The following is a 72,089-nucleotide window of genomic DNA, read 5'->3' as shown; positions in this document are numbered from 1 at the left end:
TGATGACCAGTACCCGACCACGGTAAGACCACGGTACCCATTGTAAATATATGAGAATTGCGGATCGTGGCCTTCCTGTGAAAACACAAATAGCAGTCTATGGTATGTTGAACAAAGTTTGCAATCATCACACTTTCTATTACAGGGTTATTACTTTGTCGCAGAGCAGGTTGATACGAGTGACGTCATTGGTTAGTATTATCCACAAACCCAATTTGATTTGTAATATAGCCAATGACACAACGGATACCACCCAGTTCTACCAATAGGTATCAGGTGATACAATTTTATCACATGAGCAAATTTGGATACGACAGAGATATCAAGATATTACAGAACTACGATTACGAAACATATGCTATTTTATGTTAATCGAATGTAATTTCTCAGCGCATGAGTGGAACGCAAATTTTCAGTTTTCACTTGTTTTTTTGTTTTTTTGTTTTTTTTTTCGAAATTGGCCAAAAATATTACATTTCTAAAAAAATGTTTTTGAAATATATGTTCATTTGTCATTCCTCTTCTTTGTTATCTGAATTTTCACGTGATAATAAATATTTATCACATGCATAACTTGCTAATCTCTACGATGAGCTATAACGCAGGGCAGATCAAAAATGTATATCACATAGTCTGACGTCACATACTGCTGATCTGTATTTGCGATGAAAGCACTACAAGGAAGTTGTCAGGACTTCCTGGGCTTATTTGCGATGGAATCTTCAAAGTAATAAAAAAATAATCTTAATACGTTGAATAAAAAAATACGAATGAGTAGAAGAGTCGCTTAAGCAATGCGGGACGCATGAAATCAAACTCCTTCACGTAAACAAAATTAGCATACTACGCACTTGCAATGACATATTTGAAGTTAGTTTTGCAAAGTTCAACAATCTGTTATTTCTCTTTTGAACTGTGAAAATTTAAACGCGTTTTTCTTTGTTGTTTTTTTTAAATCGCATTGTATCTTTGCAAATACAAATAGCGATTCGCAGAAAGGCTAAATCCAACGCACCGCTAGGCTTATCTTTTTGGCTGGATGTACTTGTCACAGATCAAATTATAATTGTCCCCTGCCTCGCAAACATAATCACTACACAAAGAAAACGTCCATAATATGAGGGGGAAATACGTTTCAACTCTCGGCTTAGTCGGTCAGTCGAGCACTCTATAAGAAACAGATCCCTGGGAAAAAGTCCCCAAGACTATCCTAAGACTGACCCAAGCCTCTCTCTAGACTAGACTCTAGACTGCCCAAGACTAGCCCAAGACTGCCTTAGACTGCGTCTATCATGGTGTTCTCGCCAAGACCACCTAAAAACTCTTTATTCACTTTCAAAACCTTAACCAATTACAAAGCAGTTAAAAGACTATAAGGCGTGGCCTTCACACATTTAACCAATCACACTAAGTACTGAACACGTCATATCTTTTGATTAATCGTTCACTACATTAGTAACTGCGAATACCAAACTGTCAGAAATAGTAGTCCGAATAGCGACGGTTATATCGTAATTAGTTCCAAATCACTGAGTCGAGTTCCGTCCAGGACCTCGCATGGGCCTAAACGATGACAGATATAACACAGCCATTCGCTAGTAATCAACTAAATAAGTCGAACAACAGATACGTACAAACAATTTCATCATAATAATCTGGATATTAAACATCATGCAAATATTAGCCAATCGGAGATTGTTTTAATATTAGCACAAAAATCATTTGATTGTTCATGTCGATGTTCGCAAAAACACATTGATGATATAATGTCATTTTAAATTTCTTGTTAGAACTGTTACCATCTCATTTTTTTATGCACTGAATGTCACAATAATGACATTACAACCTAAAGAAGTGAAAGTCAACCCTAACACAATTACGTTGTTTCTGACAATGTGGATACTCGTACACAAGTCATGTTTTTTCCGATGTGTTAAAAATGTGTTAAAAAGATGTTATGTGTAGCCTTACCTTGTTTCCATATAACTGCATATTTATTGACACACATATATGTTGGTTGGATGTCAATTTTGAATACAGTAATTATGTTTGTCTAGTTTCTACCCAACAGTCCTATATTGTTTTTATCATTCTATTAGAGCAAGTTTTTTCCTAAATGCAACGATTAATATATATATATATATATATATATATATATATATATATATATATATATATATATATATATATATATATATATATATATATGCAGTACTTTGTCATCATCTCGCGGCTAGGCACGAAGAAATATAATGTTATTATAGTACCAATGAGTAATTAAATTATATCACATTTTACTGCTTGTTGACCCGGAGTTGCAATAGATTAAATTAACTCTAACATTACTCAAAATAATGGTAAATGATTTTGATCGTGTTATTTAACATAACAGTCGTATTTGTGTAGTCGATATGCTCTTGATGACATATACCTAAAGACTAAACTATATAGTTCCTCTTATCTTACCTGGTTCAGTCTCATAAAACTTCGCTTGGTATATGTAATTTTGGTACTGGTATTGTCGACTCATTAGGTGCTGCCGAACGTTTATTCTTTGTATGTACGGCACGAAAATCTGGATCGACTTTACCATCTGCATATCTTCCGACCAGATCTGAAAATATTGTGTTCTTATCAACTTGTATTCAAGAAATAATTAAAACGACATGTACGATATCGAATTATAATTAGGTCACCCTTCCCGATCTTTTCTCCCGGTATTACGATATCTATTCCTGTCTGGGTCGTGTGCTTATAAACAGTATCGGCGAAATTATCAAGCGTGGTAAATATACTGACGACATCATTTGTTATTACATGGCGCTTCAAATAATACACACAACAAGGTTAATTTAAGTCTCTAATCAGCGACACACAACCGTATATGTCAACAATAATACGCACTTATTTACAAAATAAAGTGTTACGAACAATTCTGATGAATGATGTACTCAGAGTATCAGAAAAACAATGCCATTTTTTATTCATGTTAACCAGTCACTGCGCCCACACAATGGACATTTATAAACGGTTACCTGAAGAACGGTTAGGAAACTCTCTCGGTTCTTTTTTAAAAATGCGTATCCCGGCAAACATTTAAAAAAAGGGGAATTAGCATACTGCCGACGTTGCGGCGATCGTAATTTGCATAAAATTATATATTCGTTCTAAGACGATTCTATCGATTGTGATTTTCTGTAATGTCTATTTTTCTTACAAATGCTACCAATTAATACAGCATAGTTGGGACTTGGTATACATAATAACACTGAAATATGTTTTTAATTGTCCAAATAAGATAAGTTTAAATGTTATTTTTGAAGTAATTACATTACCTGGATGTAATAGTAAACAGCGTTGTAGTTTCCTGTAATGCCACTCAAAGCCATGTGATCAAGAATGTCCTTTATCAGAGCGATGTCGTCACCCATGGGAATAACTTGGCTCATAAGTCTTGCCTGCAAACTGTTCAGCAAGGCAGCGACTTGACCTGGATCGGTTACAACCATCGCCTGTATAATAAGCACATACCAGCGTCCGAATATGCCTTATGACTGTCATTCACAGTTGCAATATACGGCATTGTTAGAATGACTCGGCAGTGAACAAACAACCCACACAATAATCGTACAGTGTATTTAAGAGGCCAGATATTTTTAATTCATGCAAGCCGTTCTTAACGTTGCCCCGAATTAGAATTTATTTAATGGTACCATTTAGTCAGATAAACTTGTTAATTCCAGTCCGAAAGATGGTATCGATTTACAATCAGACACAATTAGTTGGTAAAATGCTGGTTTAAAAATTGACTGATTTTATTAGACGACTCAAAATCGCGGGAAAATCCGCATGCTATGCACGCGATACGGGATCTTAAAATAACATGTGCATACGTAGAAGAGAATATAGAAGAAATGTAAATACTATAAGGGCTTGAGGGTGTTATTCCGGTCGATGTGAGCCGTAATGTTGTCGTTTCACAAATCATGTAAAGTCAGACAGCCCATATACGATAATAGATTTCCAAAAATATTCCTTTAACGATTAGATAAATCTATGAAAACAGTTTGCTTCAAATAATTTTGGACAGCGATGACACCCACTCAACTCACACGGTAACTAGCATTTCACGCGCTTTGGAGTTCTATGATTATGTCAGTAATATTTTCAGTAATTCATCGAACTGTTAAGTTGACATTGCCTATTACATATTATTGTGGAAAATTTTGCCATCGCAGTGCTTTTATGTCATTGTGACATAAACAATGTTGACAATTCATTCCGCCATTTATAACAAGTTCTCCCAGTAATTAGCCCTAGTAAATTTATGCGTTTTTTTTCATTATAATATACACGTGTTCATGCAACCTATCGATACGAGTAACATTACGAGCTTGTATTGTCATCGTACATGTAACCAAGTCTACGAATAAGAGATACTACTTACAGCAATTCCAGGCACTGATTTGACGCTGAAGTAGTGCTAGATGTTGATAACTTACTACAATAGGTTACACACTTTGTTTTCACATTTACATAAGTTGTTACAAATAATGCAGACATCATGTCTGCAATTTGAATGCCCTGGATGAAAGCTCCGCCCATAAAAGTGGCAGTACATTAGTTTTGAATTTCTCCTCCAATAAACGATCGAGGCTCTCAACTTAGTTTTGTACTTCAATTTGCGTCACATGTTATTTCAGTGAGAGGGCGCATACAGTGGTGGCACTGTAAAGAACGTTATTTTATAGAACCAGCTGACCGACTGATCATGACAGAATTATTGATCAAAGTGCATTCATTATTACTATGGAAATATCCGTATCACGTCGATGTATATAACTGAAAACTGCCTGCAACAAATGTTCTATAAAGACGGCATCCAGTATATCAATAATGAAATTGAATACATAAGTAGAATGGGTGTTATTCGATTATTAGTTCTCGACGATGAGAACCAAAAGGTTGATGTGCCACCAAATAATCGCTTTAAAAAGCTTATCACTGGCAACACACGATCACACGTCGGGGAGGGTTGCCGCCGTACACAAGTAGTTTTTGTTCGAATTTCCCGTCCGTAAATGCGCGGTGCAATGTTTTATAATATTCGACAGTCTATAACGTTGTCAGATTCCTGGCAGGATACTCTCGGTGGCTGTCTGCTTTGAAACACCATTTCGATCTCTAATCTCAGCAAATGACAGTCCACGGAAATACAAATGGACAACTCTTGTTCTCACTTCAACTGGTTTTTTTACTCCTTGCTTCTCCATCGTGGTGCTTAAACAACTTGGACGAATGCCGATTTGTAGACGCAAACTACACGATGACCGACCAAAAGCGAATGAAGTCTAGGTGTACCTGACTTTGTAGCAAAAATAGAAAACATTGTGGGCAATATCTGTCAATCATTCCTCTGATTTGCAGTCAATGTTTATATTTCTAGTTACAACTTCTGTAAATTTGAAAACAAAGTGTGTAACCTACTGTAGTAAGTTATCAACATCTAGCACTACTTCAGCGTCAAATCAGTGCCTGGAATTGCTGTAACAAACCCTACCACGCGCATACATATGCAGGGCATCTAAATGTATTTATGGCGGTTATTAAACAGTTATTATACATACTTCCTTGTGATCATTTAACACAGATTGTGATCTGCAATCTGAAGTATCCTACTCCATCCATTCATCATTTGCATTGCAGTATCTTCGCCTTACTCCTATAAAAAACATGGGCATACGTAAAGACATTGACATATGTGTTGATACATAAGATTCACCAGTCGATAATAAACGTGATAGAGTAGCATTTTTCAATACATATTATTTCAATAGGACAAGCAACGCAGTCAGTGAAATTTCCTGGCAATGTTTCTTGCCATTCTCCGTAAATTTCTGTGTCAATATCCTGACGGCATGGTCGTGTGGCATCGCCTATTCAATATAATAAAACAAGTGATGATTAATAAATTACGTCAGTAAGCATTAGATTTAAAGGTAAGTAGTTGTTATGCATATAACAACTGATTTTACACTATGTCTGGTATCACACTTGTAAAAAGCGGGAATATACATTCTGTCCCCTTGATTTCTTCATGGTTTTATTAGATGTCGCTTTCACCGATATATACATCAGATGATGAAATAAGGTTGCAAGTACAATAAAATATAAATTAGTACATTCTACATATTAATGGTTGCAAGTTACAAACATCGATACAAATATGTTTTCACTATTCTCAATCTCACGATTTATTTTTTACCTGCGGGTACGACACGTATAAGATACCAGAGTCAACAAAACTAACCCATATTCTAGCTTTAAGACGAATCATGTGTAGGATAAGACACAGAAAAACGTTATCAAAATACCTTCGTCTTTAATATGCAATGTCAGCGGCACGCATTGATTCGATTGACGATTACATCCATGTTTACATACACAATAGTAACTGCCCTCTTCATTTATGCAGTCTTCGTTGGCACTACATGTATGTGTACTCTCACTAGCACACTCGTTAATGTCTGAAATATACATGACACAAATCCACCATTTATAGGAATATCAGCGTACCTCAAAAAATACAATGTGGAATTGACGGATGAGTCTCTTACTTCATTTTATCTAAATTGTGTATATGGCGAACACAACTTGCTGTGAAAGAATTGGACACAAATGTATCGTATTGCTGATCTAGATACGGTATTTTAAAATATATTACAGTTGTATATTACTCGTTCGCGCTAGAAACATTTCAGACAGTCACACATGTATGGGCCAATGGTATTTCTACACACACCGTGCTGACATGGGTTGCTGAAAGAACATTCGTCTATATCTGTCATAATCATAGACATGGTAAATTATTCAACTGAATCCTACTGACCGTTATCAAATAAATACAGGATTTCTCGTTACAGACATGTTTGTTGAGTAGGATATAACAGCTTTTGGAAAAGAAATAAACATGTCGGTAAATATTTGTGATATATACCATTTTTAGTGTGCGGTTGGTCTAACATTAAAATGTTAGATGATAACATCTCTCATTTTTATACATATCACGTCTATAGCCAAAGTTCAGTTTCATTTGAGCGCCCATTCCTTTCCCGGTCAAAATGTGTTCACATTTTCTTTTATTTTAACTGAATTTGATATTAATTTTGAACTAAAGAAACATAATGTGACATTGCTTTTAGTTTTTGATAAACAGTAATTATACATTTTCTTCCACATGTCAATGAAACTATCTTTCGCGCTTAAAGGATTAATATTTAAAGCAATGTGAACATTACTGGCTTAAAACTGTGTTGAATAAATGTATTAATACAGCTAAGTAACACGTAGATCAAATAACTGTTATGTGATGTACGTAAATACTTCAAATTAAACGATTACTAGAAATGCAACTGTGATTACCTAGTGTATATCATTAGTACATTATCAGTACTTGCACTGATTGATACTAATCAAATGTACTTTCAACAACACAGTACAGTCGTATTATGGTACCATATTAGCAACATTTCACTAAAATCAACTGATCTAAATTCCTCAAATCACGTGATAACTACACATGTGACCAATGTTTTTGTAACATGTAAAAATTCGGTTTAAGATTTTAAACATTCTTAAACAATTTTACATTGTTCGCAATGAAAATATAGGAAGTAAGAATCAAGCAGTACTTAAATGGTGACAGTCTATTAACTATCACCAAAGCAATGAAAACTAAAATATAGCTGAGAAATAAAGTGTAAAGCTTAAACATGTTTCCTGCAATAAAGTTGTTTTGATCAGATTGTTACCGTATATCCGTATTTCCGGAATGCCTGTAGTAAATTGTATTGCACCTTATTTGGTATTACACATGTTGCAGATGGAGTTATCTTATATTGATTCTTGCAACAAAACAGAAATAATATAACCATCGGGGTCAGTACCATAGTACATTTAGTTATATGTAAACACAATATATCATCAATACATATATACATGCACACAATACATGTTTGGCTATATCATAACATAATATACGCACCAGAATGTATACAATCAAGAAAGGTTGTCAGAAATGTTCATAAATAAATATGCAATAGTCTGTGTCACTTCCTACACATAAATTCGTATTGATATATCGATATAACCTACGCATGTGCTGCATAGGGACTGCATAGGGGGGAGTTATTCTCGATAGTCCTGAGAAAAGTCGCTACCACTGGGGCGGAATCATGATAATCTACACTGTCTTGCCATGATGTAGTATTTCATTTAAACAAATCACCTTCATCACAGTAAAATCCATTGTACCCAGTTCCATCATAATTGCATATATATGATCCATCTGTGTTTTTACATAAACCATTATGTAGGCAGGGAATCTATACACTCGTTTACATCTGTAATGTATAACCATGCGTAGTGAAGATTAAATTAAGCAATTAATAACAAATCGTTAGAGTAACATGACCCAGGCAAATGTAGATCAAGTTCGTACTGCAGGAAGAAATGCCTAATGAGCGAGCATTAACGATGCTCACCGATTTCACAGGTTATAACTTTGTATCCAGTGTCTTGACAATCACAGGTAAGGGAACCATTAGTATTAATGCATATTCCGTTATATGCACTCATGCATATCTGGAAAAAACAAAAAGTTTGCTGTTTATGATAATATAAATACATCTGTAACATAAACGGCATTTACAATTATACTTCTCTTATTTATGTCGTGTTGTATCATCATACTAAATTTGTAATATATCTGATTAACTGACTATCAACTCAAACATCTATGTCTGAAATATAGATTTTATGTTTGAGGTTGTACTTCTTTGTAATTACGTTGGGATACGTTGGCAAATATTATATACCTTGTACAGTACTTAACTTATTTTCCATATAATATCCTCACCTATTGCACAGTTTATGTCTTCATACCCAGTGTTCTCACAGTCACAAATATATTATCCATCCGTGTTTGTACATACACCGCCGTTCAGACATGGATTTCCAGAGATGCATTCATCTATGTCTGAAATCAAAAGTCACAGGTGAACTAATTATGCTCCTATCATAACTATATATTATACGTTTTTGTCCCGAATAACTAAATTATTGTAAACAAATATGGCTAATCTTTCATAGAGTGAGTAAAACAATTGCGATTCCTTAAATTTAAAAAAAAACTTTGCAGTTTCACATTTGGTTCCTCAGTATCCAGTCATGTGACATTTGCAAACACACGATCCACGGGTATTCTTGCATACACCTCCGTTTAGACACGTGTTACCAGTTAAGCAATCATTTATTTCTGATATATAAATAAAAGTTGGTAATTAAGCTCTAATTGTATGCGATGTATGATATGTTTTCACATTGAGTAAGTGAAGTAAATAATCATTTTAACAGAATGTATCTGCAACACACAACCGGTCAAATCTCAGGATTATATAAAGTGTATCAAAACATTATCGGCAGCCATATTCTCACCAATTTTACAGTTAAACCCTTCATATCCAATGTTGTTACAGTTACAAATATATGAACCAATAGTATTTGTGCATTCACATTCTTTTAGACAAGGATTATCCTGGACGCATTCATTAATATCAAAAATATAAATTCACAGTTGTTATTTAGGCTCCTATTTTTATGATATTATATTATATGTTGACAAATACTCGCAGATTATCAATTCATTTATAGTAACAACAACAGCACATATATTGTAGATGAAAGTGACAAATTAAATACATATCAAATATTCCCAATACACTAGTATATTAACTATAATCGTAAATGTACATATCTTACCAACATTGCATATTTGTCCTTCATATTCTGAATTGCTGCAGTTACAGACAAAAGATCCATCGGTGTTTACTTATGTTGCATCATTTTCACTACAAGAGTAGTCAATCGTACACTCATCTATATCTGTTTCGAAGGTAAACACAATTTTACGAGTGTGTATCTCACATTTCATTTTGAGACTACTCGAAATTCTCATTCATATGATGTAACCGACTTTCAAAAACATCTGATACTAGTATACTTAAAGAGATTTGCTTGTATTCGTGTATATGTAGTTATATTCTTCTTCTGCATGCGCTTTCTCAATATTGAAAACACATATACATTACAATCTATGTTTTCAATTACCAGCTAATCATAAATACACTTTACACATTTCTGACATTACATTAAAAAATGTGACTAATTAGTCAATAAGTTAGTTTGAAACACAATGAATATATATTGTGCCATACATGTGTATTTTTTAAGTTTATAAATTTATAGTATTGTTTATTCTAAAGAACATTTCAACTGAATGCGTGAGTTATTTTATAGAAAATTGCCCTAAAGTGAAATGGTATTGTTTTAATATCAAAGTTAACGGGGTCTGTGACATCACATAAATTTTACCTGTTTCACAGTTTATCCCTTCGTATCCAGTGTCATTGCAGGCACAGAAATATGATCCAACATTATTCGTACACACCCTATTATGTTCGCATGGATCATTACATTTACATTCGTCTGTTTCTACAAATTGTGACCATAGATACCTAATTATGCACCTGATATAGCCTATTGATATACTAATATACTGGCTACTGATATACATACTGCTGCAACTCACGTCTTTACCATCAGTCATAAAACGAGACCTGGAAGACAACGAAGTTTTCCATTCTACAACTGACTTATTTACTTTAACATATTCCAAAATAAATGAAGGGGCAAACTACACCTATGACGATGATCGCTTCACAATCAATGGGTAGAATATTGGGGAGCCACAATGGTCAATTTAGATCATGTGATTAGTCGAATATTTTTGTGTTGTCGATGATGAACTATCGAGTTAGAGAAGACTATAACGCATTGTGCAAAGCATATTTATAAAAAACAATAACTCATCGTTATGGCGATGTTTTATTAGACACATTAACAAATAATTAGCAATTAAATATAGATTATAATTTAATTAATACGCATGATAAATTCAGGAGAATCGTGTTAGGCGTGTAGTATACATAGACATTTTTTGATCCCCCCCCCTGTATTTTCGGTAAAGATATGACCACCATATTTGGTGAGAGCAAAGTATGTTACTGTGTGTCCCAAAAACATTAATGTTTACATAATTAAAACATAGCAATCAAAATTGTCAAATGTATTAAAGTGACTATGAACCCACCGTTGAATAATGTGTGTAATAGACAATTCTAAAACCGGCGAAAGAACCTGTAATTCCAAACTCTTGCCATCTGGTGGAATCCAACTGGTTATTTGCCACGCTCAGTATCAATAAGTAAAGTAAAGCCGTCATCTCTATCTTCATTTCTATGTGAATACATAGATGTTCCCTTCATAACACCATTGATATACATCCCAGCATCTTCTTCATAGTTGTAAATGAACACAGAGTGAAACCATTTTGGGGAATACCATCATAAGATACCCATCACGCGTTATTTTTATCGAACGAATATATCTTTCTAAAAGACTTGAAACAAAGTTGCTGGTAGTATTACGTGTGGATTGTTGTCATATGTAAGGATACACTATAACGTCGACAAATATTGAAAAAAGTAACTTTGGAATTCAGTGGTGAATACCGGTACCACATGTTGAGAGTCTAGTGTCGAAAAACAACACGGCTCGTTACTTTACACAAAGTATGTTTGATAAGTTTAACACGAAATATTCTCACCTTGTGCACCCCTTAGCTGTATTTGCCAGAGAAGCAAATAATTGAACCATGCAATACAAGAGACTATCATCGTGTCGTGTTTTGATTTTGTGTAGTAAGACTGGCAATGTCTAGAACAGACGATGGCAGCTGAGAACACGTAGTCATCATGTGACGTTGTAGTTATATTACGGCGATGTGTTCAACGCATCATCAACGATGAATATAATTAATAGGTAGCATTCTATTTTTGATACAGTTTCGCAATTTAAATCATTCAAGTGAAATATTGTTGCACAATCATAAACAGTTAACTATAAAACATTAACATTAATATTATTAATACCTATCCTATTGATATAACAGCCGTGACGTGACTAAGTATATTCTGAATGCTAAGCATACATATTGGATATATTACTACGAATGGCCATTCTAGTGTTGAAACAAAATACACGAAGCAATCAGAGAATCTATTGACATTGGTCTGGAGATATCAGTGGTATGTGCAAACACGTACTGGTTATGCAGGCAACATTATTTTATTTTTAATAGTAGTTATAAATAAATAAACGCTGCTCGGACTTAAGTATGATATATTGAAGATAATATTTGGTAATCGTAGTCCTAAATAACTATTTAAAATAGCTAGACGTTTCGAGCAATGGCTCTTTATCGATAGCATAGAAGCAAGTGTGATAACGTACAGGTAGAACATAGGAACGTAAGAACGCGCATGAACTATAAGTTAGAATCACAAAAAATTCCACAATAGAACAAATAACGCGCCTTAGGTAGTGAGCTCAACAAATGAGTTGAACTGTTTGTTAATACCATGGGGTTCTTTAGTTCCAAGGCGGAATATAGTTTCCTCCTTGACACGCCTGAGCTGATTTTCGTTGCCATTGACAACACATACACCAGAAATAGACATATCTGTAATATTATGTCCACTAGAATTAAAATGAAGTGAAACCGGATAATAACGATTTTTCTGTCTAGTTTGCCGTAGATGCTCAGCAAACCGATCACCCAGTCGACGAACTGTAGAACCAATATAAAGTTTCCGGCATCTAATACATGAAATGCAATATACAACATTCATAGTGATACAACTGAACGGATATTTGACCTCAACATCTCCCTTGGGACCAAATATACGATTAGTGTCTGTAATAAAAGGACAAGTATTACACCTAGGACGATTACACGGGACAGAACCATATTTCTCAGGGTCTCCCCTTTCACCCGTATGCACCAATAAACTCCTTAAATTAGTGTCACGGCGCCAGGCAGTAGTAGGCCTGTAGTAGTATTGGTTCCACCCTTCCAATGTAACTACGATGTGGTGTACGTAGAATGTGGAAGCACGCTTCCTATGGGATAACAACATCATATTAAACACAATCGAATATTAGTGTCCGGAAGTTGCATTGCAAGTCGAAAAACGCAAAATAGTGGAATAAACACGTTTACTTTTGAATATTTAGTTTCACACAAGATATATTGATGTTTGTTCTACACATTTACATAATACCCATATATAATATCTGATATACAAAGGGTCATTAATCAACATGTAATTTTGAATACTGTCTAAAACAGTACTAACCAGATCACGCGGAAATATTCTATTCTTATATCTGTATCTTTACACGGACTGTGATGCCAAAAAACAGTTCACGAGCTTTGCGTTGCAAATGATGCCTAATTATCAAGTAAATTGCATTGCACATTTCGCAGACAATTATTAAAATGTCCAAATTCATTTTAAAGCCCGACCACTTAAACAATTGTTTTAGTGTGTGAAATATGAACAAAAGAACTTTGTTATCGTTAATTACATTTTTCCGCGGTGGACTATATTCCACGGTAACATTCTTGTCATTCGTAAAAAAAGTCCAGTTTTGTTGCGGTTATACTAATGTTAACACTGTAATGTTATATCAGCCAATGATGTAACAAAATGTGTTCACGTTATTTACGAGGTAACAAACATGCATAGTAAATTTGTCTACGGTAATACATATAGCGGAGCCAAATATAAACACGGTTACAAGAACAGTTAGGAAACTCTATTGTAAGATATGCTAATTACCAAAGACTTCACTTTGATGCGTGTCCAACCATTATGACGTCATCGCTTATATTGCTTGCGCCGTTCGTTTTCTATGCCAGTCCACTAAATTGAAGAAATAGAGCTCATTAAGCCGAAAGATCGACGTCATCGAAAACATCACCGGCTTATGTGCGAATGTTGTGTGAAATGAAAATACCGATAGTTTGTTTTTCTTGACAGATTTGCCATCTGTGAATCAAAATTGAATGTTCTAAAATTTTAGTATTCGTTACTACGTTATTGTTTGGGTATTTTAGTGCTGAGTTGCGAATAATATAACTAGTTTCAATCGTAAATTTAGACAATGACGCTTTTTTGTTGAGGTCAGCCATTTTGTCTGTCTTTGTCGTAACAGTTCGGGAAAATTGCTGAAAAATCGGATTATATTATAATTTAGTATAACGCATTGTTAAATTGATTTTGTTATCATTTATGTGGGTTAAATATTAGGTTGATGTAGAAAATTGTTTCAGTAGATCTGCGTCTGCTGATGTCCAACATGGCGACGAAGATGTGTACCCCAAAATGCATCTCTGAACGTTTCATAAGTTCATTTTGTACCTTGAATTAAAATCTGCGAATATTTTTTGAGAAATTCATGATAATAATTTTATGCTAAGTATTATTGCCGCAACGTCGGCAGTGTGCTAGTAGGAGCGTTCAATAAGTAATACCCCTGACCCACTTCCAGTTGTCTGATCTAAATGAAATTTTGAATGTGCAATGATTCACATCTCTATGGGTTATGTTGCAAAAAGCTGCTCTGAACTAATTGTGGTTTCTGATTTACAGCTGTTTGAACAGAGTCAGGTGTGAAACGGAGCCCTTGAGTGCCGTGCAATGATCCGTTTTTTTGTATTTAAAAGGACGTACACCAAAATAGACTTTTGATGAAATTAAAGAAATTTATAGTGATGATGCCCCATCATATGACCTTGTAAAACGCTGGCATCGTGAATTCAAACATGGCCGGAAGTTTTTGGTAACAGCTCCGAAACCTGGTCGTCTCTCTTCTGCCATTGATGAGGTATCTGTCCGTCAAGTTGAGGCAGTAATTTTGTAAGATCGACGCATCATATACTGTTTGCCAAATAGCCCAAGAGGTCAAGATTAGTACAGGGTCTGTGGAAACTATCATTCATGACCATTTGCATATAAATAAGGTGTCTGCCAGATGGATTCCCAGGTTGCTCACACCTTTCCAGAAGCGAGAACGTGTTGAATGCTCGAGGATGAATTTGGAAATGTGCCCAGGAGATGAGTTAAAGTTTGTCATAACTGATTACACAGGATGAACCCTGGGTCCATCACTATGATCCAGAGACCAAAGCCCAGTCAATGCAGTGGAAGCACTGGGACTCACCACCTCCAAAGAAGGCAAGAGTGCAGCCCTATGCTGGCAAGGTCATGCTCACAGTCGTCTGGGAGTAGTGATGACAGATTTCCCGGCACAGGATACCACAATTACAGGAGCCTATTACGCTTCACTTTTGATGAAATTAAGAGAAGCTATAACAATCAAGAGGCGGGGCAAGATCAGCAAACGTATCCTCCTCCCACAACTCGCATCTCGCCAGATCAGAGGCACGGGCGTGTGGCTATGAAATCATCCCCTATCCCTCTTACATTCCTGACCTTGCACCTTCTGACGTTCATCTCTTCCCAGCCATGAAGTTGTTTTTTGAAAGGAAAGCGTTTCCCAGATGATGCAACCTTGATTTCTGAAGTTACGACGTGGAGGACCAACCTTGGGTGTTCTACAAAAACGGTATCCAGAGCTGTATCAAACGATGGGAGAAATGCATAACTTGGGGTGGTTCCTATGTAGAGAAAGACTAATAACTGTGCCAAGTTTCTGCTATGAGAAATAGGTCAGGGGCATTACTTATTGAAAGCCCTCGTAATTCCCTTTATTTTAAATGTTTACCAAGACACGCATTCTAACAAAAGAAGTGAGAGAGCTCACTAACCGTTGTTCTAGTAATCGTGATATAAAGTAGTACATATGTTGTCGCAGTAATAATAAAATCAAGCCAGACTTGTTTGACAGTGGGGATTGGTATAGTAGTATTTGAATAACAAAGAAACAATACGGAATACCATATACACTATGTAAAATACAACAAGTTATATTAAATATAAATGCAAGATTATCAATATTAAATGTTTATTAAATAAATTTATTAAAAAAATATTATTCAATGTTTATTAATATTTATTGTGTATACCTGATCTGGATTCGAGCTAATAGAACAATAGGGACAGAATAATTTGCACATGTTTGAATGTATTACAATAGATCTTCCAAAATGTTATATATGCGCATTTTCAGACAAAAAAAATACCTCATACACGGGATTGTACAGTTATTTAAGCGACTGACACTTTATCTTGGGCCTGGCTTCAAATCGCAGAAGATGATCGTTTTGAGGCTCTAACCTATGCGTTTACATTACTAAATGTGTATATTACTTAATACTAAACACATAATATGTTAAGTAAAAATACTATTTCTAGCTATATGTATTATTGTTCGCTAATCATGCAAAACATATAACGTAATGAAACATAGTGGTCATTGTAAAACAACCACATCTACACTCTATCATCGAAGCACATCCATATTCTATCTTTCTTTGGTCCACTCAGTTCTTTGCTGGTGGAGTCACAATGTGAACATATTTCAGTTGATCGCCTCGGAATAATTGGACAGTCTCTGCATAAAATTGTATTCCGTATGTAAATAGACAATTGGTAACATGACATGAACAAGTATATAACAATATATTGTGTAATATGTAGAATCACAGAACGTGACCTGGTCGAAATTTGAATTCAATAACATTCATCTATAATGGTTGGACGAGCATGTATTACCTAATTGTGCCTCGTCTGATTTGCAATGCAGCGTTGCTATAATTAGCGCTTTCGGTCTTGTGGTGGTGAAAAATGTAGTTCAAAATACAGATGTGTTTCTGTGTAAAGATTTTCCCTTATTTGGAATATAGGGAACCTAGCAAATACGCATTTTACATAAACAAATGGCGACATAACTGTTAACGCTAGAGGGCGCAACCTTAAGGGAATTCGTTTTTAATTGATCGATGAAACATTGTCTAGGTATATAGTGTAAATCATATTAATCAATTAGGATCAGTCATTGAAGTATTACTATCTATTGAACACATTATTATTTACTTTCAAGTTATTTATACTTGATTTTTACATTCATGTTATCTCATTTTTCTTGATCTTGGTCTGGATCTTGTGTTGTTGCAGTCAGTTATTTTTTATTGGAGATTATGTCTGCATATGCTTCTATTGGCAACGACAAACAAGTGGGCTTCCAAATCACCCATATAACACGATAATTGATCAATTTCATTCCAAAACATTCCTGAACAATAATTTACTTCCTGTGTTTATTAAATGTAATGTGATTAAAATTATTATGTACAATTATCAAGGATAATTCTCGATATGTGTTCTCAACCAACGCACACCAATCTGACCATTCATCAATATACATGATACAAATGGCCTTCGATATGTTGTTGAGAGGTTCCTGGTTTTCTTTCAAACTTTCTTGATTCGATTACTGCTTCCAATTTACCAAATACCAGGAAAACAGTGAATGCAATGTCATGACGAGAGCGTGGGTAACACTATTGAGGAGACAAAAGCAAGTTTTGTGGTTTTCTCTCTCTCTCTCACATACATTGATTTGTATTTGCGTGAGTTTAATATCTTGGCCCACTCAAGAATATAGTAAAGCAGCAAGAGTAGTGAAGCCCCCTGGGTTTGTAAATGCTTTCACCATCAAGCCAAATAAGACGGTGGTAATTTAAAGTCCTAAAGTTGTGTGTGTTTTTTTTTTCTCTCTCTCACACATACATTGATTTGTATTTGCGTGAGTTCAATATCTTGGCCCACTCTAGAATATAGTAAAGCAGCAAGAGTACTGTAGCCCCCTGGGTTTGGAAATGCTTTCACCATCACGCCAAATAAGAAGGTGGTAATTTAAAGTCCTAAAGTTGTGTGTGTGTTTTTTTTCTCTCTCTCATACATACATTGATTTGTATTTGCGTGAGTTCAATATCTTGGCTCACTCTAGAATATAGTAAAGCAGCAAGAGTAGTGAAGCCCCAGTGTTTGTAAATGCTTTCAGCATCACGCCAGAAAAGAGGATGTACTTTAAAGTCCTAGAGAGCCCAAAATCATTGTTGAAGCCGGAGGCCACACCAATGTAAACGTTAAGTCATGGTTGCAATCTTTACAAATTACCTTTGCAATAAAACACTAACCTGCCTATATAAGGATTTTAGTACATATAATTACATATAACATTAATAATATGCATGGCACAATATACATTTACGCACATACATAGGACACTGTGTACAGTGATACACAAATTAATGTGCACGAAATGATGTGACGAGTCCTGCAGTATTCACAGTAGTGTAGATAAGATTGACATATGAACCTCAAGGTTAAATCCAAGAAGGGACCTTCTACATAAGACAAATGAGATTAAAATAATCATATGCCTGAATGATTTGTTGTATTCTGTCAACAGTTCATGATATTTGCTATAAGAACACTTAAATTTCGGGATAAGACGTTCTCTCAACCACACTTTGACTTAGCAGCTTGGAAGACAGTAATTTATAACTTGTAACCAGTGCAAACTATAGCATCTCGGACAATTCGGGAAATGTATGCACCGACTGCAAAATAAAGATGGATATGACAACAAGATGGGGGAAAATTGATGAAGGTAAAATTCTCATTTTTCTTGTCAGTATAATGTGGTGAAATGAGGCATACAAACCTGATTCTGTGGTTTCTTTGATTCGAAGTTCAGGTAGATATATCATAGAAAGGCGATAATTAGTAGACGGATTGTTGATGGAAAGTACATCAATATACCAGAAAGTGAAATTATTACACCACTCTGTGTCTAAAGTGTTAAAAGAAGTTTGTCTCGTATAAATAAATAAATAAATAAATAAATAAATAAATAAATAAATAAATAAATAAATAAATAAATAAATAAATAAATAAATAAATAAATAGATCAGACACGGATTTAGTTTCCATTGGAATACTAATGCTTTGTTAAATAAATGGCCATCAAATTTTACATCTATGTTGTTAATCTAATATTCAGACCTCTTCTATCTAAAAGCTTTTGCATCTGTAAGAGATTTTCACGCTAATACAATGTAATCTTGATAGAAAAAAGTTGTTCGGAATTCTGCAAATCTACATTTGAATAATACCACTCTGGGAAAATATAAAATAGTACAAGTCAAACTTTGATGTTTGAAAAATCACTATAAGGATCGATCTTGAAAAGTTCTTTAGTTGAGCACTTTAAGCTACAATAATTATACGGTGTTTTACCCTGGCTTAGATATCCAATATAAGATGGGCAAGTTACTGAATTTTCCCATGGTGGAAATCCCCAGTGTTATTATAAATGACATAAACTTGAACAGCCAGTATGTATATAGGCTGAAACTAAGTTTTTTTTTATTAACCATTGAATGTTTAATGTCATGGAGAGAAGTATGACATTTACGACGAGTTAAGATTCTTAGTTGTTGTATAGCGCGGACTATTAACACAACACATCCTGGTACACCCAGAGATATCGCCGACCAACATTAGGGTATTCCAGACTTGATTGTCAAACATAATGTCGTTAATTGATTTTACAAATCACTAAATTTACACACCCATGATGAAATACGCTATCAATGAATACAAATATAATGACAACACTTGTTTGATTACTACCATAAAAAAAATAAGAAAAGGTACATTTTATGTTGATGAATGCTTGTTTTATATATATTCTATGTACGTGTTTTATTTCTTCATTCCAAACCAAATTAAAGTGTCTATTTATAAATATATTTGATCTTAGGAGTATGAGATTATATTGTATATGTATCAAAGGATGTGTGTTGGTTGGGAATAAAAAATGCCCACAACTCGAACTAAAATCAATTCAGGCATTTTATTACATCAAATACATTATTTATTACGTCATTTATTAAGCTTTTTGATATTGGTCTAGCACATTAGTATTGCATTACAATAAAACACCATCATAGCATGATAGCAATATTACTATTGATGATTTAACTAGTGTCAAAACTATTGATTAATGTTTTTTCAGAGGGAATTAGGGCATAGTTCCCCTAAACAGATTTGATGTTTATTCAATGTGATGTACATTTTGCACTTCTGGGCATAATAAAAATGAATAACACCGATGGTTTATGCCAATCATTGAGACTTAGTAACCAGTTTGAATCGAAAAATTGTAAACAATATTTCGCTATAGCATACGCTCATGAAAACCGCGAGTATCACAGTAACAACATGTTGCAATAACTACTTTGTAATTCTGCATTCACATTAATATCCACAAAATCTATTGAGCTGTGTGGATTTTATCAATTGATCAAGGTAATTTACATCACTTTTGAGTAGGATACAATACCGATCGTGTATATTTTCAGCTTTGTCACAATTTTCAGTAACCTCAGATAGCCTCGCACGGAAACGAAACAAATCGTGTTCGAAGTCTCCATCATAGTTATCAATCTTATGCCACAATGTCCGGTTGAAATGTTGATAAACAATTAAGTCATTTGCTAGGCCTTTACTGAGTATTCTTTCCATTGCTTTCGTGATAGGTTGCCGTTTTCTTTTAGATACTTTCCTTGATCGATATAAGATGTCATCAAATGTCCAACACATCATTTTTTTCAACAGGACAAGTGATTCGTCCATATATTCTGTTATCAACACTAGGTCAAATTCTTTGTCCAATTCCACCAATCGTGATTCTTGTCCTGCTTTAATCCCAAAACAATCCAAGAATGATTTCACCTTTCGTTTTGAAGCTTCCGTTTTTTGTAAATATGTTGCAAATGGATTGCTGGAATTCTCCAATCTCTTAGTGTTTCTGGTGTAATAGTATAATGACTCAAATTGTTTGAACGGTGAACGCAGAATACTAACGAACTTCGCTGTTGGAATTAAAGCTTTTAACGAATTATAATCATAGTTCTGGATGTGACTAGCAATGTAATTGTAACCAGGAAATGTTTCAATGCACGAATATTTTATAGCAAGTACTTCAGATTCTCGAATGCGCAACAAATTTAATTTTGTAGACAGCGATGACAACGCAGCTGTTAGATTGTTTCTTAACCCATATCTCTTGAGCAACGCCGCGAGTGTGCTGCTACCGGTTTTATATGTTTTAACATATATAAAATTGTGTTCCGGTGTACATGTGTCGAGCCTTTGCATTGTAAGGATAGAGGCATTAAACTTTTGGTCTCTGACATTGATCTGTTTTGTATCTTCAGTGAGTTTGATGCCATGTGGTTGAGGAATCAGATGTTTTTGCTTATGTTTCACTCTCTTGTAAGACAAACTGAAACGAATAATTTTAAAATAGTTTAGTTGAAAAAGAGAAACATAAAGGGTAAAAACACATGGACTGAGAGGTACGAACGCTAAAAGCATTTATTAGTCAAAGTATTTATTTATTAGGCAAGATACTTGTTTCGCGAACCTTGCAATGGTAATGCAAAGGTCAATTGCATTCAATTACAAAACCGGCAAATACAATGATATGACTAAATGAAATATAGGTTATAACATAAGTGGCCACAAACACACATTTTATTTGTAGTAGTCCGGTATAAGTGCTTGTGTGTTTATACTTAATATTGAGCCTTCTATTTCAACAACAAAAAACTTTGGGACTACTAACCTTTCATGTCCTATGTCTGCCATATATTTGATTGATAATTTCCATGGCCCAATATAAGCATAAAGAAGGAATGTGACAATCAAAACAATCAACAGGGAAGTGATAATCACCTTCATCACTGATGCGCTCTGTAATTGATTGAACACAGTTTTATGCAGTTCCATAGATTGGAATATTCACATCATCCTCATCCTCACACAAACATGTATCATTTATTACATCTTACTGTTGTTCCACATGCTGTGATTGGTTAAGACTCAGTCACATGTCTACATTGAAAAAAAATGGATATTACTAGTATATTGTCCGCGCAATAGGTACTACATGTCATTTTCGACGTCACTACTACTCCGTCCCGTTCGCTGTGGTTTTTGGAGTTGCTTTTAAGGTTTTGAGAGAACTTCGGTCATCCAAAATAAACAACGAACATGCTAGGATGGATATTATGAAAGATACTCTGTTTTGATATTGATATCATGATCGCCAACCCTTGGGCAGACAGCAAATCGTGGTTACTGAAATCATGAAATCTGGTTACTGAAAACATGTACTCAAAATTTAACATGCTAAAAATAATGATTATATGAATAGAGTAATATCCATTTACAATCTCATTATGTAAATAATAACTGTGACTGTTTACAATTTCCATAAGAAAAACGCATCATCGATATACTCACAGTTTTATTTCCACAGAATATGACGATATCCTCAATACAATGATTTGATTGCTTTACTGGTTGAAATAGAACTAGATAAACTATAACATACACATTATGTGCTGTTATTATATGTTAATTCAGTTGCCGTCTGTTTTTGTAGTGGTCTGCTTATTATTATTTATCATAAAATAATATGTATCTTAGTATCATAATATATTACAATAACAATACCTGTGTTAATATCATAATATATTGCAAAAACAAGGAAATATGATGGCAACTGAATAAACACTACAACACGAAATTGATTCATATTATTAACAAAATAAAAAAACATTTGTGGATTTAACTCTTGGTATTCTGTCTTAAACATACTTTGATCAATGTTGATGAAACTTGGCATTCATATCACTATTTTTAATATTTTCTTCCCATTTTTTTTTTAAAGTTTCATCAGAATAGTTCACTCCTACAGCAGACTATGTGACATAATTCAACAGATTGACGTGTTATTGAGGACCTGGAAGACTAACAAAGTAATTTAAGTTGATTTATATTTGGTAATTTAAAGACTACGATTTTGTAGTAATGATCCAATATTTTTAAAATCAATGTAATTGAATGTATTTTGTTTTAAATACTGTTCTCTGCAGGCTCTACACCATTGATTCAAATTCATTATTGACTTTTATACTTTTTTAAGTTTTCGGCTTTGACTTTCCTGTACTATATGTATGAACTGCGAACAAAATTGGTTCTAAATTGGTATTATGCGCTTCTTTACAAGACAAAATGTGAACATTCACTTGTCGCCAATGACCCGCAGATTGACCCTTAAAAAAACTCCGTAGATTACATTTCTAAAATGTTGTCGGTGATTTGAATTATGTTAAAATGTACATGGATAGATTCAAATTTTAAGTCCGCCTATTTACAGTGTTGGCGGTGTTTTCTTCTACTGTTACACGCTTTCAAGATACCTAGAATTGTAACTTCTATTTGATTTTGTGGGGATTTAGATTTTCCTTTGTTTTTTTTAACATAGTAAATGTTATATACATCACATTATTCTGCAACAAATCTATCAGCTCGTGGTTCTTATGAGCACCTAGATTTATATACCAATTTTTACAATTTTGTCATTGGTTTTTAGTGCATTTTTAACCGTAGAAAAAGCACTGCACATTTTGCAAAGTAATTTCGCACCATGCAGACAATATCACACCATGCTTGAACAAAATGTCAATTTTTAACAAGATGTGTTTCCTGGGAAGAGCAGAATGTACATAACTATTTTGTGGATGGTGACTATTAGTAAAGTGGGAAATAGAATTTAAATACGTTTTTATCACCAGTAATGTAATATATGTACCAAGGAATCAAAAAGAAAAAGAAACATTACTCATAAAACCATATCTCTTTGACGAATTTGTTACGTATATAACATGTGTTGGTTCTGTGTAAAATTATATTTATTTTTATGTTTGATCAGATGTTATTTATTATTATCTGTTTAACAAATCCACAACATGTATGACTAGTTGATACTCGCATTTTCTTCCTATTATAGGTGTTCAATTTCATCAGAAGGAATACACCTCTATATAAAAATTGAATCTGAGTTGTACAAATTTTGAGCATGCTGAACTATTATAATCATAAGACTAACATATGTATCATAAGTTCGAGCAGCTTATAAAAATGAAATTGGGAGAGAATGAGATATTCTGGTTACCAAGCTTCCTGTCTAACACAAGCTAGTGTCGAGAATATTAAATCTTGCAAGCAAGTGTCTGAGCATTTTATCTGGTGAAAGCTAGTGTCTAGACATACTATCCGACAGTGAAAGCTAGTGTCTAAGCATATTATTTGTTGAAGGCCAGTGATCAAGAATGGGAGCCTGCATATAGAATACCAAGCTAAAACTTAGGTCCAATTTGTCTAAATAACTATTTCGCCACTGCTTTCTCAAGATTGTATTTTGCAATGCTTTTTTATTTGCATTACTGATGCATGTTCATATTGGTGTGTAATGTTTGATAACCTCACCACATCCTCATTTTTGTAGTGTTCACCTATGTGTGTGTGTATGTATAGAGTACGGGATCTATTATGTCCATGGATGTCATTATGTACATGACAAACCCACTTTTACCAGTAAGTCACCTGTTATATATAAAAACATGACTATGTGCATTTCCAATATACCAAGACTCAAGAAGAGCTACATGATGCATGTCAAACATTGCTGTTGGCTACTAATGAACAGAATGAATAAAATTTTAATGCAAAGGCTAACTGACCGTGCAGGTGATCGATGTGGCAGAATGACAGGGATTTCTTCAAAGAGTTTGTGAACTTCTTTTCTCGTATCCCTCTGTCACGGTGCCCAGTGGAGTGTTCCCTTTGAAGAATTAACTTAGGTAGACCATGATCCTTCATTCTTCATTCACAGACATGCCCTGTCTAACATAGCTGTGTTTTATCAGCAAGACCCCAATGCTGTTGATTTTTGCCTGTCCCAACATCAACACATTGGCGATGTGCTTTCTGAGGGATGAGCCGGTGGAGAACGTCTGTCTTCTTCAGACTAAATTCGAGGTAAAAAAGCTATCTGTCTCCAAATCAAATTTTACAGCAATTCTATTTTGTCGCGTCGAATATATTTGGAATATGTGACGAGTTGACGTTGATGGTACATTTGCTATGCAAATCAAAAGTCTACTTCCGCTGAATCGAGCAAGATATTGACGGCGGTGCATTGCCATTATCCCACACTCATCGGATTGCAGAGATTTGTATATAATAATATATCGGGTAAATAATATACCTAGTACGAAATGAGGCAGCTGGTATGCAGCTCACTTACATATTTAATCACGCAATTAATATAGTAATACTAAACTATGAAGATTCCGTGCAAATTACACTACAATATGTGGAAAGTATTTACAAAACACAATACGTAGCAAAATACAATATTGTTGGTTCTAAGATATTGCTAGCAGATAAAACATGGGTGAAATATGAATTGATAACATATTTGTGCAAATTCGAATTCGTCGGTGTTCGCCAATCTGAATAAAGAATAATAGATCATATGTTCCTTTGTAAATGTATGTAAAATTAAATAAATTTGAAAGTATGGATGTTTTGATATAGATAAATGTCTGGCGTATAAAGTATCTGGCGTTGTGCGTTGTATCTTTGCATGATTTGAGTAGATTATTGGATAATACAGCTTTGGGTGCTGAAAACGAAAAAAAAAGTTTATTTGCAAACAATGAATGTCAGTACATTTCTTACTTACATTATATGATGAGATTTTTCAGAATGAGCAATGTGTTTTACACGCTTTGTATACATCGCGATGGGTCCCACTTACTTAATAACTGTAAACCAAAGAAGGTTAATGGCTGATGTTCATTTGCTAAATACAAGTTTGTACATAATATATACTAATAACTTCAGTAAAAATAAAATGCAAAATTTTCCTAAAATCTGAGTATAAAATAACTGGTTTGTGTAAATTTCGTGCAAGCATGTCAAACAGAGCCCTGCAAGAAATTGTACAGTTGCGCACGTGACTGCAGATTCACGCTACCCTGTGTAGCTCAGCGCATGTCATAATAGTCAGATGATAATAACGGCATTGTTTAACAGTATCGGGGACATTTTGTGTGAACTGTGAAACATGTTACAGCCACTACATGCAATTTAAATAGAACTGGAAATGTATCGTTTCACGAGACCCTGAAGTTGCATTACGGTGACTCAGTTGGGGAAACGACTAAAAACTCTAGAAGTACTGGACGTACAATATAACACCAACATAGAATAAAATTCGACGAGTTGGCATTTAAAATCAAAATAATTCATGACGCATCAAAACAACGGACAAATTTAGAAACTGAATTGAAGATTCTTTGTTACTCTGAATGTGTGCTTTTGCCATTTGAATACGAACAACACTCAAACATTGCTTTAGGGGCGAGTTTCGTAATGAGAATTGTCTGTTTAAATAGTCAACTGGTAAAAACAATAACATACAGTTCATGTCATTGTTAGTTTGTGGCAGTTTCAATGAGCTATCCCTCAACTGTGCTATAAAGATATATACATTATGCACAATATGCCAATGTTATGCTAAATACAACACGCTTAAGTCAACTTACTTTTGTGATTTTCTCTTTTTCCGTTTAGTCTTGTTGTTTCTGGTTTCTAGTTTACGTCCGCTGTTTCGGGTATTCTGAGAAGATAAACAATAAATCAATGACGAGGGAAATCGATATCAGGCACAATATGATATCCTACTAAGTCTGTTTTTCGTAGTAATTCTTACTAAATTTAACACAAGCAACAAACAAACAAACAGTATTAAATAAAAAGCCTCATGTTAGCCTCAGCACTAGCAATCAGATCACTGTTATCATTTAAAGGCTGATATACCTTCTCATGACGTGGTTTGTCTTGTTTTGCTTCCAGTGAGGAAGACACTTGCTCTGAATTTAATGGCAGACCTGCTTGTTGGACAGTTGCGTACCCCTTTGTTATCTTTTCATGCTCTTCATTTACACACTTTGGCCGATCCACACTAATAGAAGGTTGTGATGAGCTTCTTTCTCGCGGTTCGGGTATCACTTCTCTTTGTCGCTATCGTCAAAAAAATGTATTTAAAAAACAGAACAAGATGAGGTAGGTAAGGACAAATAGTAAACACGATTATCATCTATAATGCAATTAACAGAGCTTATTGGTGACACTTCTCACTAAAATTAATCATACAGCGATACAATATACAACTGAAAATAATTAAAACAGCATATTGATGTAGGTAGGTCACGGTTTCATCAATTAAATCTCACAATTCAACATAACGAATACACGTAGTAATTCCCTTAAATCGAATCGATATTAATGTATTGGTGTCAATATATTTTCAAAGATTCGAACCACATAACATAAAATTGAAATTATATAGATAATCTAATGTAAATATGTAACTACTTATACAGTTAACAATAATCTGAATAACATAGTATATTCGTGTATGCATACTCATTTTGATCTAGTATTAATTGTATATCTTTTGCTGGCATGTATTACCTTAATTGTATCGCCCCTTTGATTTTAAGTAATATATACACTATTTAACACAACATAGCTTATATAATATTGTTCAGACACAAACAAGTTGTCGCACGAGATACCTCATAAATAGAGTTGTAAAGAGAAAATCGGTTTTCACATGGGGAAATGGGGGGAAAGCGATCTTGGGGTAATGGGTCTTGGGGCATGGGGTAAAACAGTAATATGCAATCCCAAACAAAATAATGAATAACATGTTTTAGAAATATGTAAATTAGTCAAGGCCTAGAAACCAATATGCTTACTTTATCATCTAAAAGCATATCACGATTAGCCATGGGTTTCAAATCAACAAATTGTTTTGCTTTTGCTAAGGTTACTTTGATTTTTTTGAAGTATTGAATATTTAAATTTGGGTTTCCTCAACAATTCAAAGAATCGTGTTGGTAACACTAGTGGTAATCACGTCAATCAAACCTACATCAATGTTTAGAGATTTCCTGTAGTCTTCTTTCATCACATGGACCAATTTAATGTACTCCCCCTTTCGTCCAAATTTGGTATCTTTCAACTCGCTAATCATCTCCAATTCCCACTCGGACAGTATCCCTTCTCCATCCATCATTTCTTGCTAAAATAGAAAATGCATGATTTAAAATAAATTGTCGTATAGCTCAGATCCTCATCAAACAGTCTTATCGGCGTACTAATAACTGCTCGACAATACTATAATGTGGTTATATGATATTATTATTCATCTGTCACCGTAACGCCACAAGCTACAGCGTGCCGTAATTCTGTGGTATTTTACAGGGCTTTTTCATCCTACCATATAAGGAAATACGAATCCAAATATGGAATGATTACGCGCGTAAGCGCCCATCAAATAATAAAAACAAACATGGATGCCATCTGAAATTAACCAGACTCCACACAAAGAAGTTTGCTGATTCTGTTCTAAACTTTTTGGATTCCGGCATTCCAACGAGGTATCCTTGGAAGGAAAAGATGTATAATAATAATAAGGTTATAACGAGATTACCTCAAAGTATGCACTCAGACAGTAAGCCGCGCGTCGATCGATACCCTAGCTGTACTGTCTTCGTGCATACTTGTAGGTATTCCCGTAATAACCTTATATTATTACATGGACATCGTTATGAACGTGTTACGAACCAATTTTACACACGTCAATCTCACATCACTACTCATTATTTTTTTTCAAATATGTTCATTCAAATAGATTGTATATGCAAATATAAGATCTCGCTGTGAACGAGAGAGCAACAAGACTTGTTTTTGTATTTTAAATAGTGCTACGATCACCCGTCATCGTTTGTACTGTTCTCTATGGTTACAGTGAACACAGGGGGACAGTGAACACAATGACATGTGTGAACGGGACACTAATTGTCGGGCAAAATCTCGAGAATCTCTCGCTCTCAACGAGATCTCGACAGTCATTCGCGACTGAGGTCTATGTCATATGAAAGTGGAATAGAACAACCTGTGCATGGTTCATTTTCACACTTAGAATTTGACTTTAATTGTCGGACTTTCACACAGATGACTGAATCAAATGATAGTGTTTTTTTCCGATGCATCACCCAGAAGATGTACAATTGGCGGGTTCGATTTGTAATTGTATATTGTATATTCTGTATATTGCGATATTCACGGAATTGAATTCCGAGACCACAATGTCATCGAGTGAATTGACCCCCCTCCCATAATAATATGCTAATAGTATGGACTACTTACTTGGATGTCGAGGTTTGTGGTCGAAGACATACTTGACATTTCACAACTTTGACTGATTTCAGACGGTGTGATATTCTCGTCTAATAAACACTCTTCTTGGCAGATTTCTATGGATTCACACGAATTGTCAATGACGTCCTGTCCTAAGCTGGTATGGCTCTGTGAATGAAATCGCAAACAATAATAAATGGTCGATTCACCGTGGTCAGCATCATATTTAACATTGTCTTATGTTATGAAGTTCACCATAATATGACTGTATAGGATAAAGTTAACGAGTTGGAGTGCATTCTTTAATGTATTGAACGACACGAGAGCAACAGGCCCAAGTGAAGTTTAATATCTCTTGATGAAGCACGGTGTCCTTAATCGGCGAACGTTGACACATTCACACGGTGGGCGTCACAATACCACACTTACAGTGAACGTCACCACATATACAGCGAACGTCACCACACTTACTGTGAACGTCACCACACTTACAGTGAACGTCACCACGTTCATATCCGCATCCACAATGTTCAAGGAAACTTGTTAATAATGTAAGACTTGAAGAAGAGAAATACTAATACATATTTCAATGCTTACCACTTCACCGCCTAGGTTATCAATGCTTGTGTTTTGCACGTCGTTTTGCGATTCCGACTCTACACACGTAATGGCGTTCAAATCTTTAACAGCTTCTTCGATTGAACTACCATCATTCTTGAGGAATCATTGTGAATAATACAAAAGTAAATGCGTTCTTTTAATGAAGTACGATATTTAACACAAATGTGTTAATTGACAATTGTTTACGTTACAAATATGACGAATTTGAAATAAAAATATGAAATAATTTCAGAAAAAACATGAAACATTTAGTTTCTGTAATAGAACTGATATTCAAATGGCCGATGATGTCGCGTTGGGAACGATAAAGTCACGCGAGATGTTATGCTGCCAAATATTGTTCGAATATCTGCCGCCATTGTGAACCGAATTCCATGCCTACATAGGTCGGCGTAATAATGGACGCGCTGGTGGCAGAAAGAGAAACAATATTTCGGGGCAAAAACAAGTCACGTGGCTCTCCGATCCCCGAGGAAAATAGGGTATATGTATTCACCTGGCTTCTCTATATCGCGATGTGTGGTGAAATTGTCAAAATTATATACATCTTGACTGATTGTTGATCGATGTTAATAACCCATATCCCAATTTTGAAAATAATAGTGTCAATGCTAAATATAAATTCACAAGAAAATTGACTTTATCGTCTCAACGAAAATACTAATAGCTTAAAGCAATGGTCAGTCTCGTGTCTAAACAGTCGCTGCAACAGACGAGCATGAAGTATTTCAACTTCTCGGAAACATTTGTTCCCGTTCATTGCGATAATAATAATTGCATTGCATACCTTTCCATATATATGACTCGTTAAACTTGACTTGCATCGAAGTGTATTCCCTTTCTCGTATGTAGGAATATTATTAACATGATCGGCATTAGGATGTCCACTGCGAGCTTCCAGATGACATTCATTGGCATGGCAACAATCTTGTAATTCTATGATGAATATAATATAAAACACGTGACGCAGTATATGTATGTAACATTTCACCTGATACACATTTCACAATGCAATATTATACAATCACAAATGTAAACTCGTTTCAGGTCGAAAGAAAGTCATAGTTCCTCATCAAATGGATTGTAAGAATACATGCGTCAAATCATACCTTGTTTGCATTCTTTATCTGATTCTGGCGATTCACTGTTCGGTGATTGAGTGTCACTGGTAGCTGTAAGGGCGTTGTTAATATCATGGTTGTGTACCTCCTTTCGTAACGGACGTATCAACTGATGTATTGTTCCTTCGAGAGTAAATGAAATTATTTATATAATTATGCGATAAACGAGGTGGCTTACAATATGACCTTTTGATTAGTTTTTTTTTTTTTAATCCATGTTGATTTTTTTAAATAGGCTTTCAATCCCTATTTTGTTTGAAATCCGATTCAAAAATCTATTCTATTTTGGGGGGATTCAATTATGAAAGATATATTTGTGTTTGAAATACCTACTCATTTTTAAAATACAATTTTAAGTAATATGTTTGTACAAATGACTAGACCACTGCCATGCCTAGTAAATACTTTTATAGCGTAGAAGTACGACTTTCTGACACGCCGTTTCTGACATGCATATCAAAAGTATTTTGCGAGTATAATATGTTCAGACAAAGGCTAATAAAAGGGAAATGACTTTTAAAAAATCACTACATTTCAGATTTCTTTCTCGCATTCCTTAGTATTCTTCGAGAGTGTGTTACAGACAAAACGTTTCTACTGTCATGCTTAACAATACTGGTACAGTATTATTGATGTTGAGTATATTCGTAGCAAGATAATTTGGTAATAATGAATTTTAACTTTTTCACCAAAAAAATGTATAAATGCAGATACACTGTTGCAGGTTTCAAAAATATAGTCCGTTGCATTCATAGTCCAGAACCTGACGATATTCAGCTATGCAGTACCACAGTTTACACATTTCATCTATACAGTTCTTATTGCCGTCGGAAAACCCCCGAGGACATGATATGCCACCATGATGTACTATGATGTGCTATCTTACTAGAAACTAAAATAACATCAATATATTATTACATTTGTCATCGTCACGGCGCGGGTCTTATTTATTATTAAATAACACAAATAAATCAGGCTTCATAATTTATTTATGATAAATTAAATATTAAAACAATGTTTGCTTTATGGAACTAAAAGCGTCAGTATGTTTGTAAGTTCAAACACTTACATTTTCTGTAGAAAGATAAGTACTATTAATGTGATATATATTTCTAACCTGTTAGATTGGTTACTACTTCTTTTAATAGTTCAAGTTCTTGAGAATAATGATCACCAACATTTACCAACGAATTCTTTGTTAAGTCCTCATTTAATTTGTCTACTCTTGTGTTTAAAGCAGTGAGTGAATGTTCAGTCTTGACCAGTAGCTGTCCCATGTCAGCTGTCAGGTCATTCTCTGGACCATTTCCCATCTTGTCTGTGTATCAACAAAAAAATAGTATTGTAGTTTATGCGAATCTATAATATTCCAATATTCGTTTCCAATATCGCACACAATATTGATAAGTACGACTCTCACCATTCAAGTTACGTATTTCCGGGCCAACATACGACTTTTGGCAAGTACTTTTACCAGCCTCATCCTAAGAAAGAACAGATATATTTGTGATAAATAGAACTTGTATTTTAATGCAAGTTTGTAACTTGTAATACACGGACAACAATGCGGAGAATTTATTAAGAGATTCTAGTCATTTGTGATTCAAAACATGACATAGAAAAAACAAACTACTGTTAGTGACAATATTCATGCCGGGTCGGTTGATGTCGGTCGATCGAGCGTGGTTGGCGCAGAGATACGTATACCATTGCAATAATGCACCATAACAGAAATATTAAAGCGGGATGGTCGTCACCTGCGCACGCGCGGGAATCGAGTGCCAGGCGACGATGACAACACACGCTAAAACGTAAAGGCTCATGGGTAGACGCTTGTTTATAAACAATGACACGCTATCCGACGCATGCGCAGGTGACGACTCCTCCGCTTTAATTATGTACTACTCCGCTATGTACTTCCAATTCAATATTACACAACATTATCACAATTTCCAAAAGTCAAGAGGAGATTTCGTACGGGATAACAAAAATTATAGAATTTACTACGAAAAAAACATAGCAATACCTCAATTTGGATGGAAAAACAATTCATGCGTTCACCGTTAATTCCCCAGAATGATTTCACCGGTTCGCTAAAACAAGGAAAACATTATCCATAATCATTCAGGTAGATTTTATAAGACGAAGAAAGAAAGGTATGTGGTTCACACTATTTTACGACCATTGTTTTCACGATAAATAAACATGCAAATAATTGAAAAGATGTTGCCAGATTGAAATCCACGGCATGTATGTTTCGAGTACTGACGCATCATTTGACGCACACTTGATCAGATTGCCTACCTAATATGCATAGAGCTATGACACATAATGTTTGTCATGAAATCACGAAGACCAGTCCTCCTTTCTTCAAGAAAATCTGTGTAAGAAACATACGTCTCAATAAACATAGAACATCGCATTGTAGTCTGTATTTGCTTTCAAACTATCCCTTCATAATTGTTTACTGTTACTATTTGACATTGCTATACGGTTAACGCACATACATTTATATGCAGTTATCATGAACTAATTTGTAGGAGATGGCGTACACAGCAATAAAGACAACCAATCATGTGGTTGACTTCACTCCATGTCAATATATGGAAATTGACTTTGAAATTACTTGCAGCAAACATCTCAGCTCCTTGCTACGTCACATTATTTTACGTAAGCGTCTCGGTCCCGTCAAATTACACGCTTTCAATACTGTTAATATACTGTTACTTATCGTCAATATACTGTTATTTTATCGTTTACATGGACATGGTCACAAAGAAACCATTCTGTCAACACTAAGCCGATTTGTAATTAATTATCGAAAGCATAATGTAGTGTTTGTTACTCCCCGTGTTCAACGTAACATGGAATATTCGAACGGTCAAAATAGCATTCGAACTCTCTGTTACACCAAAGAAACAACAACAGTTGTTTGTGCTTGTATTCTCTAGAGTAATTGCTTAGACTTTGCAGCTTGTATTATTGTAAATTAATCATCTGGTACGTATTGGGAGCGTATTCAATTAAATATTGTGAAATATCTATTACATTAGTATGAAATAATATGAAATGTTCTATAAAACACATAGCTGTTATCATTTAAAAAATAATTATATTTTCATTTCATTCCTTATGACTTTATTCTGAATTATAGATATATTTCATTCCACTCCCACAAAAAATCCAATTACGAATAAAAGCAAAATGTTGTACCTGCATCCGGGATCTCGTCTTCATCAGTCCACAGTGGAGGAAATGACAATTTAATTGACGGAAATAGCCGATGTAACTAGAATATAATATCATAACATGTGACGGTGTGTATTCATTGTTTATAAAAAAAAACTATTAGTGTTATTTTAAAAGTAAATGCAGAACTAGTTCAAAATACACAATAGTTCATCTATTAGGAATGGTGAGCAGAAGTTTATTATTAGTTTGTAAACAAAAATATTCAGTTCATGTGAGAAACACAAGTCTTACTCTGATGGACATTTTATCTCCCGATATAGCTATACAAGTAGTGAGTATTTACGAATGTATCAGGTATGAAGTTTTAGTATGGCTAAAGTAGTATTATTTTTTTTTGTCGGTGAGCAGAGCTGAATGTGGAAGCTTCCACGTGACTTGATATCATAAATGAGTCTTTGGAGAGTTTCGGAGCTTTAGTCGAAATAACTAAGAGCAATACAACTGGAAAAGACAAACAGAAAATGGGAACTTGAATATTTTAAAATAAAAAGGTGTAAAACACCAGGAGTATTTTATCCAATTTACATAATTAATGTACTAAGAACGGAAGTTATAAAGCTACATTATTTAAAAATTAACACACACAAAAAAAAAACAATTCAGAAAAGTAGATTTAGAATTTTAAAAATATCATTAAAACTATCTTTCATTAGTCATTGTATTTTGAGTAACCAGTACCAATTTTCTTGTGTATGTATTTTCCAAATCCTGAATGTAAATCACCACTAATTCACTGGTGCTACAACTGTGCCATTGAACAACGCTATAGTCGGTTTTAGTCGCTGCTCAGTAACATCAGTTTAAAACCGGCTGGTAATATAGTTAAACACGTTAAAGTGCGTATTGTATTTAGCAAACAGCAAATGACAGCGCGAACTAAATGCATTCACGTGGTGAAAAGTCTCTAATAAAACGTCAATGATTGAGTCGTCTTGTAAATATATAAAATAACACTAGTTGTAGAAGATGTTAATGAAACGCAAGCGTCAATAAAAGGCGCGACACGGAATGTGTTGCCCTTATTCATCATTTCAATGAATGGGATACATCAACCGTTGTTAACGCGCACAGAGTACATAGACATATACATTTACTAAATCCATTAACATTCAGCCAGTCAGTCAGTGAGATTGACAGCCACAATCTTGTGCTAAATTTTCATTGATTGATTTGATTGATTTATTCATACTGTATTTGCGAGTACTTAAGTTTCAATACCATATATGCCTCTGTATATGCAGCTGTCCCCACTAGACAATATAAATATGTCCCTCTGTAATCTTTAGAAATTATTAAATTATATGCCTACCTCTTGATTGAGTGTTAGTAAATCATTGTACAGTTTTTCAACTTTATATATACCCGTCTCTGTGTGTAACTGTAAACTATATGCCTAGAATATAAAGTGGTGTATCGAACATATCATGTTGTGATTGGCTTCAATATGAGAACAGAATAACAGAAAACATGCCCATAGTATGTTTGAATTTCAATAATTTAAATTCGATTCGATGAATAACCAGCTTATAATTCTACAGTAGATGACACAGTTAAAGTTTGATTTGTACAAGCCTATTCAATAACCATCTACTTTCGAAGTCATGACAGAATTTGTAGATGTTTTTTTTTTCTCATCACTGAAACAACAGAATGAAACTGCATTAATTTACTACTTACGTACGATTCAATGATATACTGACCCTCAGATTGTTTTTGCTCCACGTTCTCGCCAAGTCTTCCACAGTTTCATCTTCACTGTCGAATGATGTATATGATACAAAATCTGTGTCATCCCAATTACTTAGATCCATTTATGTGACTACAGGTAACTACCATTACTAAGAACGCAATTACACATTCATAAATTGGATATTTTACATTTTCTCAGTCGTAAATAATGCAATTAATGCAAGATGCATGTACATTTCACGTGACAGGCCAAGTGAAATCAGCGGCATTATGATGTTCTGATTTAATTGAGCGAACGTAGTATTTTTCTAAGCAAAGTCATTTGGTGCCAATCGTTAGATTTTATTCGTAAATATTGTGGATTATTTTACGAATATGCGTGATAACAATTGCAAATAAAAACAATATTCGATGACCTTAATCATCAACTAGGTTCTAATAGTACGTTCCATCGCCATTATTACTATTTAACTTCTATTATTATAAATTCTCAAAGTTTTAGTTGACAGTAAAATAACGAGCAGAATATTTTAAGACGTGTACGTCGATCACAAGGAACCCGAAATATAGACGTTTTAGCAGAAAGTAGTTGCAGAACATTAATCAAGCTAGGTTTTAAAGTATTACCGTTCAAAGGTTTTTTTTCACATAAACACAACATAATTGGCACTCACATAAATAGAAAATATTCTTGAATGAAAATTTAGGGTGTTCGCCCCTAAACCAATTCGTATTGAAGTGTCAGCAACATTTCACGTTTCGAGACTTGTTACGGTGTTAATTATATGCAACAAGTTACCGATCACGGTATCCAACTGGAACTCGTGAATTAAATGTCATTCATTTGCCTGTGTCGATAAGACAGTCAGTAGAATCAGTTATAAACATTGTAATCAATGCCAAGGACACTAACAAAAAAAAGAGAACTACACGTACACACGCGTTAATGTGTAACTGGAATTGTGTAGTAATGTATATTATCGTAATCAATCTTTACTAGGACGATCGGCAGACCCATCGAATTGACGTGTCCTACCTAAATAAAACAGTAGTGCGCGAAAACCTGGCCTCCTCCTTCACCTACATAACGAGGATGCACATAAAGAGAAGTGGTTGTTTGGAGACCAAGGAATGTCGCTTGGTGATACAACACAGTCGTTACCTTGATATATAATTAAATGCCGGGTAATTAAATATCTCGCGAGACTATTTCTGATGAATACAGCTAGGATAGAATTAGTATTTATGTAGGTATATTTACTGGTACTCTATGGCAATCTACGCATAATCATTGGTGTCGATGAATTTTTGAGTTGGTATGAATAACAGTAGAAGAGAGGTCTTAAACTACTGTTTATATATCAACAAAACAACATCAGCCCGCATTTAATTTTAGGTACACGCAAAATAAGGTAGTTCCGTCATTGAGATGCCACAAACATCATACACAACTACGCCAAGCGTCGTGGTATCAGAATGTTGTATTATATATCACAGACGGATTGCCTTCCAGTCGTCGATTCGTCGTGTGTGACGTCTGCACAAGGCTATTACAAGTTGCAATCAGGGGTATTGTGATTGTTGTAGACTCACCTGAAACGTTCTTTGCGTATTTCTATATGAGTCCAGCGCTGACGAGAATAAATTATGTTGTCAACGTAGACCCGCTTGTTGAAGGATAGCGTCCGCCATGTTATGATATGATATGATACGCCGGTCATGGGTTCAAAGTTTAATGACATTATATATCAATACGCCGCCAACGCAAAGTGATAATGTATATCAGTACGTTGCAAGTCAAAGGTGAAACGGTGTATCAATACGCCGCCAATTAATAATGATATGGCATAGCTATACGCCAAAAGTGATCCGGTATACAATTAGCCTACTAAAATTGACATGCTATATCATTACTCAGCCCACCAAATGTGATACGCACTGCACTACGCACTGAATTATGCGTACTTCTGTTGAATTGAAGACACAGACTGGTTGATCAGTTCCATTTACATTCTCATAAAAATATAAATAAATCCGTAATAAATATAAACCCGTAATTGGTAAATAATCGAATATAAAGAAGAAAGCACAATAGATTGACAAACATATTTGATGCTCAAACCAGAGTGAGACGAAAGTATTTGGATCTGACAGAATACAGCCAAGAATAGATGCTACGAAAATATGCAAGCACATTGGAATTGCGCCGACAAATATTTATTTGCGTTTATACACAGAATTAAATTTACGCATTGCAATAACTAGATGCGTATCAGTCCTTCCGTATGCATTCACACACAAAAATGAGTTTGCATTTTTAATTATTAAATGGATCCTTTTGGTTATGGTATTTTCCACACGTGCCATAGTTGTTTGCACAGAATGAATGACTGCAGCTTCAATTTATTTCAGGTTTACGTCTAGGGACTAGCTAAAACCGCGAAGCGTATGTCTTAGTAGTGCAAGCAAGATCTGTATAATATGAGATTATTACGAGGGTACCGCAAATCATGCACGAAGACAGTACAGCGGAAGTATCGACTGACGCACAGAGAAGGTCGATGCAATCGTCTACTGTCTGAGTGCATACTTTGCAGTGTCCTCGTAATAACCTTTATATTATACATCTTTTCCTCCCCGGAGTACATCGTGGGAATGCCGAAATCCCAAACGTTTAGAACAGATATAGCGAAATTATTTGTGTGAGGCCCGGTCAAACCCTGGGGCTGCCATGTTTGTTTTATTATTAGAGGACGCTTACGCGTGTAATCGTTCCATATTTGGAATTCTCATTTCCTAATATGGTAGGATGAAAATACCCAGTGCAATACCGCAAAATTACGACACGCTGTAACTAATGGCGTTACGGTGACAGATGTATAATAATATGTAATATTGTATTTATCATGTTTGCTTCTAGTGAGAATCACGTTATATTAACACACTATGGAAAAACCGGTACAAGTTAATTAATCGGTAAAATTTAGATTAAACTTGTGAAAGTGTATTTATCATTCCACACCGTGATGACAAATTGATTAAATCTCCCTGACCACAATTCAGCTTATATGTAGACCTAGCAAAAGTGGTAACAAAAAAAACCCTGTCATATAAATATAACCATGTCTTGACAAATTTACATTGTTTTGGGTATTCTTACTGCATCTATAAAACCATGCCGTTTTGTTATTTTCAACTTGCCAACAAAACACGTATTAGTCAAAACAGATTTCGGCACCGGCACAACACTCGCATTTATCCAATATAGGGGGAACACTACTCTGCCAATAACAACATGATAACATGTGAGTAAGCAGGGCTAAGCCAAGGATTTCGTTAAAGATGTATTGGTTTGATAACATTATCATTGTATTCAGAATCATTTCACTCATAATATTAAAATTAAGGATAATGCAATTAGCAAATATTTGTTTAATGTTTGTTTGTTTACTTGAAACAAAAAAAAATCATTTTGAAATACCACTTTGATGTAGTTATCAAGTATCCTGGCTAATATATTTTTCATGATATTTTACCAAATATGCATTTTAGGCACAAAACAAGATTTTATGCATTTATCTGGAATATATATAATAAGACGTGTTCAAATATCATCTTCCACATCTTTCACGTCGTTTAAAAAAGTCATTAAAAGGTGTGTCCCATATTCGTTGAGTTAGAGAGTCAACCTGTGGACGAAATCTGTATTGAGAAAAAAAATACAACGTGCTAGAAATGCATGTGTCGATCCACATTCTATGTATTAGTAAAAATCGATTTTTCAAAAAACAGGTTCGTGATCAGTTTATTGTTATCTATAAAAAATACACATATACATTTAAAAGGATGTTTAATAATTATACATGAATTTAAGTAATGGCAAGTTTTAATTATATATGATATATACTAGTGTGGTTCGTATGGCGCAGTTTCATAAGATTGGTTTCTGTGTTGAAAAGATGGACCCACAGACGATATACCAATATTCTGAATAGAAAGAAAAATATAAAATGTATTATTTGTTCAATGTGAATACTTTATAACAAACACGGTGAAACATTTATTGCAGCAATGTGATTTTTATGCGACAATGCTCACCAAATGAATGAGCCGCGTAGATTGCAAAATTAGATCTGAATATTTACCTGTTTGCGTTTCGTCTAATACAATTGATCCCATTGTAAGCTCTCACATGAAATTGCTCTTCCCAATTGATGTTGTACAACTCTCTTTTCGTTTTTCATAAAGAGAGGTTTGCTCTATATAAAAAAAACAGAATATAGCGGTAAATAACAAATATTTGGCAATTTGTTACTCTTATTCTCTTCACCAGTCCCACAGTAAAATCATTGTGCAATCAAATATAAGACAAGGTGCTGCCAAAATGAGAAAATTTCCAACAAATGCTGTGAGGCAATTCTCACAAGTAAATTTGGTCTATAATTCGCTGACTTTTTTTTGGACTAAACATCGGATTATTTCGTCACTTAATCATTTTATTGACTGTAATATAACTTAGTCAGACCTTATTTATTAAAAAAAATTAAAACGTAATTATGGTTCACACTACGGTTGGTATGACATAATACAAAAAGATAAAATCGATTGCGTGATACATTAATATAATTTAGAGTTGAGTAGTGTTGGGTTGTCTGGTAGACATCAGCTAAGTCAAAACCAACATTTTCAGTAAATTGGTGGGCAAGCTTGCCAACTCATTGCCCCAATGGGATTTGTATAATCCCCTAAACCTGTTCATACTCGCCTTTGTATTCATTGCTGTAATTTTCGTCGGAGATTTTTCTTTGAATTCTACTTCATTTCCAGCATCCTTGCGATACGACACGATGGTTTTAGGGTCGCCTGCTGGCTTAGCAATTTCCATTGTGGACTTGATCAGTTCTTTTCCACGCTTCATCCATTGAGATGCGAATGCATTAACCTTACCGGACGCTGACTGCAGAAACAATATTACATATATGACTAGTGTAGTAAATTGATTGAAATAGGATGGGACAAATTGCAACGTAATTTACATGTTGATAACCTGTGACATATTTGTAATTCATTAACATAAAATGAACACCTAATAATAAACAACAATATATATGACATACACATGAGCTGTAATGTTTGTCTGGGCGACAAAGAGCGTCGCGTAAAATTAAGTAATTACGCATGCGTCGCCGACGAGTCCTACGCGACATCAAATGTACGTATATTTAGCAATTTAATTTGTTTCACAAAACAAATAACATAAAATATGGAACTCAGTTTAAACTCAATATTGTTATGGTGATGTCCAATGAAAATATTTGAAGCTAAAATTTAACTACGCCCTATTAGTCCTACAAACATCCGTCCTACAAACTCCATGTATCTTTCCAAAGTTTAAAACGGGGGAGTCATGCGTCAGGTCATTGTTTACAAACACGCGTCTACCCATGAGCCTTTCGCGTTCTTAGCGTGTGTTATTATCATCGCTTGGGACTCAATTGCCGCGCGTGCGCAGGTGATGATTCTCCCGCTTTAACAGATTCGGACATAATATACGTACTTCATTTGGGCATTCCGGAATCGATGGTAGGCAACTTGATGTGGCGTGGTCGAGATAGTCGTCCGTATCCGACTCTGTTGGACTTTCATTCATGTCATCATAGGGCAGTGACTTCGAGTAGCATTGTTTCATTTCTTATTTAAAATAGAATAATTAAATATGAAAAAGTTTTCAATAGACTGATATTAAACAATGTCAAATAGCATAGGGAATTGTCGTATATTTTTAATAGCACCGAACACAGACGTTACTTACCTGTTTTTGCAAGTTTGTCGAAAACAGAAGACCAATCTTGCGTAACATACTCCTGCCGTGTGTCTTCAACACGGTTGGAGGCAGTACCTAAATGTTCCCATAGTCTGTGAATCTCATCTGTAGGAAATATTTATTTACAAAGAATATAAACAAAATCTTTCAATATACGTGAAATTGAGTGGTGAATTGATCGTATTGTGTGTTAGAATCTGGAGACACCAAAGACTGCAATGTAATATTTTCAAAGTATCGCGAGGTGTCGACATCCGACTTATTGTGAGATGAATATGTATAATCGAGGTATGTGGTATTTCATTTCGAGTATTTTTTTTTTCAATATTCGATCGTGCACACATTTAACAAAGGTGAGCATTAGAACCATAAACAGTGTGCCTCGATCGGAACATCGTCTCGATATAATTTTTAGACATGTAATGTGTATCACGGTGTATCATTAGCTTTAATTCACGCTACCTTTGACTACATTAGTGGCAAGTCGGATACATTCAAGTTGATCGCTTGAGTAAAGAGCATCGCTTTCGCTGATAGCTTCAAGTTCTTTGCTTATATCTGTAAAGTCTTCTTGCAACACTGCTATGGTCCTTTTAGGCAAAGAATACTCTTTGTCTTTCTCAGTTCGAGTTTCGTCTGACAAGTGAACAACTTGTAATACGCCTAAACCTATTTATGGTAGAAATCCAGTGATTTGTTTTATAGAGAAACAAGTTGGGTTTACGTGTATGTTTGGGGTGGGGAACAAAACGTATTCGACACATAACACATAATGAAGTCGCGGGAAAGGTTGTATGCAAATTGAGATGTCTGGATATTTGTACAAAATTTAATAAAATTATAAATTGATTCAAGATTCACCATGTAAAGTTAATTGCCATTTGAATATATTGTAAGAAACCAAATTCCATTTACATTTTAAAGTGTACAGAAAAATATTCAAGTAACTAAGTCTCTTTGTCATTTCTTTATGTTGTTCATTTCGACTCTTGCACCTAGATTCTCCGTCACCTTGTCATATAATAAACCTGTCATATACATCGCGCCCTCTTGTGTCGAAACACTTCAATGACATAAATAGGTGACACGACTGCCGTTCGAATTGCGATATCGTTTGATCTATAATAGATTTTACTATATCCTTAGATGATGAACGACTACACAAACAAGCCATATACGTAATTGTCACGTCAGGGAAGCTCTCTGTAACTAAAGGGTGCGGTTTTATGAATGATGCACTATACAGCATGCCCTTTGCCAACATCCAGTGATCGATTACGTATAACATTCCCATTCGAATATATTAAAAATATTGAGTTACCTTCGCCAGCAAAAAGAGTCTCATCTTGTAAATGAAGTACTTCATCAAATGCCTATAACGAACCATTGCTTTATTTAGTATAGAAAGTACGTTGTAATGTTTCGTATTCGAAGTGAATGTAATAATGTACGTATCATCCGCACGCACTGTTTTACAGAGCCCTAATTGCTGATATCCTCCGCTGTCAACAAAGGCATATGTGCTGTAGACTAAATCTATATAGTTTCATGCACTGATGCTTTAAAAGTAAATATACAGTCTGAATGTTCGTGGACAATGGTATGTCGTGATTATACATGTTTGTTTTATAAATATTGAAATGAACATCACCTGGTCGCGAAAGGATATATTTACGACTTTCTCATTGACACCGACGAAATCCTTGACCGGGTCACTGAAATCAATGAAACGATGCTAACATAAGCTCACGCGAAAATATGGCATTTACTCATATAGGAACTGATCGTGTTTACCGCTGTGTATCACGTGGTGCCAACACTGGCATGTGTCATGTCGTACCAATATTGGTATGTGTCACGTGGTACAAACATTGGTGTATCATTATGAATCACACATGCAACTCTGAGCAAAGTCTAAACGATGACCTTACCAATAGGTGATTTCCGTGTTGACTTTGTTCACTTACTGGGTGTATATTTGAAGACATGATATAGGGCCAAATCAAATTTTATTGACGGGAAATTCATATACCTGATTGCGTATATTATTTTCAAGGCGACGAAAAATAATGCATGTCCAGAAAAACAACAATATAATCACAGGCAAATCACGAACATATCAAGATGCAGCATTTGAGATCCGATCTCACATCAACGGCAACGCGATTCGCCGCTGTGAACAGATGCGTACCTTACTAACCTACATCAAACGTCCCAAAAATCAGCAGCAGCGATAGCAGATAGCAGCAGAATTGGTGATAACATGAATATCAGTATTGAAATAATAATAAATGTGTAAATAACAAGTGTATTGCACCAATAATCATGAAAACATATATATATATATATATATATATATATATATATATATATATATATAGCGCATGCGCATGGTGCATATTATGCTATTGTGGTCTATTTACCTGTTAATCATACGCCTATGGCATACCACGTTTTCTATGAACTGTTCCAGTCCACACTGTCTTTCAATTAAGAAATCTGAAGTGTAATATATCGTAACAGTTAAACTGTATTCACTAATGGACACGGATTCGGAGGAAAATCTCCATGATTTAGAATTATACAGAAGTTAGGCGATTTGCAAAAACTGTGTCATGTTTATATGTAACACTTCATAGTATTATACTTCTAATCAAGACCCAAAGGTAATATATCGGCGATATTTTTAATTTTGAGGGTTCGCAAAAGTCCTTGAAATGACCAGTTGTCTTTGTTTCACTTTCGGGCATCACGGAATAAAAACTCGACTTCCGGTTTTGAAAAATTTCGAAGTTGTATTCGACAATTACTCGTCAGAGAGTTTTAATCATTTGACTACTACTGTCTCGAGATGTGTTTTTATGACTAACCTTCTGTTACACTTTCCTTACACAACAAAGGCGGAAACAACAGTTGAATTGAAGGAAATATTACTTTAAGCTATTAAAATAATGTAGAAAAATATTTGACATAAATATTGTCAGTGTAAATAACATTTAGCAACAGTCACATACTAGTAGGGGAAATACAATTTCATTGGGCACTAAACAAGTACAATCAAACACATTAATGATACATTACAAAACATGCAGTAAAAAATAACTTACAAAAACGCGAGGTATACAACCAGGGGAGGTATCAGATGTTTTGAAACGAGTGAGTACATTCTGCTCCACATGTGTGATACTCACCATCATATATATCAGTAGTTGTCTATGACAGTCTATATATATAAGAAGACCGTCATTTGCGCTGTCATCCAAGTATGGTCTAGTGACACCCATGTGATTATTCTTTATCAATCCAAATATATTTGCTTCCAATGTGTTATTATAGTACAATAATATGTGACAATGCCATTATGTACATAGTTAAAATGCATTGTACTTTCTAATTAATTGCTTGGTTCAATAAGTGCGTTAAATGTGTGTAATTGACAATGTTCTGACTCGTATTATGCACGTGACATTGTGTTTAATCATGAAATAATATAGACTCACTTGCTCATTGAGTAGATAAAAGTCGCCATATTTCTTCGTTATCTCAATTATTTTATTTTCCACTGTGACGTCAAGGCAATACTCCTATAACAGATATTGATTCAGTGAATGAATATGAAAATCTATTCATTATTTTGTCAGTTAATTGCCGTTAGCATTGCGCGAAATGTTTTGTATTTGACTACAATAATCGTTTTGTGATTCCATGTTGCGCGCGCGTCAGCGTCAGAAGTGACACAAGAGACGCCACCCCATTGGATTAGGGGATATATTATTCTCAGCTTTTGAATCGCGGCAGCAATCGCTTGCATATGCGCAATCAAACACTTACATTAAAATTATTATCTTCCAACTCTAAGAACAGTTCCCCCGTTTCTCCAGTAGGTGATACTGGCTGTGTATCTTCCTCGCTTTTTCTTCTCGACATTGGTCCTCAGTATATTGCACGTGGTATAGTCTACAATCTCTAATAATTATTAGTAAATAAATATAAACGTTAACACTGATATAGTACATATAATTGTATCGATAATTTACTCCAATATATGTATATATTTTACTGACAATTGTTTTAATTTTATTTTTAAAGATCATATTTACAATACAGTTTTGTAAATATTAGATATAATATATCAAATGTAACACAGTGATCCTTAGTTAAATATTAACGGGTCCACTGGTTGGCAAGCAACAAATTATATTATATGTCGGTGGCTAAGGTTTGGGGTGTTTTATTTCTCTATTGCGGCGTAAAACATGATACATACACACATGTCGACGTATTATAGAGTAACTAATATTAGCATCACACACATTAGTCCGACAGCTGTCGACTGCATGCAAGTATTGTAGCTACTGAGGACGTTGACCTTGAACTGTTTGAACGGGGTGACGTAAATTGTTATCAGTACACTACTGAGTGTCTGGCTGGAGATATTGAAGGGCATATCTATGACGGTTGGTAAACGTGTACAGTTACATGCCTCCTGTAGGGTTGCTGTAGTTGCTTTCGCTGATTCCAGTTTTTCAATTTTGGTTAGACCAAGTTCATCAACATACTCCGACAATGAAATTCGGCAATACCGAATGATCTAATATAATTAGATCGACATTATAGGAAAGCGATCGGCGAGTCGACGTATCTTGAGTACGATATACAAAATGGCTGCTATCTACGCGCAGAATCATAACAAACATACAAGCGTATTGACCTACCTTGGACGTTAGTAGAATTGGATACAATACGTATTCGCACGTGAATGTGAATGTCACTATTCCATTTATGAAATATCGCTGAAGAATGTCTCATATAAACTCACACATCCGGTTCTACGTGTCTGATCGTTGTAGTTTCCGCTAACGTGATTGGCATGCATTAGGTAAATATTGGACTGGTAGGTGAGTGGAGGGGGTACTTTGTTTGTAAATGCAGTGTACAAGCGCATTTTATCAGATTTTTCATTGGACGTGCAGTATACACATTATTAACGACGTGTACACATTATATAATTGGAAAGTATTAGTGTACTTCAAAATTGCCAATTTAGTTTATAATTGTCACGGAAACCACAATAATTGCCATGTGTGCATAGGAAAATGATTTAAATATAACACCGTTTAATGAATAAATAAATACAATTAAACCAGTAATTACATGACATTTTTTGGTCTATAATACATCGTGCGACCGAAAGCGCAATCACTCACTCGCTTGCTGCTTTGTTTTTGCCAGAACCGTCCAACTGAAAAAGGTAAACAAACGAAACTAGTAGATCGTCGCTGGTGGCGCGTTGATTTAGTGGAACATTAGTTTTAGGATATGTACGCCCTTCTACTGTCCAGTTGGGTGAACCAATAACATAACAGTTATCCTATAATTATGGTTTAAACGTGTGTATTGATTTTAAAATATTACATTCCGATGAATGACTCAATATATGCTGTTTACAATCTTTTTCCCCCTGACAATCATGCTGCATCAGATAGAACCCAATTTTCATTAGTTGTGCGAAGCGCCCTCTGGAATCGTTTTTTTTTTTCTACCGAGACGATATACCAGACTAAACTACACACACGCAAATAACAGTGCCACCTTATATGGTACGGCTATCGGAATCTTGGATAATAACAGTATTAACTACTTGTCATTTGGTGGCCATGATGAATGATCGAAGTAAAAAAAAAACCACGACTGCAGGTAAACGAACCCAATACTGTACTGTCGACTTGTTTTTATACACGAATACTACGTGACCCTGCCTACCGCCTGTATAATCGTCAACTGTGCGGCGAAACTGTAGGGGAAACTACAAATCTGATAAACGCACGAGGGCGCAATAACGAACAGATGGCACGAATATATATTAAAACACCAGAACACAGTATACTCGTATCACGTCGCACTGCGTCTTATGTATTGCATGCCTGTGTGTATGTTTTTGGATCGTTATTTAAGTCCATTTACATGAAAGGTATTGAGCTCATTACTAGGAAACTATAAGACTATACGCTTAATTGGGTTTTAGTATGGCTATGTAATGACTGGAAAATATTTCACATTTTAAATTTTTCAGTTTAGACATTACATTAAACTCGTCATTGACTCGTACGTAAATATTCCAATTACATTTTTTTCAAAATCAATTTTCATGTGCCATTTAGCCCATTTCGCCTTTTTCCCTTTTCAAATACCTCGCATCGTACAAATTTTAGACTCTGATAATGTAGATATATTTTTTTAATAATTTACCATTTTTTAAAAGAAGTGTTTTATACTTTCAGTATTATCGCTCAGACATGTTATAAAGATTATGGTGTTGTATTAATTTTCATATTTTGTTGTTTTTGTACATATTGTCTTTGTTTAGACTCACGTAATTCGGGAAACCTGTAGGCGATAAATAAATAAATAAATAAATAAATAAATAAATAAATAAATAAATAAATAAATAAATAAATAAATAAATAAATAAATAAATAAATAAATAAATAAATAAATAAATAAATAAATAAATAAATAAATAAATAAATAAATAAATAAATAAATAAATAAATAAATAAATAAATAAATAAATAAATAAATAAATAAATAAATAAATTTCATCAATAGTGTGTGCCTGATTACAAGGTGCTTTAATCAGAATACAACATCTATCTCGCAAATACAGTGAATATCGTAACACATTCTTTTCAAAACAGCGTCCGGTGACGTATGAAAGCAACTTCGTCCCTCCAGTTACGATTAGTACAACTATGGTTTTGTACATTTTCCAATTGAATATAGTATTCATGATTACTATGCAGTCTTTAAATTAAGCGATTAGTGTTACAATTCAAACACAACATCGATTTCCGTCGATTTGACGTCCGGCCCTGATGATAATTGCATTTGATATCATCGAGCAGAAAGGTCACAGTCATGAGGATTCCGGACATTTTCTTTGATCCAATCCGAATTTGTAATATGATAATAAAATTAATTACATTTTGTTGGGTCACTGAACTTTTCTTCGATACTTTCTTTGGGACACGGATGTGGCGACAATTAATCATAGTAGTTTCCATGTGTATGTCACTTTCAACAAATATTTAAAAAAATCAATGGCATAAAAATGTCTATAATTATTATGTGTTGATTAAAGGGCGGCAGTCGTCGCGCCGCGTCCTGTTCGATATGGGACTCATAGCGACGTATACAACGCGTGTAAAATACCACAGTCCAGAGGGACTGTGAAAATACATTGTTTATTTACATGAAATTCGAACACGCGCTGCGCGACGACCACCGCGCTTTAACTTATGAAATGTACATGGCATGGTGTGCAGTGACAGGCATGCTTTTTAATCAGACACCATACCACATGTGTGTTTCGCGGTATGCGTGATGCAGAATTAACAGTTGTAATTTAGATGATGTATACGTAGAATTTTTGTTGTCGCAAAACCATTTTTCAATATTTTTGTACCGATGTTGGATTTCATTCTGTGAAACTTCTAGATATAGTACCATTTCACAAAACCATCTAAAGCTTTTTCAATCAATAATCCTCCTTCGCCTTCTTGTTTTATGTACAGACACATTTGACAGACATTGCAGGAATTAGACGAATGGACGTCTGGGACATTTTATGATATACACTAGATAGTATTCGGTAATTGTTGTCTCAGTAACTATTCAAAATAGATAGACGTTTCAAAAATGGCTCTTTGTCGATAGCAAAGAATAAAATGCTTTAAACCCATTTTGTGTTGTCTTTGTTATTCATACACACATTTCCCATAATGCAATACGAGAATTGCTTTCCCCGCCTCAACCTGACATACTACATCCGCCCTTGCATTCTCAAGCACAAAACTTGTCTTCGTATACAGATTGTGACACTGGATCAGAGAAGCGACAAACTGATCACGAAAGCCCGTCACTGAGTTTGACATCCAACACTTTCGATTTGAATCTATATTATTTTGAATAACATTAGTTAACATTAGTAAAATTATGTAATAATATAAACATTACATTGTACGTTCAGCTTTACAGTGGTAGTGATGTACAAACAAATCAACGTGGCGATCGTAAATCAGGTATGTTAAAAGAAATAATACACGGCATTATGTCACGGATACTGCGTGATACATGTGCTAAATTCATATAACATTGCGCTCGAGTTGCGGTTTATTTAAGAGCGTGTACTAACTAGTCAAATGATTAACGAGTTAGTCCTACTAAATCGACGGTCGTATAATAGGGTGTAACGTAGTGTGATCTATAGTCGATTCACTGGGTAGCGGGAAACTAACCAGTGCGTACGTTCTATTCTGATTTAACTTGAAGAGGAAGATTAAGTTATACGAGTTGATTTGTTGCGTAGGTAGAGGTTATTATCTATGGTGTTTGATTACTGCGCCACACAGCATTTACGACACACAATATCGGCTCTAATTGAAATTGTATGTTGACAAATGTAATGATATACATTAAGCAACAGACAACTGACTTTTTAATTTTAATTTGTTACATGCAATGTGAACTGAAATGTGTGGGGGAAAACTGCCACAAACAGTATAGGATCTTTAAATCTCACCAGATAGACTGTAGATACATCAAGCAGTAGACGGTATACCAGTGTGCAATGTTCTAATGGTGAACACGCATTTATTCAGTTGTACAGCAATGAGATAGAGCTAGTTGAAAACTACATACGCTAGGACGATTTGGAACAATGTATCACTTGGAGTACAAAGGATGAAGTCTGTCTTTATTAACACTCTTTGTCAATTTAAAGACAAGGGTGGATTCACACCTTAGAATTTTAATCCTTGGCGTCAATTAATATGATTGGTTGTTTTAATTGAGCCAATCAGGGAGAATACACGTATGTAAACTGATAGAAATGGCTGAATACAGGCCAAAGTGTGTTTCTTTGCGTCACGAAAACAGCATAAATCTATAGGAAATTTGGCTACTACTACGCAATCTTGATAACATAACTAAAGATAATAAATACTGATAATTACATACAACAATGAAATAAATCCGATAAAAAGAAGTGAAGTTATGGTTAAATAACATGAAAAATATATGTATCCACATGGTAATAACGATAAAATGTTACAAAGTGGGAGGGCGTTAATATTCAGGGAGTTTTCGCACTGTACACACAATACCCGCTAGTGCAAACATAATTATGTTAATTTGGGACTACTGCGTACTGTATTTAATTAACCATTTCAATTTTTCTCATACGATTTACGTGGCTTAAAGGGCGGTAGTCGTCGCGCCACGCATGTCCGACATTTGTGTTGAAAACAGTGATTTTCCCACAATCCAATGCGCTCTGCTAATGGAATCACAAGTATGAGGTTTGACCTGGGCGCGACTTAATTACCGCCGTGACTACTTCGATACTTTCCAATCACCTAAAAATATCTAATTAAAGCTTGGTAACGTCTCAAACATGATTATTTTATCCTATGTAAGAATTTTGAGATATGGTTCGAACGTTTTACCAAAGAAAATAAATGGTAAATACTTCATAAAGCACCATTTTCATGGTTGTTTGACAAAAACAAATACTTCGGTGATCATAAATTTTTAAAAAAGACGAAGTGAAATTATTGTAAAGAAGATCTGATTCTTTCTTTTAATGGTAACAATAAAGGAGAATTTCCCGCGCTGCTGTAATGCGCTTAACGTTTTAAACATGACTAGATGTTAAGCGATTAGTCCGCCAAGATACGTCAGCTAATCTTAAATATTCATCTTAGCTCCTAGATATAACTCTATAGCATATAGTTTAATCGGTCACGTGACAACAGCATATCATCATCACGTTTAGGCGTATTCGATGTGATGTCTGTATTTTAATGTCCAATATCCTGACATAAATACGGTCCAAGGTTGGTTTTACGAAAGGATTTAATGCACACCAAAATGGCGATAGATCAAAAGTTGCTGTCTGTGTGAATTTATAATATGAACTTTTGGTAATCACGTAGGATTTATAGTTACAAGTTTAGAAATTGTACGATATATTGTTCCGCGAGATTGTCGATGGCGGTTTATCTTAATGCAGCTTGTGAATTTTGAATGCTGCACGTACAAAACGCGTGATCTCCAAGTGACTGACTGACGGTATTTTCAGTCCCAGAATGTCAGTCAATATCTAGTATTGATTGCGTCCACTGTGAACCGATGTTCAGAATCTATTGTTAATGTTTCCCTGGAGATCTCGGAAAACGCATATATTCCGGGCTTCCAATGTACGTGTGTGTGGCTGATTAGACGCCACAGGATATCGCCATTCATGTATTTAGATGCAGATTACTGATTGATTAACATGGAAACGTGTGTCCTAATGAGTTCGAGTTGAATATAGTATCATTTATCAAACACATATCTATCACCCAATTACCACGCGTCACTCTCTTAGTCCAATATAATTATTCTCTAATTGCTTTTTCTATAACCTATTTTCAGTTTCTAAATTTAAAGTCTATGATGTCACGTAAGGTCTCAACTGTCACTTATTAATATGTATAACGTATTCATTGAAATGAACTAGGTTAGGTACTACTGAATGTACGCATGTTGATTTCAATAAGAGACTATATTACAGCATTTTACGAACTGCATTCTAGTGGTGTCTTCGTTCAATTGAACACTATTTAGATTATAGTTTTATTCCGCCATCCCATTTTTGTACATTTCACAAGCGTACGCGTGAACAGTAACTGGTTGGCAAATAACAGGTTATTCGCGTCCGAAAATAAAATGACGGCGTTGTGGGCGGCTATTTTTATTATTACCAAACGCTTCAGCGTGGTATTAAGAGTTTGTTTTCAGGGGTGGGTGATACCAAGGTGGGAAATGGATGCACATAAGGGGTTAATTCCTTGAATTGCAATATAGAGGGTTCAGGCCGAAATACAATATATAGTGTTTTCATGTTTCGTCTGATATTTCTGTGGTATTCTGCTGCTGTAAGTAATGCACGATTTGTTCCGAAATTCAGTATTTTGTGTGCATTCCAGGGTTATTCGTTTTTTGCTGAAAACACCCCTATTTTTTAATGGCAGAGTCGAATAGTTTCACTCCCACTGGGAAATCTGCATTGTTGCTTGAATGAGAGCTAATTAAACACATTTCCCAGACCGGCGAAAGAGTATGCAACAGCCAATTTTAACAGCCTGTCACATGATTTTAGTCTGAATGTCAACATGAAAAGGCTAGTCCATTATACGCAGGAGTAATTGGGAGTAGAATATGTGAGGGATAGTATTAACAGAGATGTGTATACTGGAAAGTAATAACTATCATACTTTTGCACTCTGAGCATTCCTGTTTTAGTATATTGGTTTGAAAATGTTGAACTTGCATGATTTGCAATGTGTTTTTTTTACTGAAACTCCCCTATTGATCGAATTCCGGGTTTGAACGAGAACGACACACCACGTGATTCATTTGAATACAATGCTGAAGGCAAGCATGCCGTGCTACTGTGGTACTCCACTGACGGGATGACTTACTAGTACTGCATGCTATAACTTCGCTTCTGATGTTGCTTGCTAGCCGTGGATTGAATGAATCTTGATTACCGGTTAAAATGTTGCTCATTTGGCGTTGGTAATCTTTATTTGGAACTGGGTAACGCCGCAACGTCGCCAGCAGAAACCTCCTGGTACTTCGTACTATGATAAAACTCAGTCAACATACACCAAGTTCTGTCAATCGTAGTATTCCATGTGATGTACACCTAATATGCAAAAAATGTTGCTAAACTGGATAAAAATAACAGACGAACATTTATTTACAAAATAAAAATACTTCGGTTGCCAATGAAAACAAGCCGGTAAAAAACAAGCAATATGTTTTCGGCTGTTACCATGGTAGGACATGAACGTGAAGCTAACGTCGGTTTATAACTAAAACCAGGCACCTTATCCGAGGTTCGCAAAATAACATTCAGTCTTTAGAAGTCACTTTATTTTATTGCTAAGACGTATTCAGCCGTTAAATGTATTATTTCCAACCGTTTTGCGATAGTATTTTCTAGATTGGAGGCAGCATTTAGATTTTATTCAAAGTTCAATTGGGATTACGTTGACAGTGTAACAATGTCGGCGCCAGTGATCTCTTACCAGTGCGCAACGTAGCCAGAATAAAAGGCATGATCATTTGGCCACTGCTATTACAAGACTGGTAGGAGGTAATAAATTTGGGGCAAAAGTATTCAAAAAACAGATTTTGGCTGTTGCCATGGTAGCGGTGGGTCAGGATTGTTTTTCCAATTAGTGATGGTACGATCTGCCTATCAAGTTTGAACAAAATCAGCCAAGCCAAAAAAAAATCACAGAAGAGTTAAAAAGCCATTCCTGGTGAACAGTTACTCTAACTTTGGGGTCAAATTTCTCATTAATGAAAAAAGATATAAAAAATTCAAATAGTAACTTTGTACCCACACTCAAACCGAGTACAATGAGCTATGTCTGAGGTGTTGTATCACAGGGAATTGGACAAACTTATGTATTTTAATAAATTATTGAATAATAAAATGTTATATAACTTTTCTTTTACCCCCTCCCCTTCCTGGTATCTAAATCAAGTAATCACTATTTTTATTTTGTAAACACATTTCTTTCTGCTATTTTTGTCAGGTTCAAATCGTTCACCAATCGTTCATTTTTGGAATGTTAGATGTACATCATAGAATACTAGGATTGGGAGAACTTAATGTATGTTGACCACCTGGAAACTGAGTTTTATCAATCTTGAAGGGCTCTCTGAACATCCACCCGCAGCCTGGATCCGCAGTAAAATCAGCCTTTTCACTTTGGCGCGTAGATGTTTTGACTTGACAAGTTGTTTGACAGCTAGCAAAAAGATTGTGCGACGCGCATCGTCGGCGGCGTCTTTTTTATGACGTTTTGAACACTTAGTCAATTTGAGCAGTATTTATTCGGACAATGACTCAAGTTTAGACGTCTGATTATTTTATTTTCACACGTACAGTGACACGCGTTCTACACTGACACGCGTTGCTAGGTCGCAGCACTGTCTTGGAGCATATTAATGGGCAATTGGGTTCCCCGACCTAAATTTCTATCCCGATTTGTTGCACGTTCTTTCTTTAATATGAAATAATCAAATATGGGACATATGTAATAATAACAGAACCCCATACACTCCCAGTGGCTTCGCTCGTGAAAGTACGGCAGCAGGATACACCGCATCACTCGTGAAAATAACTTCCATACGCAATGAAAGCCACGGGGAGGGTAGGGGGTTCTGTCATAATACTTCATTATCACTGAAAACATTTTCCCCCTGAAAACATTTTCCAGTGAAAATGCCATTTCCCTCACACTCTATTGAGACACAGCACAGTGAAAATTGGATTCACATGTAATGCTTGAAAACATGTCAGCAAAAATAAATTAATTGAAATTCTACGTGACTTCATAAGAGTTGGAAATGAACAAATTACACCCGACCCTACCACTCCATACACAATGTAAACTACACCCCAAAACATCCTTTCGCCCATGGGTACTATCGTGTTTCACCAGTGTATTCTATTTGACTTCAGGAGAAATTGAAATAAACAAATTAATTATAATTTCAGCCTCTAGTTGAGCACTGATTAAATCATAAACTACCTCGTCTTTATGTCAACTTTAAGTTATTCATTGCCTACATCAGTGACTTCAAAATATATGTTTCAATCCCAAGAATTTAACTCGCTGTTAATTGCATGGGAGTGCCAGTCTTTCATGAATTTCTATTGTCATATCAATTTCTTGCGATTACTGGGAACATGAAGCTGTAACTAAATCCTGGTATAAGCACCGGTTAGGCAGGCTTGAACTATGCATGTGAAGCCACCTGAGAGGTATATTTAATCCAATAGATTTCTCATTGTTTGGTAACTATTTGCTGCAAATGCAGCAAAAATCAATATAAAAATATTACCCACACAGCATTCTACAGGTTACTTGTATTGTATATTGTTGTTGTTATGTACGTGTTAAAAACAGCTTATCGGCAACGCTGTCAAATTAAATCAGAAGCTGGTGCTTATAAGTGAGCGACACTTGTTAACAGAAGTTCGCATACTGAATGACAAAAATGTCAACATTTTTATACAATGTTAATTTTATTATTTATAACAAAAGTCATGTAAATATTATTGACAAATAGTTAGGCGGTAGTTATAGTAATAAAAAAACTAAATCTTACAATGATATCAACAGATAAACCAACAATTCTACCTTAGAACACTGAAATGAACTATTTATTTTTAATATGATTTTGAATCAACAAATCAACCTTAGAAGATTGAAATGAAATATTTATTTTGAATATTTTGAATCAGATTATATTAGCTTGCATTGAAATGCTCTCACGTTGAAGTATGGAGAAGAAACATTATCAAACAGTGATTATCGTGTTTCAGTTTCCATATGTGAAATGGGTGCTATGTATTAAGATAATTGTGGGTGGCCGAATGATTCAAATAAACTATATTAACATTGTTCAAATTGTAATATCAACAGCAAGATTGTGAGAAGTGAAAAATTTCATCCAATAGTTGAAGTATTTGGGGTTTCTGCGTGGCTCTATTTTCTCTCCATGTCTAACCATTTTCTGTAAAGAATATACTGTAGCCCCTGATTGAAGAAAGTAGTAATTGTATTGGCTCGCCACCCGAACATGTATGGAGAAAGGGGTCGTCTGATTCTCAAAAAACTAATAACTTTATCAGTTGTCTGAGGTAATTGTTAACATATTATGTAGTTGTGTCGTCCCGCAGTTGAACAAGGGGTTCTACACAACTGTGTATTGACCTTGGTCAGTGGTAGAATCTGTGTAATATATGCACATAAACCGAGCATTGTACAACTGTTGTTTCAGTGCTCATTCCCATTATAAAAAATCTGACTATAGTGTGCAATTCTGACACACGCACAAAGAAAATAACAGCAAACCGATCCCACACAGCACCGATTCGCACCACGAAAAACAACAGCGTGTTTCCGAGTAATTTCACATTCAAAAAAGAACGGAATTTACATAATAACAAAATACATTAATGAAATGCCATAATGGAAAAGATGAAACATGGATACAATGCCATTAAGTCAGTAATTTGACGCTTAAAAAAATAATTAAGTCGTGATGGCTGCTGACTACTTATGTTACTTATTATCATCGCAGTCGCTACACTAATTTCCGGTGTGTTTCCCATCCCACGTGGCTTGTTGATTAGATGGGTTATTATGAGCGAGTTTCAGTCATATATTCATACGTTTAAAATGGGGCGGAGAAAACAATATCACGCGATACTGTGGCACCGATTTGAATACTGTTGATACAACTACCAATATCTGAATTACTTGAGCAGGTGATTTTACCGTACTAATGCAGCTCGCTTCAGTCTTCAGATAGAGAGATTCGCTGCGGAGCTAAACGCTTTATGGATGTAAAGAGGTCGATATAATAGACCTGTAAGTTAAAGCGGCGGGGGGCGTCACCCGCTCATGCGTCAGATGTCCATAGCGTGTCATTGTTTACAAGCAAGCGTCTACCAATGAGTCTTGGCGTTAGCGTGTGTTGTTGTCGTATCTTGGGACTCAATTCTGGCGCGTGCGCAGGTGACACCCGCCCCCCGTTTAAAAAAATGAGTAAAGGGCCCGTTGTATCAAAAGATAAACAGGAAAATGAGGATTCTATAATTTATGCAAATTTATTCAATATTTATAACGCGCTACTGCTGGGTGTTTGTGGTCGACTGCCGTTTGCCTTTCGAATGTCACGAAAATTCAAATATCTTGTGACAGGAAGGCGAATGTTCTGGAAAACATACTTCAGTATAGCACATCGACAGCGATGAAAGGTGCGGGATATCTGCTGGCGAGATATGACAGTCTATTTATAGTTCGCGGTTTAAAAAAAAAACGGAATATGATTATCACTCACTAAGTAAGAGATTGCCAATGTTATCGGGCAACATTTGCAACGAGAGTTCGATAAATAATGATATTATTTTCCCCCAGCGTGATTCTTGTCTTTGATGTCATTCTGTGAGTTAGCAGCCTCTGACGTCATAACATCCGGGACACGTAGATTGTTGCAGACGATAACAAGCGAACGACACTTTTCTCAGCTGCCGGTTAATTTTGATATGACGCAGACAGTTAACGCTTTTATTCACATTTTTATCTACTTGTGCTCAACATATGTTGAAAAAACATTTGGCATCGTCCTATATTAGGAATGATTACCCACCCACCTCCAAGTGCCTGTTATCGTTCTCAATTTTCGGCTTCGCTCTAAAACAGTCATTTGGGGAGTGATAAATAGACATATAAACCTCAGGTGAAGCCAATAAATATATAATATTGCATAAAAAAATTATATCAGGACGGAATGTCAATTTCGTCCGTGGATTATACAATTTTTAATGAGGGGAGATAGCTGAGAGACGGAGACTTTCAAACGGGTAATAATTTCCGCCTCGTTTGTTGAACAGATAAACGGCTTATAGGAACAAACATTTGTTTGTCTGGCCGCCCTCAAGTGTTCAATTTAAAGTTTATGACTTGTAAGTGTCTAAATTCCTGTTTAGGTTACCTTTTATAGCAACTATGTTTGACGGCATGCGTTAACGCGGTAGGGTCGTCACCTGCGCACGCGCGGACATTGAGTCCCAAGCGATGATAACAACACACACTAAAATCGCAAAGGCTCATGGGTAGACGCTTGTTTGTAAACAATGACACGCTATGGCCATCTGACGCATGCGCAGGTGACGACTTCCCCGCTTTAACCACTTGACTAGTTTATCCGATACTCAGACAACTAATAAAGGTTGTACACACAGATTTATCTCTGGTACGACTTTATTTCTGACCAATGTGGTTAATAGTTAGAACGCAATATCTGTGAACGATTATCTTATGCGTGACGTCAGACATATTAAACAAGCGCAGTAGTGATCGTGTATTCCAAGCATATGCAGGAATGCCTTATCTTGAACTCAATTTTAATGCCGCCAATAATCGCCTGCGATTGAAGAACGTTTTAGCCGTAAATACATCATCTTCACTAAACGTAAAGTAATTCCGCGGCGTTTATAAAGTTCATACTTGCTAATCTGCAAGCGATGCCGTAAGCGACAAATTCCGTGCGCGGTCAAGATAAGGTATAAGGATTTCAGAAACTGTGAAGTCCGTATATGCGACTGAACCTAAAACACATGATTCAGATTCCCCACATTTCAAACAGTTGTCATAATAAGTATACTATCAAATTACCAAATGCGCGATGTTTTGGTGTCATTGGAGATTGTCAGCCGTTGACGTAACAATTTAAAATTGCGTACCTATCATAAATAAGGGAAATGTTATGACACGTTTGATAATTAGCAAGACTTCAACACGTCAATCTGTACTGGAACGAAAAGTTGTGCCTGATTACCATATTCCATTTGATATGTATCAGTAGTTATCACTGTATCACGCGTAAATTGTGTTCATTACTTATACTAGTCTGCTTTGCATTATTTATGTTCCCATTAATCGAAACTTTTTCTTGTCCTTTGAAAATATCCTTTTCGCTCAAAACAATTACATTAAAAATAGATTTGACAGTGCTATTTACTGTTATTGGTGCAGCACCGTTGCTTTCGCGAGTTTCACCACATGTAGAGCTAGATTTGAGGATCATTACCGTAATATCTGACTATGCTGGTTTTCCAGGATCGGCTTAAGATAGTTTCACGCACTCTGTACGTAATAGGTTATTGAGCATCCTTTTCGGGGGATGCCCGGTGACCGAGGGAAAGACGTGCTGTGACGTACATTATTACTTACATTCGACATAGTGTTATTTTCTTACATGTAAATTTATACTTGTCACTTGGGACACAAATCTGTCACGACGTGGCGCGCGGCGAGTGTGGTACTTTCAATAATTTCAACTTTTCAACGAAAAGGTGTATTTTTTCTCTAATGCTCTTCATTAAGGTTATTTTCAAAGATCGGCAGATAATGTGGAATTCACTGTTGATAAAGACCACTGATTGAATCGATAATCGATAAATGAATGATTATCAATAATCCCTAACGTTTATTGAATCGGAATCTGAGTCGGATTCCAGTAATTCAAAAATATTAGAAACTTCTTGAAAAAAAATTAATAATTCCTAACAAATCCCCGAAAGTTGAAGAGCCACAGTCGTCGCGTCGACGTTGCCACGAGTCCTATACGACATACATAACGAATGCGATCTGAATTTTTAACTGTCACATAAATGTATTGTTCTTAAATAATCAAATATTTCTTACAATGTTTTAATGTAAACTACTAAGTATTAATAGTATGGGGTTATTACAAGGATACCTCAAAATATGCACGAAGACAGCTAGAGTATCGATCGACGCGCATCGGAGGTCGATGCGACGGCGTACTGCCTGAGTGCATACTTTGAGGTATCTTCGTAATCACCTTATTATTATATTTCTTTTCCTTCCAAGGATACATCATGGGAAATGCCGAAATCTAAAAAGTTTAGAGCAGAATCAGCGAACTTCTTTGTGTGGAGTCCGGTCAAACCTTGGTGGCAGCCATGTTTGTTTTTATTATCGGAGGACGCTTACGCGCGTAATCATTCCATATTTGGAATTCACATTTCCTTATATGGTAGGATGAAAATACCCCATAAAATACCGCAAATTTACGACACGCTGTAACTTATGGCGTTACGGTGACAGATGTATAATAACACTGGATTATATTGTAGTGTTGTTGTGCTTTCAATAAGCTTTAATACCAATTACAAAATGTTTTAACAAGTGGCGCTTGATTATTCTGATAGCGCATATCACACTGTCATTTTAATTTTTTAAATGATAATGAGAGGAGTTTCATTAGATGTTTTCTAACAACGTGTATCTAGAATATAGAAAAAGATTGAGGATGTGCCGAATAATGGACTAGACGCTATTATTATAATTGTTCCGTCGTCACGTCACAAAAGTCAGGGGTTTATCATGACGTTGATTGGCTGATAAATATCGCATGCTGCTAATCTGAATATGGCAGTTTTTTCAGTGGATGGCAGTTATATGTTCTCCGCGCGAGTCTCGGGCGTTGGGAGTACGATCATCTCTTACCACTGCATCTACAAGATTAATGAGCAAAGTTAAAACATATTTTCCAAACTATCGTGATGAGGAGAGCGCACAAAACTATAGGAAGGTTAACCAGACTAGGCTGACCCCGTCTGTCAAGAAATTTAGCATACGTGCAGTTTGCAAAGAAAGAGCGTCCTAGAAAACACGGCAATTTGCGATTTACGTCATATTATTAAGATGTAGGGTTATAGAAATGGGTAAGATAGGGTACAGCGACGCAAACCATTATACATGTAAATAAAGTTATAAATTATAATTCAAATAAACTCAGTTTATCGCCACCCAATATATAGATATTCATTGAGTTTTATTAGAACCCGTTTAAGTTGCAGCCCTATATAGAGTTTCGTTTTAATTAACAATGACGACCGCAGCAAATCTGGATTTAATGGTGGTCCGTCGTGGACGCTCCTATTTCAGTTATTCGGGGAACGTTCACTGTCAAACATGCTAAAACACGTTCATTTTTAACAGTTAATTTATCAGTTCATAATAACTAGAGTTTATTGACTGAAATAATCGTGGTGTGTTTTTTGTTTAGACGATTCGTACAATTGTGGGGTTACTTTGAATATTAATACGCTCAATCATGTTTGGAACGTCCGTACTTTTATCTTAAGCACTGTTCATGTATCGTCTGACAGCTGAACTACATGTGAGACTAATCGACCAATGAGAACGCGGCGTTTAAATGAACAGTGATTAGTGTTAACTGGGCACCCAGCGAGTGCAAGCCTCCGCCATAACTGCAAGGAAAAAAATGTTGTCAAGCAATGGGTGAATTTTCCCAAAATCTAATCGTTCATAACTTTTTGATATATAAATAACGAATTATTTCCAAAATTTCTGTTTCCATGAGAACCAGATGCAAATCTTTCCCAAAATCTAATGGATTTAGTCTTTTCGTAGACGAAAACTCATAAAAATTGTCCGTACCTTTTTTGAGAGCCTCTCCCAAAATCTGTTCGATTGATCCTTGTGTCAAGAGAAAACCTCTCTTTTGAAAATTTCATATAAGTTCGTCTTATCCTGATGTGTGCCAGATAGATTCGCGACAAACACACAAACGCGGGCAAACATAACCTCCGTAGCGGAGCTGATTAATTAGTATGAGAAAGACTCTCCAATTGAGTGTGTCTGATGTGTGTACACAGTGTCAGTGTTAATCAAGCGAGTGCATAGATAATAAAAAAAACAATATTCATGTTGAATTTATTTTTCATCCCTGACGCATTTAAGCACAGCGCCGCTCAAGGGGGAGGGGTGCATTGCCTGCATATTGAACAGCTTCAAAAGGAACACCATGCCTGCAACGTGTCCAGAAAAAAATGCACATGTTGTATATCCATCCTGTACTAATCTATAAAATTTTAATTTACGTGTAAAACTGCAGAGTATGAGTAATGTACTTTCGTCAGTCAATAATTCACGTTGATTTGTTAGAATTATTAATTTACAGTAGCGACACTGCGAACGGAATTCAGACTCTGACGGAATAATTAATATGGATGAAAGCATTACTTGGGAACAACAATTGCCCTAAAGTAGAATCTGTTTATGTCCGGTACCTCGGAATTAACAAATATTTCACTGGACGGACGGATGACGACATTGGTACACAGGGCACACAGTGAACCGCTGTCAGCTAGTTCTCGTCAACCGCGAGGATGCATTTTATTAACTGAAACTTGTCACATGGTATACTCAATAGCAGTAGTAATTTACGAACCGTCAATACAGATTGACCATACCGCACAGGGGTGTTTACTCGTTGTCCTATTAATTACAGTGATTTGTAGTGGAATTGTTTCTCCTCATATCTTTACACGGAATGCTGTGATCAGTCTTCTCACACGTGAGTTTTAGTTCATCTTATTGATGGTTGTGGTAACTGCAATTTTCTATGTTATTGAACACAGATGTTGTGCAATTTCTTGTCGCTTTACATGGATTAATTGAAGTTATAAAGCAACTTCGTTTGACATTTCGAGCTTTTCCCCCGGGCTGTACGATGACACGGTGTCTGGCTGGGTCGTTGTTGACGGATGTTTGTTCTGATTCACAGCGGCAGCTCTATGAGATGACCAGCCACGCCAGCAATTGGCATTACAGGCTGCCACGGCGAGTTTCCGTACAATGTGTCGATATTCCCTGTGCCTTAGCACTGCCGTTATTGGACCCATCGCTGCGCTGCCAAGCGCAGCCAACATACCGATAACCACATATGAATTCTGCGCACAGTCGGAGCAAATCAGCGTGATTTGCAGTATGACTAAGAACGGCAGCCAGAATATCGAGAGAAAAAATAAAATAAACAGTAATGTAATCGTGCTCTTTCGACTTGCGTTGTATTTGTTTGTTACGCTGTCTGCCATTTTGGGCCGACTTATTTTGATCTGCTGCACGGTTATTTTGGCGAGGCGAATAACCCTGACGTTGAAAACGACGATGGTGATGATGCAAGGAACGATTATGACGTAAGTGATGATGCAAAAGTACGTAACAGACAAGACATTTTTCGGAGAACAATGAAATCCAGGCAGAAGACATCTTTCCCAATAAGTATTCCATCCGAGGACAGGGGAGAAACTGACAACACTTGCGCAGAACCAAACAGAGAATATTGTAATAAAGCAACGTTTTTTCGTCATTTTCCTCGGATATTTGAATGGATACATGATCTTATAGTGAAGGTCAAAAGACGTGATTACCATATGTAACATAAATGTCACAATCGCAAAAGCTGGCAAGCACGACACACTAATACACAGCCAATATTGGTGGAATTTCTCCGGCGAGTTATTCAATGCCATGGCAACGGGCAACATCACCAGGCCAACCAAGAAGTCAGCGACAGTAAAACTTGCGTAGAAATAGTAAGACACTGAGTGGAGCTTCTTGTAACACAGTATAGTGACTAAAATAATCGTGTTGAGTAAGATGATCACGACGCTCACCGCGGTCATGATAACCACGCCCGCTGTTCCAATGTAGAGTCCAGTTTTGTGAAGTGTAGAATTTCTAATGCGTTGATCCTCTTCAAATAAACACGAGTTAGACATATTCGTAGCTCGCTTTCGAAGTATTTAAAATATGACGTCATAAGGGTAACACTATAAAACTGTCCGACGTAGATGTATACATCGTTTCTGTGTCTCGCTCAACAACTCGATGGGTTATAGACCACAACGTCGAAACGAAGCCTACAATGTCACGGAGCCATATGACAAGCGCTTGCAGCGTATACGCCGTCCAATACAACATCGGTGAATAGGGAGCGTCCTTTTACCATGGAATGCAATGGTAATACAAATCCGCAACCGATACCCTGAGCATGCGCATTGTTGCCACGGGTTTCTGTTTCCGTAGTTGCATTCATATAGTAATACATTTACGTCACTTGATTGAACCCTGTCATCAAGTTACGACGTTTTGTTTATGTCTTGGGACTGTGTAAAACGATGAGTTGATTCTCTTGCAGGAAAGTGGCATAACTGCCCCACAATAAGTATTGAGAACATTTATTTTTCCTCTCCGTGACTTGGGGTGAACTATGCCACCACAGATCAAACAGAATTACGTTACATCGGCACTTCTCATTAGTACTCGAATTACATCTTGTGTAAGCGTTAATGTAACGTACCTGTCTCGACTAAATCTCTACGCGAATGAATTGTTATGTTGGAAACTAAATAAATATTGCAAGGCTTCAGACCGTGGGTCAATAAATCTCGTGCAAATAAACAATACTGTCACGTAGCATACAGACTTAATCACACTTGTCTGGACGTCACGGCACGCAATTGTGGTAAGAGAGCACGTGTGTACTTGCTACCCTTGTGTGAGATTGTGCACAATTGACAGTCCACCAACCACCTTGCGCGGCACGGTGTTTCTACAAATCCCGATATTGTGGTGCATGGTTCAATCAGTGTAGAAAGTTGATCTGTAAACCTTTCTCATTGCTAGATGATTCACGTATCAGCGTGTATTACACATATATCAATCATTACTATATGATATCAAAATGTCCCTGGTGTAAAGTCTATTTTGTACAGCCAATGGTTAAGATGATGTGCTTTAAATATAAACAAACGTGCACACACATAGCGCGATTACTGTACCAAATATAACTCGCAAATAAAAATGGGAAATATAGATTTATATGTGCATGCCATTTAATAATAAATGTAGATGCATTTCCATGAACTATTTTAAATATTTACCAGCTTTCCCATGTATAGATGTACATTTACATATTATCCCATATATAGATGTACATTTACATATTATCCCATATGTAGATGTACATTTACATATTATCCCATATGTAGATGTACATTTACATATTATCCCATATATAGATGTACATTTACATATTATCCCATATATAGATGTACATTTACATATTATCCCATATGTAGATGTACATTTACATATTATCTCATATGTAGATGTACATTTACATATTATCCCATATGTAGATGTACATTTACATATTATCCCATATGTAGATGTACATTTACATATTATCCCATATGTAGATGTACATTTACATATTATCCCATATGTAGATGTACATTTACATATTATCCCATATATAGATGTACATTTACATATTATCCCATATATAGATGTACATTTACATATTATCCCATATATAGATGTACATTTACATATTATCTCATATGTAGATGTACATTTACATATTATCATATATATATATAGAAGTACGTTTCCATATTATCCCAAATGTAGATGTACATTTACATAGTATCCCATATATAGATATACATTTACATATTATCATATATATAGAAGTACGTTCACATATTATCCTATATGTAGATGTACATTTACATATTATCCCATATATAGATGTACATTTACATATTATCCCATATGTATATGTGCATTTACATATTATCCCATATGTAAATGTATATTTACATATTATCCCATATATAGATGTACATTTACATATTATCCCATATATAGATGTACATTTTCATATTATCACATATATAGATGTATGTTTACATATTATTCCATATGAAGATGTACATTTGCATGTTATCGTATATGTAGATGTACATTTATATATTATCCCATATGTAGATGTAAATTTACATTCTATCCCATATGTAGATGTACATTTACATATTATCCCATATATTGATGTACATTTACATATTATCCCGTATGTAGATGTACATTTACATATTATCCAATATATAGATGTACATTTACATATTATCCAATATATAGATGTACGTTTACATATTATCCCATATGTAGAAGTACATTTACATATTATCCCATATGTAGATGTACATTTACATATTATCCAATATATAGATGTACATTTACATATTATCCCATATGTAGATGTACATTTACATATTATCCCATATATAGATGTACATTTACATATTATCCTATATATAGATGTACATTTACATATTATTCCATATATAGATGTGCATTTACATATTATCCCATATCTAGATGTACATTTACAGATTATCCCATATGTAGATGTACATTTACATATTATCCCATATGTAGATGTACATTTACATATTATCCTATATGTAGATGTACATTTACATATTATCCCATATGTAGATGTACATTTACATATTATCCCATATATAGATGTACATTTACATATTATCCTATATACAGATGTACATTTAAATATTATTCCATATATAGATGTACATTTACATATTATCCCATATATAGACGTACATTTACAGATTATCCTATATGTAGATATACATTTACATATTATCCCATATGTAGATGTACATTTACATATTATCCCGTATGTAGATGTACATTTACATATTATCCCATATATAGATGTACATTTACATATTATCCCATATGTAGATGTACATTTACATATTATCCCATATGTAGATGTACATTTACATATTATCCCATATATTGATGTACATTTACATATTATCCCATATATAGACGTACATTTACAGATTAACCTATATGTAGATATACATTTACATATTATCCCATATGTAGATGTACATTTACATATTATCCCGTATGTAGATGTACATTTACATATTATCCCGTATGTAGATGTACATTTACATATTATCCAATATATAGATGTACATTTACATATTATCCCATATGTAGATGTACATTTACATATTATCCCATATATAGATGTACATTTACATATTATCCTATATGTAGATGTACATTTACATATTATTCCATATATAGATGTGCATTTACATATTATCCCATATCTAGATGTACATTTACAGATTATCCCATATGTAGATGTACATTTACATATTATCCCATATGTAGATGTACATTTACATATTATCCTATACGTAGATGTACATTTACATATTATTCCATATATAGATGTACATTTACATATTATCCTATATATAGATGTACATTTAGATATTATTCCATATATAGATGTACATTTACATATTATCCCATATCTAGATGTACATTTACAGATTATCCCATATGTAGATGTACATTTATATATTATCCCATATATAGATGTACATTTACATATTATCCCATATGTAGATGTACATTTACATATTATCCCATATGTAGATGTACATTTACATATTATCCCATATATTGATGTACATTTACATATTATCCCATATATAGACGTACATTTACAGATTATCCCATATGTAGATGTACATTTACATATTATCCCTATGTAGATGTACATTTACATATTATCCAATATATAGATGTACATTTACATATTATCCCATATGTAGATGTACATTTACATATTATCCCATATATAGATGTACATTTACATATTATCCTATATATAGATGTACATTTACATATTATTCCATATATAGATGTACATTTACATATTATCCCATATCTAGATGTACATTTACAGATTATCCCATATGTAGATGTACATTTACATATTTTCCCATATGTAGATGTACATTTACATATTATCCTGTATGTAGATGTACATTTACATATTATCCCATATATAGATGTACATTTACATATTATCCTATATATAGATGTACATTTACATATTATTCCATATATATATATGTACATTTACATATTATCCCATATGTAGATGTAAATTTACATATTATCCCATATGTAGATGTACATTTACATATTATCCTATATATAGATGTACATTTACATATTATTCCATATATATGTGTACATTTACTGATTATCCCATATGTAGATGTACATTTACATATTATCCCATATGTAGATGTACATTTACATATTATCCTGTATATTGATGTACATTTACATATTATCCCATATGTAGATGTACATTTACATATTATCCCATATGTAGATGTACATTTACATATTATCCCATATGTAGATGTACATTTACAGATTATCCCATATGTAGATGTACATTTACATATTATCCCATATGTAGATGTACATTTACAGATTATCCCATATGTAGATGTACATTTACATATTATCCCATATATTGATGTACATTTACATATTATCCCATATGTAGATGTACATTTACATATTATCCCATATATAGATGTATATTTACATATTATCCCATATATAGATGTACATTTACATGTTATCCCATGTATAGATGTACATTTACATGTTATCAAATATAGAAGTACGTTCACATATTCTTCAATATATAGATGTACATTTAAAAGTTTAGTAAAAATTATATATTCTACTTAAAGGACGGAAGTCGTCGTGCCGCGTCCTGTTCGAGACGGGACTCATAGCGACGTATACAACGCGTGTAAAATCTCAAACACGCGCTGCGCGACGACCACCCCGCTTTAAATTACATTCCCCTTTTATCATGTTGTACAGAATGTTGTTCCAACAGCGGCTTCAACATATGTGAATAACCAGACTTCAATATCATTAACCACCACACAATAAACGACATATCATTTATAAACATAATCAAAATAAATAAACCAGTCGACCAGCTACGCAAGAAAGTAAAATGAGTATTCTTTGTTACTCTTTTAGAGGCGTTTTGTGAGATTTATTTCGTTTCGGTTTTAATTTTAGGTAGCTATTGTCAGTTATAATTATACATTTTCATGTTTATTCCTGAAGAAGGCTAATTTTAAAACAAAAGGTCGACTCCATTAAATAAATCAACTGCGCAGTTAGCATCATGATTGTTGATGTGCATCCTCTCAGTGTATATATGTATTAATCCTCAATACATGCTACTGGGGATCGTCTGTCTGATTTACCACCATTGTCTGTTGCTTGCATATATAGATATACATTTATATATTTCGACATACGTAGATGTACTGTTATATATATATATAGATTTTCATTTATATTTCTCCCTTCTTAAATGTATAGCCACATCGATTGAGCGGTGCAATGTTATTCCCAATGAAATCAAATCGATATGCCTTCATAAATTTAAGCTTTTTTGCGATAAAGAGAGCCGTCGACGCCGACAGAGAGTTACCTAGAATGACTCGACAAACATAGGTCCGTCTTGAATTACAACTGTGCGGCAATGAGAATAAAATTACATAGTAATTGCATGTCAATTATTTTGCACATAGTATTTAGTGCATAAAGTTCAAACTCACAGGGGCGCTGGGAACGGAATTCTCATTAAGTTATCCATCTCGGGGGGGGGGGGGTAATATATTCCATGATTGGCATTCAACGGGTCACAAGATGCAGTCATTACCGTTCATTTCCCCCGTCGGATCGAGCATTTCCCTGATTGAAATGCACCTGAACTAAAAGGGAAATTTTAATTTGCAAAAAACGGGATTTCAGTTGACTATTATCATTGCGGGAGATTACATCTCAGTTTAATCACGGAGTGCCACAATGACATATTGGACATTCAGAGATAGTCACGTGACTCTGGCAGACACGCGTGTCTGTTTCTAATACAAGTTTTGTGTAAATTTCTATTGGGTGCCGTTTACTGCATTTATTAAGCAAATTAAATGTAATATATATATATACAATACAACTGTAGTACAAATTGTTTGTATATAATGAAGTGAATTATTAAACTTAATATTTGTATTTAAGACAAGATAGCTAACTACTTATTCAGAGGCGGTGGCACGAAATTTTACATGGAGGTCGCCAACCTTACGCGACTTTAATAGGGGACAGGGCATGTACCACCTTAAAAAAATGAAATCTAGGCCCTCCGAAACGCTATATTCTGCATTTTGAGACGCACATTTTGCTGACACAAAGGGTTTCAGCTTGACCCCCCCCCCGTGCCGCCGCTACTGTTATTTATATAAAATGTTGCTTCCAATATATTATGTTTAAAGAAATTGGGATGCTATTGTTTAAGCAAATTATTTGTAATAAATAAACAAATCCCAATTATATTTATATATACTAACACGTTATATCAAATTATTAGTATAACATATTAGCTAACCTTAAATGTATTTGTATATAATAAAAAAAAACTTTTTATATACAATTATGATTTAATTGCAATCATTACATGTAATTTGCTTATATCAATAAATGCACAAACGGTACATATATATTTCAGTGATTCGGTTCCATTTGTGATAGAGACGCAACAGAACTTGAATAAGGAGACGATTGCAATATTAAAACGAATGAAGTTTTCATTTTGAAGTCCGTACTAATTTTTTTTTAACTCTTCGACATTATAACAGTTATCAACATTGCGAGCGGGTTACATTTAGCTATATGCAATGTTCTCCGTATTGATGATCGGGTAGTGCCACTACACTAGTATAGGCTACTCGACCATGCTACGAAAAGACAGGGTGCACAAAATCACAATTCCTAGTCATCCTCAAACAGTGCTCCATTCTTATCGCGTCTGCTGCTTCAAATACCATGGTAACATACTAGTAGATCAGGAGAGCAGTTGACGCGGTGACTGAGATAAAAGTACCGCGATTTGAAAGACAAAAAAGAAAACACTCGTTCTTAATGAGATCTCGGCGGCCAATATACCATTTTCTGTTCATTGCGAGATCCCGCGTTATGCGTGAAATCGAACGAAAAAAACAGGACAAACAAAGGTCATAGCGTCGTAGTGCCGAGAAAAACCTTGCGTGCGATTCGATAAACGCGAGAGTATTTTGGGGGATATTTCCATGCTTAATAATGTGCTGTACACATGTTGATGACGGTCAATTTCGATGAATTAAGAGTATTCAAACGCAATATTCGCTTGTCAAAGATCGGCCATTTGATGTGAGATACGAAATAACGAAATTCGAGTTCAAAGTTGTTCGATTTTTGCGGCAGAGATCTCACACGGTCTATTGTTACAGAGCTTTGCTGCTGTGTAGAATAATGAATTTGTTTCTGTTTTGGAATTGAATTTGTCTGTTTCATGTACATGTATTTTACTCCAGACTTGCAACAATAACAGGAGCTGTGTTAAATTGAAGTATATGAATTATTTTATTGTTGCCTGTGATAAAGATAGTTCTGACTAACCTCCCAGATCAATACACTAGTCAACTAGTCCTAACAAATCGAGTAGCATGGCGAACACACACTCAATACGACCACAACGTTGCAAAGTTGCTATTAAACTTTTACAATGTGTTTTATGTTATCTGATACATACATACCACTTCAATTTGGCCATGGCGACGGATTTCGTATCTCGTGTTTCCATGGCAATGGCTCGAAATGAAGATAATTGAAATATATACGGTTGACATCACTCATGATTGTCCTGCCGCTTTCGGATTCAACGTGTTGAATGTGAAATGGAGTTAAACTATGACACAGTATGGGATATGGGTTACGATTGTAGCAACGGAATCGTTTAATTGACAGAGACTGCATATTTTAGTGTATATTATGTATTCCGGATCCTCGTGTCTTACTGTCGCCAAGTAATTCAGCAGTCTGATTGAAATTAATTTTTTTTTTTTTTTTTTTTTTAAATTTCCATATTTATTTATTGTTATTGTTTGTTTATTTATTACTACTAGTATTTTAAAGCGGGGGTCGTCACCTGCGCACGCGCGGGAATTGAGTCCCAAGCGACGATAACAACACACGCTGAAAACACAAAGGCTCATGGATAGACGCTTGTTTGTAAACAATGACACGCTATGATGGCCACCTGACGCATGCGCAGTCCCCCGCTTTAACTTAATGCGACATACAATATACAAACAAATCATAAAGGCAAGTAAAACCAAAAATTATTCATAAATAAACAAAAAATATGGAA

At 35.0% G+C, this 72,089-nt stretch overlaps 4 protein-coding genes across 4 annotated transcripts; all 4 read right to left on the bottom strand.

The window, feature by feature from the left end:
* Nucleotides 1-19,832: 19,832 nt before the first annotated feature.
* LOC144356699 (galactosylceramide sulfotransferase-like) lies at nt 19,833-21,650 on the bottom strand. Its single transcript, XM_078011365.1, has 2 exons — nt 21,628-21,650; nt 19,833-21,285 (listed from the first exon to the last, which is right to left on the bottom strand). Exons 1-2 carry the CDS (start codon nt 21,648-21,650, stop codon nt 20,256-20,258), a joined length of 1,053 nt encoding a protein of 350 aa, XP_077867491.1. The 3' UTR covers nt 19,833-20,255.
* A 3,494-nt stretch (nt 21,651-25,144) lies between these two features.
* Nucleotides 25,145-37,509, bottom strand: LOC100372080 (uncharacterized). The gene is made up of 16 exons (XM_006819575.2): nt 37,406-37,509; nt 35,824-35,961; nt 35,433-35,516; nt 34,085-34,160; nt 33,176-33,251; nt 32,898-32,964; nt 32,292-32,355; nt 31,989-32,189; nt 30,860-30,994; nt 30,538-30,686; nt 29,727-29,843; nt 29,139-29,297; nt 27,859-28,008; nt 26,739-26,942; nt 26,465-26,538; nt 25,145-25,539 (listed from the first exon to the last, which is right to left on the bottom strand). Exons 2-16 carry the CDS (start codon nt 35,932-35,934, stop codon nt 25,515-25,517), a joined length of 1,692 nt encoding a protein of 563 aa, XP_006819638.1. The 5' UTR covers nt 35,935-35,961; nt 37,406-37,509; the 3' UTR covers nt 25,145-25,514.
* Nucleotides 37,510-39,589: 2,080 nt separating this feature from the next.
* Nucleotides 39,590-46,515, bottom strand: LOC144356693 (uncharacterized). Its single transcript, XM_078011361.2, has 13 exons — nt 46,352-46,515; nt 45,468-45,602; nt 45,137-45,220; nt 44,507-44,576; nt 44,060-44,135; nt 43,288-43,351; nt 42,958-43,009; nt 42,099-42,305; nt 41,625-41,741; nt 41,370-41,503; nt 40,578-40,769; nt 39,958-40,071; nt 39,590-39,799 (listed from the first exon to the last, which is right to left on the bottom strand). Exons 2-12 carry the CDS (start codon nt 45,561-45,563, stop codon nt 39,973-39,975), a joined length of 1,191 nt encoding a protein of 396 aa, XP_077867487.2. The 5' UTR covers nt 45,564-45,602; nt 46,352-46,515; the 3' UTR covers nt 39,590-39,799; nt 39,958-39,972.
* Nucleotides 46,516-62,790: 16,275 nt separating this feature from the next.
* LOC102805239 (adenosine receptor A1-like) lies at nt 62,791-63,891 on the bottom strand. Its single transcript, XM_006819576.2, has one exon. It carries the CDS (start codon nt 63,889-63,891, stop codon nt 62,791-62,793), a length of 1,101 nt encoding a protein of 366 aa, XP_006819639.2.
* Between the last annotated feature and the right edge of the window lie 8,198 nt (nt 63,892-72,089).

This window comes from Saccoglossus kowalevskii, chromosome 22, assembly GCF_978046115.1.
Source record: "Saccoglossus kowalevskii chromosome 22, keSacKowa6.1, whole genome shotgun sequence".
Classification (NCBI taxonomy): Eukaryota; Metazoa; Hemichordata; class Enteropneusta; family Harrimaniidae; genus Saccoglossus; species Saccoglossus kowalevskii.
Note: the sequence above shows the minus strand (reverse complement) of the source record. Positions and strands in the feature narration are given on the sequence as shown.

Coding starts and splice junctions, on each gene's coding strand:
- LOC144356693 (XM_078011361.2), bottom strand. CDS start 45,563: ATGTCGAGAAGAAAAAGCGAGGAAGATACACAGCCAGTATCACCTACT. Junction 45,221..45,467: donor TGGAAGATAATAATTTTAAT/GTAAGTGTTTGA, acceptor TATCTGTTATAG/GAGTATTGCCTTGACGTCAC. Junction 44,577..45,136: donor TTTATCTACTCAATGAGCAA/GTGAGTCTATAT, acceptor TTATTTTAATAG/CTTAAAGTAATATTTCCTTC.
- LOC100372080 (XM_006819575.2), bottom strand. CDS start 35,934: ATGGATCTAAGTAATTGGGATGACACAGATTTTGTATCATATACATCA. Junction 34,161..35,432: donor TACTAACACTCAATCAAGAG/GTAGGCATATAA, acceptor ATTATATTCTAG/TTACATCGGCTATTTCCGTC. Junction 32,190..32,291: donor GGAAATACGTAACTTGAATG/GTGAGAGTCGTA, acceptor GTTGATACACAG/ACAAGATGGGAAATGGTCCA.
- LOC102805239 (XM_006819576.2), bottom strand. CDS start 63,891: ATGTCTAACTCGTGTTTATTTGAAGAGGATCAACGCATTAGAAATTCT.
- LOC144356699 (XM_078011365.1), bottom strand. CDS start 21,650: ATGGCAGACATAGGACATGAAAG. Junction 21,286..21,627: donor GCAGACATAGGACATGAAAG/GTTAGTAGTCCC, acceptor TATTCGTTTCAG/TTTGTCTTACAAGAGAGTGA.